General features: G+C 42.1%; 1 protein-coding gene across 1 annotated transcript; it reads right to left on the bottom strand.

The window, feature by feature from the left end:
• Positions 1-36,409: 36,409 nt before the first annotated feature.
• Cth (cystathionine gamma-lyase) lies at positions 36,410-68,507 on the bottom strand. The gene is made up of 12 exons (XM_052178470.1): positions 68,315-68,507; positions 63,259-63,340; positions 62,631-62,726; positions 61,069-61,178; positions 57,347-57,478; positions 55,455-55,512; positions 52,968-53,045; positions 50,861-51,013; positions 49,647-49,768; positions 47,839-47,891; positions 39,649-39,787; positions 36,410-36,956 (listed from the first exon to the last, which is right to left on the bottom strand). Exons 1-12 carry the CDS (start codon positions 68,477-68,479, stop codon positions 36,948-36,950), a joined length of 1,197 nt encoding a protein of 398 aa, XP_052034430.1. The 5' UTR covers positions 68,480-68,507; the 3' UTR covers positions 36,410-36,947.
• Positions 68,508-72,089: the final 3,582 nt, after the last annotated feature.

The following is a 72,089-nucleotide window of genomic DNA, read 5'->3' as shown; positions in this document are numbered from 1 at the left end:
TTTGGGTATTCCAGTTTTCTAGGTTAATATCCACTTATTAGTGAGTGCATACCATGATTCACCTTTTGAGTCTGAGTTACCTCACTTAGTATGATATTCTCTAGCTCCATCCATTTGCCTAAGAATTTCATGAATTCATTGTTTCTAATGGCTGAATAGTACTCCATTGTGTAGATATACCACATTTTTTGCATCCACTCTTCTGTTGAGGGATACCTGGGTTCTTTCCAGCATCTGGCAATTACAAATAGGGCTGCTATGAACATAGTAGAACATGTATCCTTATTACATGGTGGGGAGTCTTCTGGGTATATGCCCAGGAGTGGTATAGCAGGATCTTCTGGAAGTAAGGTGCCCAGTTTTCGGAGGAACCGCCAGACTGATTTCCAGAGTGGTTGTACCAATTTGCAACCCCACCAGCAGTGGAGGAGTGTTCCTCTTTCTCCACACCCTCTCCAACACCTGCTGTCTCCTGAATTTTTAATCTTAGCCATTCTGACTGGTGTAAGATGAAATCTTAGGGTTGTTTTGATTTGCATTTCCCTAATGACTAATGAAGTTGAGCATTTTTTAAGATGCTTCTCCGCCATCCGAAGTTCTTCAGGCGAGAATTCTTTGTTTAACTCTGTACCCCATTTTTTAATAGGGTTGTTTGGTTTTCTGGAGTCTAACTTCTTGAGTTCTTTATATATATTGGATATTAGCCCTCTATCTGATGTAGGATTGGTGAAGATCTTTTCCCAATTTGTTGGTTGCCGATTTGTCCTCTTGATGGTGTCCTTTGCCTTACAGAAACTTTGTAATTTTATGAGGTCCCATTTGTCAATTCTTGATCTTAGAGCATACGCTATTGGTGTTCTGTTCAGAAACTTTCTCCCTGTGCCGATGTCCTCAAGGGTCTTCCCCAGTTTCTTTTCTATTAGCTTCAGAGTGTCTGGCTTTATGTGGAGGTCCTTGATCCATTTGGATTTGAGCTTAGTACAAGGAGACAAGGATGGATCAATTCGAATTCTTCTGCATGCTGACCTCCAGTTGAACCAGCACCATTTGTTGAAAAGGCTATCTTTTTTCCATTGGATGTTTTCAGCCTCTTTGTCGAGGATCAAGTGGCCATAGGTGTGTGGGTTCATTTCTGGATCTTCAATCCTGTTCCATTGATCCTCCTGCCTGTCACTGTACCAATACCATGCAGTTTTTAACACTATTGCTCTGTAGTATTGCTTGAGGTCAGGGATACTGATTCCCCCAGATTTCCTTTTGTTGCTGAGAATAGTTTTAGCTATCCTGGGTTTTTTGTTGTTCCAGATGAATTTGATAATTGCTCTTTCTAACTCTGTGAAGAATTGAGTTGGGATTTTGATGGGTATTGCATTGAATCTGTATAGTGCTTTAGGCAAAATGGCCATTTTAACTATATTGATTCTACCGATCCATGAGCATGGGAGGTTTTCCCATTTTTTGAGGTCTTCTTCCATTTCCTTCTTCAGAGTCTTGAAGTTCTTGTCATACAGGTCTTTCACATGTTTGGTAAGAGTCACCCCAAGATACTTTATACTGTTTGTGGCTATTGTGAAGGGGGTCATTTCCCTAATTTCTTTCTCAGCCTGCTTATCCTTTGAGTATAGGAAGGCCACTGATTTGCTTGAGTTGATTTTATAACCTGCCACTTTGCTGAAGTTGTTTATCAGCTGTAGGAGCTCTCTAGTGGAGTTCTTTGGGTCACTTAGGTAGACGATCATGTCGTCTGCAAATAATGATAGTTTGACTTCTTCCTTTCCAATTTGTATCCCTTTGACCTCCTTATGTTGTCGAATTGCCCGAGCTAGTACCTCAAGTACAATATTGAAAAGATAAGGAGAAAGGGGGCAGCCTTGTCTGGTCCCTGATTTCAGTGGGATTGCTTCAAGTTTCTCTCCATTTAGTTTGATGCTGGCTACCGGTTTGCTGTATATTGCTTTTACTATGTTTAGGTATGGGCCTTGAATTCCTGTTCTCTCCAAGACTTTAAGCATGAAGGGATGCTGAATTTTGTCAAATGCTTTTTCAGCATCCAATGAAATGACCATGTGGTTTTGTTCTTTGAGTCTGTTTATGTAGTGGATTGTATTGATGGATTTCCGTATATTGAACCAACCCTGCATTCCCGGGATAAAGCCTACTTGATCATGGTGGATGATCGTTTTGATGTGTTCTTGGATTCGGTTGGCAAGAATTTTATTGAGTATTTTTGCATCGATGTTCATAAGGGAAATTGGTCTGAAGTTCTCTTTCTTTGTTGGATCTTTGTGTGGCTTTGGTATCAACTAGACTCATTTTTATTGAGGAGAAATGGGAGTCCCAGTCATCTTCACACATCCCACCCGGTATCTAGTTTCATACAATTTCACCATTTTACCCCCGCCATTAATATGACATCACTTCCCGAAAATCCTTACCTAAGCTGAAAATAACTTTTCTGTTTATTTCATATAATCTCATGAATCTTAAAAATAAAAAGAAAACATAAATAAGAGTTCACATCCCTGGAAAAAGAGGAACACTCCTCCACTGCTGGTGGGGTTGCAAATTGGTACAACCACTCTGGAAATCAGTCTGGCGGTTCTTCAGAAAACTGGGCACCTCACTTCCAGAAGATCCTGCTATACCACTCCTGGGCATGTACACAGAGGATTCCCCAGCATGTAATAAAGATACATGTTCCACTATGTTCATAGCAGCCCTATTTATAATAGCCAGAAGCTGGAAAGAACCCAGGTATCCCTCAACAGAAGAATAGATGCAAAAAATGTGGTATATATACACAATGGAATATATTCAGTCATTAGAAACAATGAATTCATGAAATTCTTAGGCAAATGGATGGAGCTGGAGAACATCATACTAAGTGAGGTAACCCAGTCTCAAAAGATCAATCATGGTATGCACTCACTAATAAGTGGATATTAGCCTAGAAAACTGGAATATGCAAAATATAATCCACACATCAAATGAGGTACAAGAAGAACGGAGGAGTGGCCCCTGGTTCTGGAAAGACTCAGTGAAGCAGTATAGGGCAAAACCAGAACAGGGAAGTGGGAAGGGGTGGGTGGGAGAACAGGGGGAGGGAAGGGGCTTATGGGACTTTCGGGAAGTGGGGGGCCAGAAAAGGGGCAATCATTTGAAATGTAAATAAAAAATATATCGAATTTAAAAAAAAATAGAGTTCACATCCCAAGACACTTGGCATCCTTCACCTCAAAAATCTACAAATGTAAAACTGTCACGGCACAACTTATCCTGTATTAAAGGAGATGTGACCTAGAATTCAAAGCACTCATGAACATCCTGGCTCTAGATTTTTCAATTAAAAAGTTCAGACACTGCCAATAATGGGCTTCCCTGGCTATCATAAGCATAATTCAACTGTATCTTAACACTATTTTGGGAAAATTTCTGAGGGATCCAGCATTCAGAGCCATGAGTAGAAACAAGAAAACGTCACAAATCAGGAAAATACAGCAAGAAAACCCAGAGCTGGAGAAATGGCTCAGCAGTTAAGAGCACTTGTTGTTCTTGTGGAAAGCCTGAGTTCAATTTTCAGTACCCACATGGAGGCGCACGACTATTTGTAACTTCATTTCCAAGGGATTCGATGCAGTCTTCTGACCGCCATAGTCACCATTCACACAATATGATACAAATAAATACATACAGGCAAAACACTCACATATAAAATGAATGAAGTTAATATTTAATTTTTTAAAAGGAAAGAAAGCCCTAACACATCTCTAGTCAGAATCAAAGAAGAGGAATCATATTTTGGCCAATTGTATAGGCAAATAAAGACAGAAGACCAAGACTCCCTAAAGGATTTCGGAGGTGGGCCTGGAGAATGGGGTGCTAGTAACAACTGTGTGTTCTTGAAGAACTGAGGAAGAACACCTTTGTCTTCTATATTAAGCAGTTATTTATTAGAGTATAGACTATGGACCGCATACTTCAGAACTCTGTGAGGAGCTTAATAGAATACACCTTCTTGACTCCATCCTTTGCCAGACTGGTTTGTTCACCAATTATTCTCTTTATAAGCCTTACAGCTCTATTAGAAAATCACTGAGCACAGGTTTTGTGAAAATTGTCCTTTGTTGCTCAACCGAAATAACTGTACTCAAATCGACCCCAGCGGTGGCAGCAGCAGCGCCCCTTGCTACCGCACCAATGTTCTGGGTTCCCAAACATACACAAAGTCTTTTTATTTTAATATGCCTTAAGCCGCTCAATGGCTGAGTCACTTCTAAACTTCCACCTGGCTAATACACCTCCTCCAATATTCCTGAGTTATTAATTGCTAAAATCTATAATTCATCTTTATTGCCCTAGGCCCAGTTGGGGGCAACTGGGGCAGGTAGCAAGGATTGCTGCTGCCGCCACTGAGATGATTTGAGTAGAATTATTTGGATTAAGCAGCAGTCCTTTTCAACATTTGGAAATTTGACTAATTAAAATATTTGAGAATTGAATGAAGGGAATAGTGGTAAGCTAATTCAAGTAAACCAAATGGCTAAAACTCTTCCTTAATCCAAGTTCTCTTCTGGACTTCAGATTACTATACCTCCAATCTACATACCACAGAACACATACATTGACTGACTAGCTATGGGCAATACCCAAAATCTAAAGCCACTGGACCCTCAGTTGTGACTCGTGCCTTCTAGTATTCAGTCATGTGTAATCTTTGCAGTCAAGGGAACGAGTTTGTTGTATGCACAGCTATAGCTCCTGCTCTCAGGAAAATTCTAGGATATGACAGCTATTTGATAATGTTCAATAGACTCAATCATGAAGTAGTGAAAAATTCAAATGCAGTGATTTCAGTTTTAGTGGGATCAGTAGTGCTGGGGTTTTTTTTTTCTAACAGTAGCTGTTCATGTTATATTGATACAAAGGATCACTCTTTGTGAAAAAAAGAACTGTCAGCATCAAGGATCAATTCATGGAGATATAACTAGAGCAATGGAAAGGGTTGGGCTGGCCAGTAAGTAGAACACTCACCCTCCTAACTGGCACAAAGCCCCAGGCTCTGTGTCCAGCACCACACAAGCCAGGGAAAGTTTAGAGCCTTACAGAGAGATCAGAAGTCCAAGATCATACAGTTACTGTCTTAAGACTCTAGCAAGTTGATGTCGCTGTGACCAGTTAATCCTTAAATTGGACTTTAGCTGTGTTAGGTGCAGGTTGGATGGGGGTGTGACAAAACCTAGCCAGCAACACGTTTTTTATGTAACCTTGGAACTAAGAATGATTTAAACACTTTTCAAGTATTCCAAAGGACAAGAATAGGGGAAGAAGATGGGTGGGGGCTGCTAATCTGCCACCACCGGGCCTTTCACAGAACAGTTTTCTGACCTTAGTCATAATGGCAGCCTGTAAGCTGGTTAGAAGCTCCGTAAGTGAAGGTGCTAACACAAAGGAGATTGCTTTCGATTGGCTCTGTCAGTAATTGGGTGCCAAGTGGCAGGGGGTGCTGTTCTTCCCCAGAAAGCAGTTGTGAACTGCAAAGATTAAGTGAGAGTGTGGTAATCAATTCACTTTGACTCTCCAAACACTTCCTGGCATCTAAACAAGGCAAAGACTACAAGTGAGTCAGGCTGTGGTGAGAAGCACCATCTTTCAGCTTCTCGGTGCCTGAGGTGCCACTTTCTCCAATCAATAAATACAGCCATAGAACACTGGCTAAATTACTGCCTATCATGGTCTCTCACAGGAGCTTTTTAGGATGCCCTCAGCCCTGGGCAAACCAATACTCTCCCTCACATAGAAAGAATAAAGGACAAGTATGCTGCTTCTAAATGACCCAAAGAGCCAGGCCTGGTGGTGCATGCCTAGCAATCCCTGCTGAGGCACGAGGATCACAACTCCAAGTTCTGCCTAGACTACACAATCAGTTCGTTCAGGGACAGCTCAGGCAACCAGCGCTGTATTTCAGTGGTAGAGCATTGTCTTTCATACAGGAAGCTCTAGATTCAATCCCTACACTGAGAAACAAAACAAACAAACAAACAATGTGTTCACCACAATGCCAAACTTTAACTAAAAATATCATTCTATAATTGTAAAATCAATCCCATACTTTTGCTAACTATAGGGAGGAACATGGGATTCTAGCAGAAACTAGAAGATAGTCACACTTTCCTGGACTGTTAGAATACTCACGAGCCATAACAAAGCCAAAGAACCTTCACAGAAAATTAATGTTCTTGTGGAGGGGACTCAAGAGAAGCAGAATGGCCGGGCGGTGGTGGCACACGCCTTTAATCCCAGCACTTGGGAGGCAGAGGCAGGTGGATTTCTGAGTTCAAGGCTAGCCTGGTCTACAGAGTGAGTTCCAGGACAGCCAGGGCTGCACAGAGAAACCTTGCTTTGAAAAAAATCAGAGAGAGAGAGAGAGAGAGAGAGAGAGAGAGAGAGAGAGAGAGAGAGAGAGAGAGAGAAGCAGAGTGGAAACAGAATTTAAAGATATAAAGAACAGACTGATTCCTTGGCTTTCAATACACATCTATATCCATTTGCACACAAAGCAGACTTTAGTTGTTAGGAACAAAATATATTTATTTGGGCTTCTTCCAAATAGAGGGAAAGAATAAATGTTTTTCTGAAGTGTTACAAAATGTTCTGAAAGCCTTTAGGACACATCCTCACGTTTATTTCATTACTTGTGTAGTGTTTGCCTAACATTTCACACCATCCTTCTGACCCTACTAAGCTCTATTAGGTCCTATATCAGTACAGGGTCTGAAGATGCTGGATGCATAGGCAGGAGGGAGTGCTGGAAGAGCTTTGTTCATATTTTGATATTATCTAGGAACGGAGAAAAAATATTTAAGGAAGTCATGTGTGTTGGTGCTTTATAACATCTTCCATCCTAGGACCTCAGTCCTATAGCCTTTGTTCAAGAGGTTCTCTGAATTCTGATCTCTGCCTGTAGTTTCTGCCTTTCTTCCTGTTACTCCCCAAAATTCCCTGCTGTTTAAACCTGTGTGTCTCTTCAATAACTTACCATTCCTGACATTCTTGTTCCTGGCACCTTCATTGGAACCCTCAAGGGAAGAGGGAAGACCGACAAAGCTATAGACTTCCATTTAAATAGTCCACATACAAACTCAGTTGATGAGTGAACAAGCCAGTCCTTGGACACTGCTTATCACACACTGGCTTGATTTCGATGATTGGGTACTGAGAGGCTCTTATGCACTAACACATAGATGCCTGCCCTCCCCCTTCATGACCCAGCCAAAGCCCCATCATCATCATCACCACCACTGCAGCACGATTGTTAGGACAGCAGTTTAAATGAATAGTGAACATGCCATTACTTTATGTTCCCTAAGGTGCATGCCACACTACGGCGACCAGCACTGATGTTTCACTTGGCACTCAGTACTTCCTCAGGCTGGCATTTAAGGATGAAGCAGACAGCACTCTCCTCAACATGACAAGCTCTAAACCCCGCTTTCATCCTCCATTCATCTCACAAGAGTTAAAAACAGGCTCCCTGTGAGTGACTTGGAACTTGTCATCGGGCTGTTAGAGAGGTCTCAGAGTGCTTTAAAATTGACTCAGCAGTTGAATAGTTGCCCATTTCTCCTTAAAGATGCTTTTTAAAAAAGTATCTTCCTCCTTTCTCTCTAACTTTAAATTATTTTGGTTTCTAAATACTTTAGATAAAATTGGAATAAACCACTAATACTAGTCTTTGGGGGAAATGAATTTGAATGTGTAAGACTTTTCCTTCTTTGGGCTCTAGGGAGAAACAAGGGCACATTTTGCTCCTAAAAGAGAATCTGATTCATATTCTTTCTGTAAAGAACCAACAGGGAGTCTAATAGCAAGGCTCATTATCTCCTCTTCCATAACAGGTCGCCACATTTGGGAAGATAACTCACGTAAGGATGAGACTGGGAAGACCTGGAGATCTAAGACATTGAGTTGGAAATAAGAAGACAGATCTGGGAGTGACATGAAATTCTTGTTGGAAAAATGATTCAAGCTTTCTGGGTGATGAGGTCAATGTATTTGGCAGATGCAGTCCTTATACTGACAAGAATCTTTCTAGAACCTCTGTTTTCCCCAGTCCTGTCAGTGTTCTCACAGGTATCTGGAGCATCATGAAATTATTCATTTTGAGATAGTCTCAAGTCTCATTAGCCATCAGCTGCCCCCAGAGGGGTCACCCACTATTGCAGCAGGGAGGTGTACCTTACCTGGTGGGTTGGTATTGTAGAAGCTTAAATTCTTCACTTATGTTAGCATTTTAATTCTGTGTGAAGAATAAATATGACTTTATGTGTAGATACTATTTTTTTCAGAAGGAAAATTTTTGACAAAAAAAAAAAAGAAAGAAACATATCTTTCCCTGTCTGCCTTAAAGGGTAAAATGTTTTGTTTATTATAGAAACAAGTCCCACATATCATGAACAAATTATGGTTTTCAAACAATGAGAAAAATTAGATTGTAAAATTTTGTTAAAGAAACAAGCATTGTAAGAGTGAGTGGATCCTGTGACTTCATCAGAGCAGTGAAGTCCACGACCTTAATCTTCTTTATAATATGTCACTTAAACCTTTTTTTCAAATTAACTAAAATATGAACATAGAAAAATGCCATAAAAGAAAAAATTCAAGTGGAGATGGGTAAAAGTTTGTATTATGACATAACAGAAAGAAGGAAGAAAACAGAGTTTAGAACCAGAGATTGTGTCAAGGTTAATCCACCCTCTGCTCCTCATTCTCTGAAACTTCCAGACTGACAGGTGAGTGAGATCCACAGAGATCTCTCATCAGAACCATCAAGAGAGATCAAAAGGGAGGAGAGGACATGGAAAGTTTTATTACTCTTTTCAAGCAATAAGATTTTAAAACGTGTCACCATTACATCTTGGGTTGTTTTTCTAAGTCCTGGAGAAAACAATAAGAACCTTAGAAATTCCCCTGAAATAGTCATTGCTTTATAGCCCCTTTGATTTGTTGTAGGTGGTGGTTATTTTCATTCTGTATAATGAGAAAAAAAAAACTACTCAAATTTATCGTTCTATAAAATGAACATTAATTTAGACACAATCAGCCACAGATGAGAAAATTAAGCTTCCAGAAAATGAATATTTAACTTTCGCATTAATTTTTTTGTTAAATGGATGCAACTATGTGTGATGCCGGGTGATTCAGTAGCCCAACGAGAACACAGAAGGTTGTGACTTCGGACAGAACACAAGTGGGCAGGAGAGTTCACCTTGAGGCTTCTCAGATCTCTAGGCCATCTGGTGCTCTCCATCACCACCCTGGAGACAGCTCATCAAAGTTCCCAAGCACCTAAACCACACTCCTGCTCCTTCTAAATAGTAACAAGTGTTTTATTGCCGGGCAGTGGTGGCACACCTTTAATCCCAGTATTTGGGAGGCAGAAGCAGGTGGATTTCTGAGGTCAAGGCCAGCCTGGTCTACAGAATGAGTTCCAGGACAGCCAGGGCTATACAGAGAAACCCTGTCTTGAGAAAAAGGGGAAAAAAAAAACCCCAAGTGTTTTATCATTCAAGTATTTTGTGACCAAATCTTGCAACAGTTCCGTTTGGTCTCTTCTTTCTTCAAAAACACAACACTATAGTGTACTTTTTTAAAAAAAATCAAACAAAAGGCAAGCAAGATGGCAGAGGTGGAAAGTGTCCTTGCCACCAAGCTTGGTGACATGAGCTTCACTCCTGGAACTCACATAATAGAAGGAGAAAGGCCACAAGTGTCCTCTGACCTCTACCTGCCTGCAGCCGACATGTGCATGTACACAGAAATATATACACACATGACACATGATGATGATGATGATGATGATAAGTAAGTGAATTCTTTTTTTTTTTAAGCAAAAGGCATAGTGCAGAATGAAATCATTTAACTGAAATGCGTTTTAGAGGACAGCAGAACAGCAGAGAAATGTTCTCATTATAAAGCTTCAATTTACCACATCCATCTGCTTATTCATTGGAAAGGATCCTCATTGTCCCATAAATAAAATTTTTATTGAGCAAACAGATAAACAAAAGAACCCACAATTTATAATGTGAGAATTGTAATTGTAAATTAAAATGCCACCATGTCTATTCCTTATTGCACTTTTTCTTCATACCAGTTGGCTGCTGTGTTTCTGTTAAGTCACAGAGCAAAACTGAGTCTAGATAATTATCTTATAATTCTAGAAGCAGAGGAAACTCTTCACTGTGAAAAAAATTGATGCATAGTGAGAAACCCATTACATTGTTGCGATGTTTATTATATAGTCTTGCAATTGGGTAATACTCATTTGAAAACCATCCAAAAAGTTAATTATAAAATTTCTGATGTTTAAGTTCGAGGCTAGCCTGGTCTACAGAGAGAGTTCCAGGACAATCAGGGATACGTAAAGAAATCAATAACAATATATCAATAACAGCAAATAATATAAAATTGCTCATTGATAGCTAATCATGAATTTTAATTTTGTCTATTATTTTCTTCATTTAAAAAGATAGAAAAATCCATGTTGCTAGACATCAGTGAAGATGCTTTAAAGTGATAAAAAAAAAAAGACTCCTGATAGACAAAAAAAATTTCAACAAACATTCCTCGAATAAATTAATGACAGAGATAACATTTCTGATTTTTCTTTATCATCTGCTTCCATGTCAATTAAAGTGAGTTTATCATTACTACAATATAATAATTGGGATATTTAAATACTCTGCATGGCTTGGACCATGTTCCTACCTTAAAATAGTCTGTTACTTCCATTAAGCCAATGTAATTTACTGTCTCCAGATTAACAATATTTACACTGTTATTGACACTAATCATGCAACTAATACAACCCTTCCCACAAAGAACACGCGAAGTTGAAGACACCGAAAGCAAGTCAACAGTTAATAATAGGCTGAAATCATGCTTCGGAACAGATGAGAACAAGCGACTACTAAAGCTGGGAAACCATGTACTTCAGAGCAAACGAGAATAAGTGAACTCTAACAGAAGCATGGATTTTAAACCATGAAATGAACAATCGTGTCACAACAGAGGTGGTGTCTCAAATCAAGGGTCACACAAAAAAGGATAGCAAGATTTTGATGGATGGCATTAAATAACATACTCCAAGCCAAAAATCAGCCAGAAATTACACTGTTTTTTTTCCTACTCAAGACACATGAATGCAGCAAAGGGACGATGTAAAGATGTAAAAAGAGAGCTGAGGGGGAGCTTAAGGTGTGATATTAAACTTCCACCTCCAGATCCACACTTTCCAGTAGGCATTTAAGGTTTGTAGCAGTCAGGGGCTGAGACAAAAAGCACATTCAATTTGAATCTATAGGTAGACTGTGTTGAGGAGACTGTTTTCAGGGGTGTGGGCATCTGAGCTATTGCTCCATGGTAGAGCACTCTCTCCTAATATGCACAAGGCCCTGGTTGCATCTCCAGAACTGTCAAAGAAAGTTCACACTTATGGACGTGTAACTAAGGCCTTCTGAGGAGTACAGCCAGGCTACACACAAGTGAGAGCCAAGGGAATAAGTAACCCAACTCCTTGTCTGCTCCGGTAAAGTCCAGTCGAAGCCACTGCTGAAAATGGGAGGGGAGGAGCAGCTGAAAGCCAAGAGGTGAGAAGGCAGGGAAGCCTGAAGGGGAAGAGCCTCAGGCATCCTGCTCCTAGGTCCAGCCTGAGAGGTGGAAAGTACATCTAGATGGAACAGGAAATATTCAGCACAACTTGTGAGCAAAGGAAACAGGGCTCTCCAACAGACAGTTGATCTGATAGCAAACGATGGGACCAGGAGACATCCACAGGGGCTGCCTTGTCACTCTGACAGGATACCTCACAGAAGCAACTGTAGCAGGGTTGTGGGCGGCTGTTTGAAGGAATACTAATGATCACTGCAGGAAAGACTCGGAATACTAATGATCACTGCAGGAAAGACTCGGGGTGGGTCATTGCATAGCAGCAGGAATGTGTGCCAGCTTCAGGCTCACATTTCAGCCAATCAGAAAGCAATGCCGGTCTATAAAAGGTGGGTCTCGAAGCACACACCTCCTTCAGAGACTCCACCTTCTAAAGGGCTCCCAGCCTTCCGAACAGCGCCACCAGGTGGGACCAAGTGTTAAAGCAGGTGAAAGACATTTCACATTCAAACCACAGCAGTGTAAATTAAGAAACTAAGAGCAAATAAAGAAAATATCCAATTTTTTTAAAAAAGAAGAAACCGAGAGTATAATAGAAATGACTAGTAAAGAAACCCGATCATGGCAGCAGAATTGAAATTGAAAACGCATCTGTGGAAAACATAACAGAAATAAACCTGAGGAATTCTAAACGATTAGACACAGGATAAGAAGAAAGTTACAAGGCCAGAATTTTGAATCTTGAGTCTTTAGAGCATAAAGCCATCATTAGTAACATAGCACAAGTGCTGAATTTCAATGAGTTTGGAGAATTCAAATCTTACACATAAGCAAATGACACTGGTGGAGGATATAAGTGTATAGTAGTGTCTTAGAACCAGATATATTGTGAGACAGAATTCCACCAAAAGTCACAATAAACACAAGAGAGGAATTCAAATCAATGTCAAACACATTTTTTTATCTGCAAAATCTCCTTGGAAATCCTACTTTTTAAAAATCAGTAATGTGCTGGAGATGTAGCTCAGTTGGCAGAGTGCTTGCCTAGTGTGCGCAAAGCCTTGGTTTTCATCCCCAGCACCATATAAACTGGGAGCAGTGGTCTATGTCAGCAATCTCAGCAGTTAGAAGTTAGAAGCAAAAGGATCAGGAATTCCATATCATTCTTAGCTGCATAGCAAGTCTGAAGCCAGGCTGAGATACATGAGACCCTGTCAAATAAAACAAAACAGCAAACACACACACACACACACATGCATGTGTGCGGGCATGCACACACACATGCACACACATACACACACACACACACACACACACACACGTACACAAATACTAACCCTGTCCCTTCAGATACCACATAACACAATAAGACATAAAAACAGCAAGTACTATGAACCCAGGACTAACAGTAAAAACCAACCAGCTGTAGTCATTGTTACAAAACAGATTAAATAGTGGTAATTCTTAAAGGGAAAGCCTTTTTCAGTTATACATACTAATTTAGCAAAAAAATAAAAATAGAAGATATCAATAGAATCAAGAGGTAAGGGGACGACAGCAGAAGTATCAATGTTAACAACTAAAGCAGAACAGCAGAGTCACAGGAGCAAATGATAGAGAATGCACGTGAAACAGGTGTCTGAGTGTATAGAAAGCACCCTGCCTACAGACGCCTTTAATACTGGTGAGAAAATGGGTCATTCAATTGCCTGGAAACAACCAGTCTTTTAGGAAACATCAAGAGACATCAACTGATGCGGACCAAGTATTTGTGTCCCCCAAATTTCTCCTGTTGGAACCCCAGTGTAGAGGTATTTGAAAATGGCAGCCTTTAAGAGGTACCTAGGTCCTGAAGGCAGAGCCTCACGATGAAATCCATGCATTCATAAGAACAATCAGCAGAGCAAGTTCCGCCTCTCCCTTCCCTCTACATGTGAGGCTATCTCAGGAAGGCAGCTACCTACACCTTGTCTCCTCCCCAGGTACCACACTATACCTTGCCAGCACTTCTATGGTGGTTTGTCACCACTAGAACTAAAAGCTAAGGGCGTTCCCATCTGCAAGAGTCCAGCTGAGAGCTATTTACATAAGCGAGGTTAACCAGACACATCAGCCCCTGCTTCCTGAGTGTGTTTTCAATGTGGTCAGCCCTATTCCTGCTCCTGCAGCGTGTCTTCCACGCCACCAATGATGAACTCTTTGGCTCTGGAAATGTGAGGCAAATTAAAACCTTTTTCTCTCAGTTGTTTTGTTAGGGTGTTTTATCAAGGCCACAAAAAAAGTCGCTTAGCACTCAGTTTTCTCATCACTAAAGCAAATACCATTCTAAATGTTAAAAAAATGTCACTTGTACAATAATTACTCTGTACATTTGACTGTGATAACTATATAAATCCTATTCATTTTCCAAGAATTCTTCAGTCTTACCCACTATCTATCAGCCATCACCACTATAAGGTATGCTTGGTGATCTACATCTGCTGATTAGTGCTTACTTATGGAATATTATCTATATTACTTGGAAATTTAATTAAAGGTACCTCATAAGTCATACCCCAGCTCATTCTTTTGCAACCTTGTATCCTGCTCTAAACTTGCCAGAGCAGGAGTTCAACAGTTTATACCTCATCACAACGAAAGCCCTTGTGAGTTACAAGAAAGGAAATGACAAGTGGGATCCGCCTCTTTAGAAGATTGCTTGAGTCCAGAGGGAAGACATCTGGAGAGTGTCTTTTCATTATAAACATCAAGCCAGCTATGAGAGGAAGGAAGAACCTCAGGGCAGGAAGCCCTGAAAGGACTGAGAGCAAAAGGTCTGATCTAGGGAAGTGATTGTGCTGATGGAGAGATGAGAGGAAACGTTACAGAGGGAGGATCAACAGAATGCAATGGTTATTTTAACACATCCTGGAGTGAGGAAAAAGAAGAAAGGTTAATAAGTTCCCTAACGTCCAACCTCACACAGTGTTTCTGACCTTGTCAGTCTGCTTCTCTACTTCTTGATGACTGAAACTGTCTCAACCATCTTGCTAGCCACAGATGTATATCTAGAGCCAATATTGGCAAAATAAGGCTGCCAGGTTACCATAATGGACACTGAGAACCTGAGCTGCCGTCAGGTTTTGCCATTCAAAAGGAACTGGGCTCACTCTTCTAAGGCCCATGTGGAGAAGAAAAGTTAGGCTTGAAGGTGCACAGTTGTAATCCCAGCCCCGTGGAGGCAGAGCCTGGCAAACCCCAGATCCAGGTAAAACCCTGTCTCAAAAACCAAGGTGTAAGCTGCAGAGCCAGCTCACGGGTTCAAAGCACGTGTTGCTCCTGCAGAGGACCCGGGTTCAGTTCCCAGCACCTGGATGGTGATTCACATCCCTCTGCCACTCCAGCTCCAGTGCATACAGAGCTTTCTTCAGACCGCTGAGAGCAGCAGGCGTGCATGTGGTACGCACATGTAAACTCTAAAAAGAAACCACAAGGCTAAAGAATGACACCTGAGGTTGTCCTCTGACCTCCATGTGTAAGCTCACATACACATGTACTGTACACGTGTGTAACTACATAAACATGAACATACACAAAAAATGTTGAATAAATGCCTGAAAATAAAACAAAAACAATTAATTCATCATTTTAGAAGATGACAAACTGATTCAATCTTTTCTGTCATTTATAATCATTAGAATTGTCTTAAATGGTTATTAACTAAATATATCTAGTTTATTGCTTTTTAAGCCTGACTTCCTTAATGCTTGAATGATTTCTTTAATGCATATGGTATTCTTTCTATGTGCAGTGCTGGAGGAGGCCACAGGTCCTCTAGAAGAGCAGTCAGTGCTCTAACCGCTGAGCTATCTCTCCAGTCCCCTAACTTGTTTCTGTGGTTGTTACTGTTATTATTTATTGTGTGTGGTATATGTTTGTGAGTAGAGATGCACACTTGCCACAGTGCATGTGCAGGTCAGAGGACAATTTGTGGGAGTCAGTTCTCTCTTTCCACCATGGGATCCAGGGATGGAACTGGGTTGTCAGTTTTATATGGCAAATGCTTTTATCTGCTGAGCCATCTTGCCAACCCAACACATCTACTGTAAGCCAAACTTTGATTATATAATTTAAGATCTCTAGCAATTGTTCTGTCTCACATAGAGTTTTACTGCTGTGGACAGACACCATGACCAAGGCAACTCTTATAAAGGACAACATTTAATTGGGGCTGGCTTAAAGGTTTGGAGGTTCAGTCCATTATCATATAGGTGGGAACAGGGCAGCATCCAGGCAGGCACGGCTCGGGAGGAGCTGAGAGTTCTACATGTTGATCTGAAGGCCACTAGAAAAAGACTGGCAGATTCTTTGGTGGATGGAGACAGATGGGGATAGGGTTTCATGTAGCACAGGTCTCTCACCTTGTAGTCAAGGATGACCTTGAAACTCCTGATCCTCCTGCCTCTACCTACCAAGTACAGGGATTATAAACCTGTTGTCAGCTTCGAACTAAACTGTAGTGTGCTCAAAATCATCCAGAGTGCTTTTTAAATTACAGACTACAAAGTGTCTTCGAAAAATATTTCCAGAGTTTTGGTTGATCAAAAAGTTCCCAAGAGTGTTCTTTGAAAATGTGGAGTTCCAGCCAGGCAGTGGTGGCGCACGCCTGTAATCCCAGCACTCTGGGATGCAGAGGCAGGCAGATTTCTGAGTTCGAGGCCAGCCTGGTCTACAGAGTGAGTTCCAAGACAGCCAGGGCTATACAGAGAAGCCCTGTCTTGAAAAGAAAAAAAAAAAAAAAAAAAAAAAAAAAAAAAAAAAAAAAAAAAAAAAAAAAAAACAAAAGAAAGAGAAAATGTGGAGTTCCTGGCCCCACCTCTGAACTCCTGAATCAGAGTATTATCTGAATATTTCCATGTGTTTAACATAGTACCTAGTCAGCGAAGAATGATAAACATTGCCTCAAAGCAATCCTAGGGTATGGATGCCTTAGTTTTTCTATTTTACAAAGAGACAGAAGCTTAGCCAACCTTAGTTCTGGTAAAAAATATTCAGCCTTTCCTTGGGAGCATTTCCACCACAATCCATTCTAAATGTGAAATATGTCTGGTATCTGTGTGGTATTTGTGTGGTATTTTGACACCGACAAAGACATTAGAGGCACTACCTTAGGAACTACAGAAGCTGCAGATACACCCTGAAGGGCTAAACAGGCTGCTTCTCCTCCTCCTCTTCCTCCTCCTCCTCTTCTTCCTCCTCTTCCTCCTCCTCCTCTTCTTCCTCCTCTTCCTCCCTTTCACTTATTTGCTAGAACATATTCTCTCTCTCTCTCTCTCTCTCCTTTTTTTTAATTTTTTTAATTTTTTTTTTTTTTTTTTTTTTTTGGTTTTTTGGTTTTTTGGTTTTTCAAGACAGGGTTTCTCTGTGTAGCCCTGGCTGTCCTGGAACTCACTTTGTAGACCAGGCTGACCTTGAACTCAAAAACCTGCCTGCCTCTGCCTCCCAAGTGCTGGGATTAAAGGCATGCGCCGCCACCACCACCCCCCACCCCCCCACCCCCCCCCCCACCCCCGCTTAGAACATATTCTCATGATTCTTCAGTCTCGTGATGACAAGATACACAGTCCCTCCTAAAACAATTTCTGGCGCATATTGATTAAAGCATGCATACTTGAGTGAATGAATGAATGAGTGAATGAATGAATAAATGAGATGTATTACTTCCTGTCTGTCTGCTGCTTAGCTCTATCTTCACCTTCACTCTATTTTGCCTTTCCTTTCAAGGCTGTATCTCACTGACTCTCTGATACAGGCTGCTTCTCCTTCTCCGTGCTTGCGGGATCTGGAAAGTCATTGGGGTTCTCAGAACACAATTTCCTCAACTCATAATGCAAAGGTTGGCGAGTTTCAGCCCCTTCGGGTGATGCTAATGGACACAGTGATGAGGCTGCTCCTGGCAGGCTTTACTTAGGGAAGGGGTCTGGTGCGGAGAGAGTAGATCTGCAGCTGCTACTGTACCGACCCTGTCTTCGGCTATGATGAGCGGGCAGAGCTGTCTCACTCCTTTAAGTTCTGCTGTTGGGCCACTATTTTGATTTCATGTTCCTTCCTTTCCATAAACTCCCGTCGTTTGAAGCTACCTGAACACATCTCCGTTCGTGCTTTCTGGAAGAAACTGACAGCACAGAGTGAAATGACAAGTACTTTTCCATGGTTCTCTTCATTTGAATAGTTTAACAATGCCAGCCCTAAACAAGATGGGCACAGCGCTTAAAAAACAGCCCAGTCGCCGGGCAGTGGTGGCGCACGCCTTTAATCCCAGCACTTGGGAGGCAGAGGCAGGTGGATTTCTGAGTTCGAGGCCAGCCTGGTCTACAGAGTGAGTTCCAGGACAGCCAGGGCTACACAGAGAAACCCTGTCTCGAAAAAAAACCAAAAAAAAAAAAAAAAAAAAAAAAAAAAAAAACAGCCCAGTGCTGGCCTCGAACTCGTGATCCTCCTGCCTCTGCCTCCTTCAGCAAATCCTACCGGCGTGCGCCACCACAACCGGCTAAAATGTAAATAAATTATATCGAATAAAAAAAATTAAAAAAAAAAAAAAAGAACCAATTGAGTTAAAATAAAAAAACAAAAAAAAACAAACAAAAAAAAGAGCCCAGTGCTTCTGGCTGTCGACTCTTCCCTTAATGACCACTAGGTGTCGCTTTCTGCTGTTTAAGTGGTTTTTGGGCCTAAGGTTGGAATTTGGCTTCCTATGAACTGAACAATGATGTTCTTATGTTTTGAGAACTAGCTCTCAACTTGCTTTTTCTTTTCTTTTCTTTTCTTTTCTCTTCTCTTCTCTTCTCTTCTCTTCTCTTCTCTATCTTTTTCTTTTTTTCCTGGCAAAGAGTTATCATTGTTCTTTACCCTGACAGATGTTGCATTCATTTTTACTTTGTCCTGAGGGAAGTCTGACAACTCCTGGATCCAGCACAGTTTTTTGTGTTTAGGGTTCCAGTAGCTAACTCTACAGCTCAGAGGACATTAGACTCTTTGCAGGAAAGCTCAATAGAATGGATCAAACATAGCCAAGGATGCTGAAGATGAATACCTCAAGATCAGAGACGCAACAACCATGCAAGTTTTGTCGTCTTGTAGAAATGCTGGTTTCTCAGATTATCCAAATCAGCATTTTCTGGATCACCAGATAACCTTTTCTTATTGTAGAAGATTTTCTAAAGATTTGTCTTCAAAATGTACTGTGTGTCTAATTTTTCCTCACCCTTTGAGGTCTGCCTCACAACTGTTCTACCCTTAACTCCTCCATGTTCTGTCCTTGCTCTCACGTGTAACTTCCTGTAAGTTAGGAGAGAGACTGTGCCTTGTGTGGGAGGGTATAGGCACCAGATGACTGTTCCACTATTAGAGAGAGTTTTCATTGTAGAAGAGAGAGAGAGAGAGAGAGAGAGAGAGAGAGATTGAGAACACTACCAGAGGCATCTGGAAGAGTAGAGCAAGAGAGATGTAGACTGAACATAGCTAGGGCTATGGAAGAAGGGGAGGGGTAGAGAGAATACTGGAGAAAGCAAGTTAGTAAAAGACGGAGAATAGAGCAGACAGAGAGAATACAAGAATACGAGGCAGAAAGACTGAGGATTGCAGGGACCAGCAGATTATAAAGAGAATGAACAGCTGAGGGGAGGGAAGGGCCAGAAGACTGGCAATGGGGGCTTTTAAAGTATAACTGCTACTGTGAACCCTAGGGAACCTGGAGGTAAGCAGGAGCTTTTATATGCAACCAAGGGTAAATGTCAATCAAGCCAAATGTCCCTTCTGCCAGAGATAAAGGAAATGACTCCTTTGGACACATGGGAACCAATTTCACAAGTTCCTGAGTGAATGCTGCCTTATATCTAACCACCAGAAATCCTCCTATGGTCCAGGTTAATCTCATTTCTGGATATCTGAGGCCTGAGACTTAACAATTCTCATGTTGAGTTTCCACCACCATAAACTCTTCTATTGGACACAGAGGAATGACTAGAACACAGCAGCAGATGATCAATGACCACCTTCTGGACAAAGATAAGTTGTTTTGTTTTCCTTATTTTAAGTAAAAGGAAAGCAAAGTATTTGTATCAGTCAGGGTTCTTTAGAGGAACAGACCTGATAAAATGAAAATGTACTAGAGAGGCTTAGAGGCTGTGGTCCAGGCAGTCCAACAATGGCTGTCTCCCAACAGAGAAGCCAAGAATCCAGGAGTGTTCTGTCTATGAGACTGGATGTCTCAGCAGCCCTGAAGCCCTACTGCTTTGAATTCCTGAAGAAGTAGGTTCTAAAACTATCGAAGAAATGCCTCAGCAACAGGGTAGATGGAGTAGCAAGCAGGCACAAAGCAAAGTCCTACTTTCTTCCATGTCCATTTGAACTGCCCTCAGAAGGCTTGGCCCAGATTTAGGATGGCTCTTCTGACTTCAGAGGGTCCAGTCAAGAGAATCTCTCACAGGCAAGCCGGATTTTATTTGTTTCTACATGTGGTCGATGTGACCACCTAAATTAACCTTCACAGCATTTTTTTAAAACAATGAGGAGCAGTTAAAGAGCACTTGGCCTTCCAAAGGACCTGTGTTTGCTTCCAAAACACCTACATGGTAGATTAGAACCATACACAACTCCAGTCCCAGGGGCGTGACACGTTCTTCTGTGTGTCCACAGACACTGAACACACATGGAACACAGGCAAAACACCTATGCACATAAAATAGAAGTGAAAGTTAATGATAATATTAATGATGAAGGTTTTCTTCCATTTAAAATTTTGGACTTCACGTCTCTGTTTTATTATATTCATTTATGCATTTCTTTTGTGTGTGTAGGACATACACATGCGGGTCAGAGGATAACTTGTTCCTTCTACTGTGTAGGTCCTAGGGTTCCAACTCAGGCTGTTAGATACATGAGAATTTCCTTTACCTGCTAAGGTGTTTCTCAAACCAGGTTCCGCCATTCTTTAAGCTTTTGGTTATGAGTCTTTGCCTTCACCAGATGAGCTATCTCTCATAGAGATAGAGCCCCTGACTGCACTATTCTTGACTGCTCAATTAATGGTCTCTCAAGAAATCATTTCCCCCATGGAAATAAAAGGTCAATTCTGGCTGCCACATTAGAGTCCAAGAAAAAAAAGAAAATACCACAAATTCTGGGCTCAAGAGATTCTTCCATTACCTTGAGCCCCACCCCCATGTCCTTAGAGGCCCTCCAATTTCTTCCTGTCTCATATATGGGTCACAAATATGACTTTTGCATGCACAAAATAAGCAGCCCATGACAATTTAGGGAAATGTGGAGCCTCAAATGTTTCTATGTTGTTATCAAATATCAATGCTCATTTGAGTGGGAATAACGCTGATCAGGATCTGGGTTTTCAAGCTGTTGCGGGTCATTTTATTTTATCTTAACTTAGAATAAACCTTTTAACAGAGGTTCTGGAGATGAAAACACCGTGTGCTTAAGTGATAATATGAAAGGCAGAAAAATTGGGCACTGGAGGTTCAGTGGTTAGAAGGAACTGCTGCTCTTGCAAAGGATCCAGGTTCAACTCTCAGCACCCAGCTGTGGCTCACAGCCATCTCTAGCTGCTGTCCCAGGGTATCAGACACCCTCTTCTGACGCCCACAGACATCAGACATACCCATGTTGCACAGACATACACGTAGGAAAACAACTCACACATAAGTTAAAATAAATAGCTAATTTTAAAGAGATAAAATTTGAACAGCTGTGTTGGGTTATTTATTATTAACCTGCAACGGGCCTGGTACTGTGTTATCAAGGTTGGGTATTTATATGTCTAGAGGTGATATGTTGAAAACTTAATTCCCAAACTTATACATAATGGTATTCAGAGCTATACTTGAATTTAGATAACTACATTATCAAATTTATAAAAAGAAAGGTTAGTATGTGTACTGGCTGGTTTTGTATGTTAACTTGACACAGATTGGAGTTATCACAGAGAAAGGAGCTTCAGTTGGGGAAGTGCCTCCATGAGATCCAGCTATGGGGCATTTTCTCAATTAGTGATCAAGAGGGGGGGCCTTGTGGGTGGTACCATCTCTGGGCTGGTATTCTTGGGTTTTATAAGAGAGCAGGCTAAGCAAGCCATTAAGAAACATCTCTCCATGGCCTCTGCAATAGATCCTACTTCCTAACTTGCTTGAGTTCCAGTCCTGACTTCCTTTTGTGATGAACAGTAATGCAGAAGTGTAAGCTGAATAAACCCTTTCCTCCCCAACTTGCTTCTTGGTCATGATGTTTGTGCAGAAATAGAAACCCTGACTAAGACAGCATGTTTGCCAAGCTCCATCAGGTACTGTCTGCCATGCTCTGATGCAGGAAAAGGCCTTCACCTGATATCAATCAACTACAAGCTCTTGAACACCCCAGCCTTCAAAACCATGGACTAAGTAAGCCTCAATGCTTTGTAAAGTACCTGAAGAGGTCAGCTCAGGAACTTTTAAAATTCCACCAAACCCCTCCCCTCCTGGAAGAGAAAGGTCATAGAGCACATTGGCAACCCTCCCATCCAGAAGGGAGAGGCTAATTACATTCCTCAGACCACAGTGGGCATGGACCATCAGCCACCTGCAGATGAGGGAAGCCAGAGCACATAGACACATTCCTCAGGGCAGACCACTGGCCACCCACAGATAAGGGAACCCATTGCTACCTCATTCCCTAAGGACCAATCAGTTTAAAGTCATATTGTTCTGCCAATCACACTGAGCCTAGTGGCTGTTGCTCTATTCTACCCCTGAAAACTGTATAAAAACTTGCCGAACAGGCCTCCCAGGGTCGCGGCCTCTCGTTCAGGTGCTGGACGACCGCAATGTACTACAACAATAACTGCCTCGTTTTTGCATCAATCCCGGCTCTGTGCTGTTCATTCAGGGGGGTCCTCAGGAAGCTAAGGTTTGTCAGAGTCTTACATATCCAGACTGAGATACTGAATTATAGAAACAGGAAACAGAGTAAGGCATATTCCAAACCATTTTGGGTGGTTTAATGGGTTGCGGTTACCAGCAATCATTTGACCATCATTTTTGTATAAGCCACCCAGCCTAAATGGTCATCTATTTTGTGACCAGGATATGCACATGACCCTTGTAGTCTGTTAGGGATGCTGGGATGGTCTGGTCTGTTGTGGGAGTTCCTCAAAATTAGGCCATTAATGGAACTGGCTCCCTCCCTGTAACTACAGGTATTAGGAAGTATGGGAAGCAGGTGTGAGCTGCTTCCCATCTCAAAATACTCAGGAGTAGAATGTCTAACCTCACAGATGCAAGTGCCTTTCCATAAAGTGGGGAAAGCTGATTTGTAGAAGGTTGACAATAGCCTGGAATGGACTATGATGCTCTAGAGGTTTATTTGGGTGCAAACTTGAGTAGTTATCCCTTTGTAGAATTGGGCGATAAGTTTTTATCTCTGCAGAGTTGCTGTGGGATCTCCTGAGGCAGGGGACACACCATGCCTATAGTAGAGAAGCACCAACAGCTAAGTAGTCCCGCAGTCAGACTCTGTGGTGGACATGTTGGGAGTGCAACAGTTTCGTATTTCCCATGTTGCCTATGAGGGTGAACAAAGGGAAGACTCATAGGAGGGGGTGGTACACACAAGCAGAAAAGTTAAAACCCTTTGATTTGTTAAGCTCCAAATCTGACTCCCAATGTGTGACTCCTTAAATGCCAGGAGAAGAAAAAGTGAATCTTCTCTGCTCAGTCGAGGCAGTCAACAGAGAAGATACGATCTTCCGGAATGCTGGAGAGGAGCCTAGATCCAAATGCCAAAAAGGACCTAATCATGGGAAACCTTAGGAACGGGCTTCTGGGAAAGCAAAGCCAAGAGAAACTCCTGGAGGCAGGAATAAGTTTGGCTTGTATAGCGAACTAAAAACATTCCATCTTGGCCAGTAAGCAGCAAGTGGTGAGGAGTAAGATGAGATATGGCTGGAGGAATACTCACAATACGTGACTAGGTCAATGTGATACAGAGCAGAAAATTGTCATTGCATCCCTAAGTGCTATCAGAAACAGGAGGAGTTTTTGGTTGGTTGGTTTTTGTTTTTTGTTTGTCTTTGTTGTTTGAGACAGAGTCTCACTATAGAGCTCTGGCTGTCCTGGAACTCACTCTGTAGACCAGGCTGACCTTTAACTCACAGAGATCCACCTGTCTCTGCCTCCCAAGTGCTGAAATTAAAGGTGTGTACCACCATGACCCAGCCTCTGGAAGATTTTTTTTTTAACAGATGAGAGCATCATCTGATTGTTAAAGACCTGACTTGTGTTTTATAAAAATAAAGAGTGAAGAAATATGTTTGGTGGATTTGTAGTCAAGAGTGGGGGAAGTGGGTACCTCCACAGGCCCATGCTGAGGCATCTCTTCCCCCTTGAGGGAATAGTATAGAATTTATTCAGGGAGCAGAGAGGGGAGTTGAGAGGGTAGTAGAGATGGAGAAAAGGAGAGAGAGGGGGAGAAGAGGGAGAGGGAGAAAGAGAGGGAGAGAGAGAGGGAGAGAGAAGGAGAAGGAGGAGGAGGAGAAGGAGGAGGAGGAGGAGGAGAAGGAGGAGGAGGAGGAAGAGGAGGAGGAGGATTAAAGGCCAGCCATGAGCATGTGGAGGTGGGGGGAGGGAAATGGGGAGAAAGGGGGAGTGGAACAAGAGGACAGAGTGAGAGCAAGAAGGCAAGAGAGAAGGGGCAAGCAGCCCCTATTATAGTGAGTCAGGCACACCTGGCTATCGCTAGGTAACTGTGGGGCAGAGCCCAGACAAAATGCTAACAGGACAGGAAGAGCAACAGAAAGATGAAAGTTAACTGGGGACAGATGTCCCTGAATGCTTGAGTTGGAGGGCGAATTGGGCAGTGTACACATATGTCCCTCCTCACATGTCGTGACCTGGTTACACAATGGTGGTCATTGTCCACCTATGCCCTTTCTCATGTTTTGCAACTGGGTCTCACCATGCTGAACTGTGCCCGTGGCCACCCCTCTTTACCTGTTTTGAGTTCATAACTCCACAGTACTGAAAGGTCAGGGACACCATGCTCATCACAGTGTACAGGCTTCACTCACCAGCAGCTTTGAGTGGTGAAATAGAAATGTGTTTGCTTTTGATTTGAACAAGTCACACCTTACTGGATGTGGATGCTCTGGTGATTTTTAGTTTTTTAGGGAAATAGATAAATAAATGGAAATTTTTTGCAATGAGCAACATTTTTTTCTTTTATTGGATATTTTCTTTATTTACATTTCAAATGTTATCCCCCTTCCAAGTCTCCCCTCTGGAAACCCTCTATCCCATCCCCCCTCCCCCTGCCTCTATGAATAACTTTTTGAATGTTGAAGAATGAACTGTAAACAACTGACCAGATGTCTAAGTAGAAAGAGATATTATTAATGATTCCATGTGGGTTGTGTTGGATGAAAAATGCTGAGGGAGAGTAAAGGGATACTAAAAGAAGACAAGACCGTAACCAGTGTTGTTACTCAGTTTTATACATAAAAAAATTTATAAAAGCAACCCAAACAGACCATTAGCGTAAGATCAAGCCCACCTTTCCACCCTGTGCACCAGCTTCCAAACAACTCGACATTCCACAGACAAGATGCAGAACTAATCTGTGGCCATGAGTGAGGACATTAGTGGTCCTGACTCTACTTCCCTGTGTCAAGTTCCTCTAAACAGTTTGTCTAGGAAGAAACTATGAAGAATAAAAGTGCAAAATAAATAAACTCCTTATTTAGTATTAGTCATTTCCCAAGTCTGTGATCTTTGGTGCCTGGAGGATAGGAAAGCTGTAGTTACTGACACCTCAGAAAGCCCATACATGGTGCCTGGGTCCAGTCCCAGAGCTGACATGGCCTAGTGATGAGTTTATGTCTCTAAAGTAGGACTGATGGGAAACTATGCAGTCAGCAAAGTGAAAGATCAGGAGCCACAAGATCTCTGGCCTAAGAGTAATTATCCAAAGTACGCCCTGTTCCTGGCGATCTAGTTAAGAGATCTCAGCAGCTCTCCTTTTACAGAGTGCAGAGAAGGAAAGGGCTTCATAGAGTTTAGTCACATGCATAATTAACTGCATGTACTGGAGAGAAAAGTGGCCAAAAGCCAGGTTTCCTCACAGAACAGGAAAACTGCAGGTTTGAACTTTCTAGCCAAAGGGTATACATGGATATGTGTTCCTGAAAACGGCTTTCAAGCTTTCTTCTAAAATAGAGTCAACCCTCATCTTTCACTCTCGATTACACCAACCACTCAAAGTGAAGGCTTGACCTTCACTTTAAGTAGGGCATCAAATGATGGCACTAAAGCCAGGTGTGGCAGTGCGTGCCTGTGATCCCAGCACTAGAAAGTGAGGCAGGAGGATTGCTCAGGTTCCCTGTCAGTCAGGGCTACATAGAAATATCCTGTCAAGAAAAAAGGTATGTCAAGCATTAGAAGCTCAAGAGGCTTTGTTCAACCACCAAAGAATTAAAGTGCTCAAGGAGAATGGACCCCAAGTGTTCCAGTGTTCAACAAGATATGACTGCTCCTGAGAGGACAAAGGAGTCTCCTGAGAATACTAACACTGAGCCCTGTGCCACGTGATGCGCTTATACCTCGGCAGACCAGAGGAATCAATGTTTTCCACTTCTGTGCTTAACCTGTTCCTCCCATTTCAAACAAGGACCTCCCCACTGGTTACGGCCGGCCAACCTCCCTTGTCAAGTTGGTAGGATTCAGAATAGCCATGAAAACTTCTGGGTGTCCCTAAGAGGGTATTGCCAGTAATGTTCAACAAAAGTGGGAAGAACCACCCTGGATGTGGGCCCTGGAGTCCTGGGCTGGATACAAAGGAGAAAGCGAGCCGAGCACGGACATTCATCTCTCTCTGCTTCCTGACTGGATTCATGCGGTGTGACCGGCTGCCTCGTGCTCCTGCCTCCACACCTTCCCCACAGTGACAGGCTGCTTCCTGACTATGACTGAAATAAACTCCATCCTTAACTTGGTTTTGCAGGGAACTCTGCCACAGCAGCAAAAGAGTAACTGACACATCTGTCCTCTTCATCATCCTGGGTGGAAAACTTTGAATAAACTCATCAAACCAAGCCTGTCTCCCATCCCTGCCCAGGGCATAGTCTCCCGGATCGTGACTCATCTGTGCTGGAACTCGTGTGAGTCACAAAAGTGGACTCAACTTTGTGAGTAACAGTAAGTTCCACTCAGGAGCTTTCGCTTTTAGTCACAGAAGTTGCCAAGATCTTTATGTAAATTATTGAATTTTGGTTTCCACAATCTTACAAGAAAAATATCATAACTCTCCACTTAACAGATGCCAACTTGGAGATGCATTACCAAAAGGCTTGCAGCTCACAGGGGGCATGGCTGATTCGTGCTAAGTCTGTTTCCTGGCAAAATCCTTGAGCTACAACACATTGATAAACATTTTGTAATTGACACTAAAAACAACTGGTAGTGTTTGTCTGCGTAATTGCAAAACTGTGTAGTTTGGAAAACCATTATTTCCAAGCACTCCCACAACAGTGAACAGGGGAGATGGGCCTGCCATGCTGTGTGTTTTGTTGGTTTTTAGAGAATTCCATATAGTGTGTTTTAATCATATTCACTCATTCCCCCCCAACTCCTCCTACCTGTACCCCCACCTCCCTATCTATTAAAAATAACATTTTTGTTGTTGTTTTTTTTTTAAAAAAAATGAGAGCCAGGGAGATGGTTCAGAGCACTGGCTGCTCTTCCAGAGGTTCTAAGTTCAATTCCCATCAATCACATGGTGGCTCACAACCATCTATACTGGGATCTGATGCCTAATTCTGTTTTGCAGGCATATGTGCAGACAGAAGAGTATACACAATAAATAAATAATCCCAAATACTATTGGATGTAGGGCCTGCTTCCTTGGAGTGTAATCATCCTACCAGGAACCACAGTCTTAAGAAAACTGACTCTCCCTCTCCCTGTAGCTTTCAATTGCCACTAGCTCTTCCGTTAGGGGTGGGACCTCATGCTTACCTTTCAGGCCCTATGCTAGGATTTTTGTCAGGCTTGATCTTGCAAAAGTCTTGTACATGCTATCAAAACCATAGTTCATATTGCAACTTCTCAGTTGTGTCTGGAAAACACTACTGTCTTGTCGTCACCCACCACCTCCAGATCTTCCTTCCCCCTCTTCCACAGAGATCCCTGAGCCTTTATGGGGAAAGGTATGATACAGGTATTCTATTTAGAGCCAAGTGTTCTGCAGTCTCTTATTCTCTGTACCTTGGCCAGTTGTGAATCTTTGTGTTAATCTCTGTCTATGGCAAGATGAAACTTCCCTGATGATTGTTGAATGGGTTGTTAATTTATGGGTATAGCAATGAGTCATGAGGAATCATCTTAATACTATGTTCATTTTGCAGAAAAATAACATTATTTTCTCCCTGAGGGCCTATGACATGTCTAGCCATGAGTTCTTGTTTCTGGTATAAGTGTTGGGTGGTTCTATCTCATAGAGTGAGAATCCCAAGAACTCATGTAAAATTCCAGCATGGCAGCACATGTCCATAACCTCAGTCTTGGAGAGGTAGGAAGATCCTTGAAGTTCATTGGCTGGCCAGTCTAGACAATCTGATAAGTCTCAATTCAGTGGGAGACCCTGCTCAGAAATCAAAAAGGGGAGTATGATGGAGGAAAGAAATCGGGCATCCACATACACACACACACATACACTGAAAGAGAAACACCTCCTGCATACACAGAACAAGCATACACAGAAGAAGAAGAGAAAGAGTAAAGGGTCAAAGTCTTATAACCTCCTTCCAGAGCATGCCTCCAATAAGCTACGCTGCTTGGAGGTATCTTCCTTGTTTGAAGCTAAACCAGCTGCTTGAAGGTATCACCACCTCCAGATAGCCCCTTTGCAGGATTCAGTCTTTAAAACACCAGCCTTTGGGGAGCAGTTCAGACCCAAGGACAGCCCGTGGATCATGTTTTCACAGATGCCAGGACATGAGACAATTTTATATGCAAAAAATTTTAGTGCATATTTGTAAAAGATGTCAGTTTTAAAACATTTGTCTGTAGCAGAACACAGGCCAGGCTCTTAGCATTTGCTACAAGTCTTAATCAAGGAGTATAGTATTGAAAGGCAAATATCCAGCTCAGCACAGATCAAATGCCAGATGATCACAGCAAATGTTCCCCCAAGATAACCCAATGCTTTATAGTGTGCTTTAGTGTGTAGTTATTGCCCACCCCGGGACCCAGGAGGCCTCTGCTAATAGAATCTTCTTCTTGATGTTGCTTCAGAACATCAGATATCATAGGACAGGGGCTGACTCTGATTCTCTGAGCCTGTATTTTACCTTCCTTGCAGAGTAACAGAATATAATACTGGCTCTGACATGTTGTTCATACCAGACCATGTAAAATTCCTTGGCTAGAAACTATCCTTGCCTCACTCAATAATGAAACTGTTTCGTTTACTGTAATCTATACTTTTATATAAAAATTAATGAGACTGGAAAATCATGGGCTCTAAAGTTGTTTTTCCTTAGTGGCAGCATTGCTGTGTGAATGGATCCAAAATGTTATTGGCTACATTGATTTTGGCCCAAGAGATTGTCATTTCAAATGTAGATACCCAGAACAAGACATACATTTTAAATCATTAAAGTAATTGGATGAAGATCAAAATTCCTGGAGAGATTCTATTTCATTTCTATTTCACTGATTTCATTTTACCTTAAGCACAAGTCAAACAGACACTGAAATCAGTATCTTCACAGAAACAGTGATTATCCTCTGAAGTCATTGTCATTGGTTACTTTTCCAGTAAGACCAGGCACCCAGACATTGTCTGGGTCATTATCCACCTTTCAACATGTTTTCATTCATGTATGGACTGTCCATGCCCCAAGCAGGTACAGGCTTTTCCTCTTTGGCATCCAGGCAGTGATGCTGCCCAGGGCCCTACCTCCTGGCCTTCTGGAATATGACACAAGAGGAACTCTTCCCAGCAAAATATTGCCAACTAAGTATATTTGCATTCACCTGGCTTAACAATCCTTAGTTCCAAGGTTCTCAGGCAAATTGCCAGGTCTATCTCTTAAAAGACAAATGCAGGAAGAATTGCCAAGCCCCAGCCCCTTCCCTAGGTAAATAGCCCCAAGCAGATATATTCCCAGTACTTGCCAGTCTAAAACAAGAAAGAAATATAGAAGCGGTGATGAAAAAAACTAGTTTCATTCAGTTCTTTTCTTTTCTTGAGACAATCTTGCTATATAACCCACACTGGGCTTGAACTTGAGAACTTGAAACTCAATATCCAGTTACTAAGTGCTGGGATTAGCACATGTTCTGCCCAGCTCTTCTGACGTGTAGTTGCTGGTGTTGTTGCTTTGTATTGTCTTCAGTGCTAGAGGTGGACCCAAGGTCTTGTGTTTGCTAAACAAGACAAGTTCTCTACCTCTGAGCTATATTGCCTACCCTTCCCTCGAGGAACCAAAATTCAACAGTAAAGTCAACACTTCACCTCTTCAGCTGACTTCCAAACTCTTGCCACATTGCCTGGCTCCCTGTCAGTGACTATTCTCTCCCACAGTGCTTTAAGTTTTGATGATGTTTATGCTTAGATGATGGATGTTCTGTTCCAGACTAAAGCAAGAGAGGTGGAAGGGAGGCCAAGATTTTAATGACAGCCCACTACTTTATTCAGAGTGGACATGCACGTACACACACATTTTAAAACATGCTATGTAGTGAAAGATGACCTTAAATTTCTGATTATCCTGCCTTTATCTCCTAAATCCTGGAATTAGAGGCATGAGCCACCATGGAAAGCTAGGGATTAAACTCAGGGATTCATACATGCTAAACAAGTCCTCTATTGACTGATCTTGTTCTTTAGTCCTCGATATCACAGCACCATTATTTTTAACCAGGTAAATGTTAACTCATCATTTACTAATCTTTCCTGAATTCTCTATTATAGACTGAATGTGCCTTCACTGCTATTCCTACTGTACCCTCATGTTGAAGCCCCAATCTCCAATGTAGTGGGGCTTGACGTGGGGCCTTTGGGAAATAGGATTACATGAAATCACGGGGTTGGAGCTCCAGTGATGAGATTAGACACTTCATGAAAACTTTTATGTGAATAAAATAGCATCTTGGAAGGAGGGATCAAGGGTAAGAGTCTTGAGATGGAAGAGCAAATTTTCTTGTAATATCCAGTGAATTTGATATCATCATATCTTGCATGTCCCTTCATGTCACTATCAGATGAGATTTTTGCAGTCACTAAGAGCAATGGCAACAAAAGAAAAACTGGCTTCATAAAAGCAAAAGGAAAAGGAGATGGGAGAAAGGAAGGGGGAAATGAGGTATGAGAAAGGGAGAGAAGACAGGAAGTAGAGAGGGGACGAAAGGAAAAAGAAGAGAGGAAGAAGAGAGGGAAAGAGGGAGGAAGAGAAGCAGTAGAAAGAGCAAGAAAGAGGAGTAGGGAAAAGCTTGCTCATGGGGCCCACAGTACCAGCACAAGTCTATGTTTTAGGATTGATCTACCCAGAGCCTGGTTTTCTACTTCTTGGAGATGTCACCTCTCTGTTATCATCTCAGATATGTGTTCCTTTCACAGTGAGGAGGTGGCTCTGCTGATACACATCACTTACACCACAGGGGACAAGAATGTGCCTTTTCTGGTAACTCCCATAAGAGTCTGAGATTTGACCTGTGATCTTAGTTGACTAAGGTTCAACTAAAGCCACTGTCAATAGACAGGAGGATAACAGGTAGGTTTCTGGTCATCTGTGCTCGTTATGAACATTCTCCCCGAGACAGAATAAAGTATTGGGGCATAGTATATGCTGCCCAAAGAAGGTTGAATAGACTCTATATAAAAAGGCCACACTGAGGAGAGGGGGACACACTATTTGATTAACAAAACTACTCTGCAGTTTTGAGTATTTGGCCTTTTACAAAGGCTATTTGACCTTGAGAATCAAAACCACAGAGGATTAAATTTTATTTATTTATTTGCAGTACTGGGGATTGACCCCAGGGCCTTGCACATACTAAGTATGTATTCTACCTCTAAAACCCATCTCAACTGTTTTTTTTTTTTGTCTTGTTTTGATTTTTTTGTTTTTGTTTTGTTTTGTTTTGTTTTTGTGTTTTTGAGACAGTCTTGCAGTGGGCAAGTGAGTGTCCTGGAGAGAGCCCACGGTTTAGCATGGCTGCGATGAGTGAATCCGAAAAAGGCAAGGCCCCAGGACATTTCTCCCAGGACTGCTTCTTGCTGCTGCTGTGCCTTCTCATGTTTGTCATTGCTGTATCCTCCTTTTTCTGACATGGTGTACCATGGCAAAGAAAGACACTGTCTGCCTATAGTCTGTTGTGATTGATTCCTGGGCAAATTTCCTGCAAGATCAACATGAACTTTCATGAATTAATGTTGTTTAAGTGAATTAATGGTTTTATAGAATTGCTAATTGATTCAAATAATTTTAAGAAGTTAAGACAGCTGACAGAAAGTTTAAAGTTAGAATCAAAAGTAGACTGTGCCTCTCCCATGTAGAATAGCAATGACTGATGAAAGGGAGAACAGTGCGGCAGCAGCAGTAGCTCGTCCAGCGGAAGGGCCATCAGCAGTGGAACCAAGGCGACAGGGTCCTGGCATGCCCTGCACCTGCTACCAATGACCATCGCTGGCCAGCGGCTGTGGATTTACAACGCCTTTCACCGCACTGAAGCCACATTAGAACTCTGCCTCCTACCAGTCAGTTACAAGAGACTCTCCACCATCTTGGCTCTCGGACGCCAGAGAGAACCAACAGCAGACTTAGCCCGAGGCCAACATCGCAGGGGTCTAAGCCTGACAGGTGTTGGCCTGCACCCAGGCCTGGGCTGTTTGGGGGGGGGGAGGGGAGAGATCGGTGTGCCAACCGGGCCAGGAGGTTATTTGCCCAGCACTCTGTCCTGGCATGCGCCAGCCATCTTGGTTCTCTCTGGCGTCCGAGAGCCAAGATGGTGGAGAGTCTCTTGTAACTGACTGGTAGGAGGCAGAGTTCTAATGTGGCTTCAGTGCGGTGAAAGGCGTTGTAAATCCGCAGCCGCTGGCCAGCGATGGTCATTGGTAGCAGGTGCAGGGCATGCCAGGACCCTGTCGCCTTGGTTCCACTGCTGATGGCCCTTCCGCTGGACGAGCTACTGCTGCTGCCGCACTGTTCTCCCTACGGCTACGGATGCCAGAGAGTTCTAGCAGGCAAAGATAGCTAACAGTCATAACCCAAAGCTAACATAGCAGGGGTCTAAGCCCGACAGGCGTTGGACTGCACCCAGGCCCTGGGCTGTCCGGTGGGCCACCTGTGTGCCAACACGGCCAGGAGGTTGTTAGCTGGACAGACTCTCCCGGCACTTTCAGGGAGCGTGCACACACCGCCATCTTGGCTACCTGACAGAGCCAGGTAACAGTCATAGCCCAAGGCGAACATGTGCTTCAGAGAGCAAGACTGACTGTTTTCCCAACTTCCTTTCTTACATGTTTAGCTTGAGGGTGCATCGGCAAAGTGAGCCTGTGTCAGAGCTAATGGCTTATGGTCCTCACTTGGAGCTGCAGTGAAACAGCAGGAAGATTCAATTTAGATTCTTCACTCAGAAAGCTCTGGACACTAGAGGCATTTGAACATGCTGTTAGGCTGATGCGGTGAATGTGGTAAACAAGAGATTGGCACAATCACTGTGTAGTGCAGTGTCTGAAGTCAGAGCATGAAGCTGCCACTGTCTCGACATTTTTCACCAATGCCTCCAAGTCCAGCCCACCTCAGAGAGGCAGCTGAGAGGAGCTGCGCTTTCCACTTTTCCTTGTTTTTCTATCTTGTTATTTATGTTCTCCTTAAGAAAAACAGCAAAATAAAAACACATTTCCACTAGCAAAAAAAAAGAAAAAAGAAAAAAGGAGAACAGTAAGTTTTCAGATGTCACAAGTACAGAAAGTGCTCTAGGAAGGGAAATAGGCTTGAAAAAAATTGATGATCAAAGAAAACGTTCACTTAAGGTAAGGTCCTCAGGCGAGACCGCAGGTGTGCATCATGATGAAGGCCAGGAAGACATAAAACAATAGCTTTGAACATATAATGAGCTTGTGGGGTGAAAGAGCAATAAAACTGCGATGAATTTACAATCAACAATCCTGCTATAACTCTCTTATGTAACATCTTATCTGTGTTTGCATGTTGTGTGTGTGTGTGTGTGTGTGTGTGTGTGTGTGAGAGAGAGAGAGAGAGAGAGAGAGAGAGAGACTTTCTCTTTTTCTTTCTCACCGGCCTGTAAAGAGTTAAAGAGTTCAGAGTTTCTTGATGGACACAGAGAGTACTGGCCCCAGATAATTATGTTTTGCCTGCTGTTGTCAGTGAGGACCTCCATCAGATGTTATGAGCACTGATCCCCATCGCTAACTCCACACTCGCTGCCTTCCTCAGTTTACCCTGGATGTCAAAGCTGGCCTTTGACAGTCTCCATTTTTATCCATGTCTGGCCTGAAATGAAATTTGTAGATTAGCTGACCTTGAAGTCACAGAGGTTTACCTGGCTTTTCACAATATTTTAAAAATCAGATGCAAGTGGTACCATTTATTCTCTGGCCTTAGAGAAAAAAGAATTTGTTAAAAGACATTTTAATGTAAATTTGTGTGTGTGTGTGTGTGTGTGTGTGTGTAACTGTGTAATATGTGTGCCTAGAGGCATGTACACATGTGGAAACCAGAGATCAACACCAAGTGTCTTCTATTGCTTGGGGCCATTTAAAAAAAAAAAAGAATTATTTATTTTACATACGTGTATCTGTCTTCAGAAACACCAGAAGAGGGCAGCAGGTGCCATTACAGATGGTTGTGAGCCTCCATGCTGGGAATTGAACTCAGGACATCTGGAAGACCAATCAGTTTTCTTAACCTCTGAGCCATCTATCTCTCCAGTCCAAGGGACCTTTATTTGAGACAAGGTCTCCCATTGATCCCATAGTTTGCCAGTATGGATAGGTTTGATAGCTAGCAAATCCCTGGAATCCTCTTGTCTATCTCTCTAGCACTGGGATTGCAGTCACAGACTGACACACTTGGCTTTTTACATAGGTTGAGGGGACCTGAACTCAGATCTTCAAGATTGCATGGCAAGCACTTTACCAACTGAGCTGTCTCTCAGCCCCTACAAACAGATTTTATGTATTAAGAAATACATAACCCTAACCCTCAAGAGACTTGAGGCCCCGAGGAGTGGGGAAGTCTGGTGGAGTGGAAACATTCTCTTAGAGACTGGGGAGTGGGGGGTTGGGAGGCAGGGGGAGGAGATATGGGATGGGGAGCAGTTGGGTGGGAAGCCCAGGAGGGGGATGAAGACTGGACTATAAAAAAAAAATTATAAAAAAAGAAAGGAAGGAAGAGAGGAAGGGAGGGAGAAAAGGAAGAAGGGAAGGAGGGAAAGGGAGAGGGAAAAGGAGAGGGAGGGAGACAGAGGGAGGGAGGGAGGGAGAGAGGGAGGGAGGGAGGGAGAGAGGGAGGGAGGGAGGGAGGGAGGGAGGGAGAGAAAAAGAAAGAGAGAGACTCAGGAAAAGGATAGACATGCCCAAGTGTGGAGGATAGGACCTCCTCTAGGAAGAGTTGAAGAGGTCTTGACTTATATTTTTCCCAAAAAGGGAAGTTTGAGTGACATTCCTAGAAATCTGTAGGTTTGCAGCTGGAAGAAAGAAAGGCCTAAGGCAAATTTCATTGTGTTGTAATTCTTGATTCTCAACCTACAAGAAGCTCATTTTCTTTCCCATATGTATTAGGTTTCTGGTGCTGTGATAAAACTACACAATCAAAAGCATCCTGGGGAGGAAAGGGTTTGTTTTGCTTACAGCTCTACATCACAATCCATCATTGAAGGAACTCGGGCAATTCAAGTTAGGAACCTGGAAGCAGGAAGTGAAGCAGAGACCATGGAAGAGTGCTGCTTACTGGCTTGCTCCGCAGTGCTTGGTCAGCCTGCCTTCTTTTTCAGCTCCCATCCATCTACACAGGGGTGGCACTGCCCACAATTTATAATGTGATATACAATATATAATATATGTATTATGTGTATATGTATATGTATATATTATGCATTGTATATCACATTATATATTGTAACCAACACATCTCAGCCATGGCTACTGTTTTAGATAGGCTTGGAGGAACTTAATATCAATATCATGGTCACGGCAAGAAGAATTGCTTATAGTGTGTTAATCAGGACACTATTAGACTAGTGCACAATTGCCAAAAACAATTGCCTTCAGCTGTCCAGAGCTACTTTGCCTGTGAAGTCTCCTGTGACTCCTCTCACCTCTCTGTCTTCTTCCTTCTCTGATGCACTACTGCTCTCTGGCAATGGCTGTCTCCAGTACTGAAGTACATTTATTTCAGAGACCTCCTCTCCTAAGAGCAAACCAAGGCTCTGTCCTTTCATTCAAAATGAAATGCTCTTTGAATTAAACACACCTGTCTTATAGTCTCAAGTCACCAGCCTATCTCTCTCCAGCTATAAACCGAGGGTGGGGGGGGGGGGGAAGGATATAATCTGTACCTAATATGCAATTGTTAAACTTTAAGGATAAGAATTACTCAGTTACATTTATAAAAATCAATAGAGTTTGGGGCCTCTAGAGCAGCCACTGGAAATGAAAAAAAACCCAGAAACAGCAAAGGAGTATCAGGGCCAGGTATATCTGAAAATTAGATTTATTTAATAAAAATAACAAGTATCAAGTACAATCTTTAATTACTTAAATTTCACAGTAGGTATTCCAAATATTTGATTTTTATCTTCTGGTAATTATAAAAACCCCCACTTTCAATATTTTTCAAGAAAAACAATGGATTTAAGAGCATTCATTTAATAATTTAACTTCATAAAACATCAATACTAAATTGTGACATTGTAAACATGATTAAAATATCTTAAGCCACTGAAGAAAGAAAATAGAAAAAAAAAAAAAACATAATCCCAAAACAGCACAACTCTCATTTCCTTGGATACAAATATAGCAAAATTACCAAAATGATACTAACAGAACAACCTGTTAGAATTTAAACAGAAGAAAACCCCTGGAATGTTACAGCTGCAAAGTCATAAGGGCCTTAAAATATTCACTGTGAAGTTCTGCCGGTTGCTCCTTAATGATCTGTCCAGTTATTCAGAAGATTTGACCCCTTGGATGCTGCTCCTGATGACAGCACTGGAATGCCAGCTTTGACTCGAAATTTAAGGATGCTGTATCAACAGTGTACAGAAGAAGAAAGAATGTCAGTGATCTCCACAAGATTTGCACATTCACACGTGCCAGCAAAGTGATGCTTTTTTTTAAATTTAATTTTGGTGATAAGGGTCAGAATGGAACTGGGATGGCTCTAGATTGGGGTTGCGGTGGGTGGATGAAGATGTTGGGAGTCAGATGCCTTATACTGTGTAAACCCAAGGTGCTGGAAGGTGCTGCAGATGATGCCAAAAGTGGTCAAGAAGTATGACTCATTGAAATTACTCAGAGAGGTTGATGTCATGCGAGGAGATGTTGGGTGGTTGGGGTTCTTGCTTTCTTAGAGGGGTAAAGACCCGCTGATAAGCTGAACCTAGACTGAGGGGCCAGTAGGTTGGTCATCTTGTTACTCAGGGATTGACAAGCACACTTGCATAAGTACTAATCTCTGGTGAGGTCACTCTTTATAAATATGATGACACCCAGCCACACCATTAGGCACATGCTGGCTGAGAAACACTTAAAAGAAATGCTCAGCACCGCCAGGGAAGTATAAATCAAAACTACTTAAGAGATTTCATTTTACATGATAATGGCCAATATCAATAAAATAATGACAGCTCATGCTGTCAAAGATGTGGAATAAGGGGAACACTCATCTATAGCTGTGGGAGCAAACTTACACCGCCAGTATAGAAATTGGTATTTTGGTTCCTCAGAAAAATGGGAATTGATCTACATCAAGTTAGTTATATCACTCTTAAGACAGATACCCAAAGGACACTCCATCCTACCACAAGAACACTTGCTCAACCGTGTTCATTGCTACTCGTCATAATAGCCAGAAATTGGATACAACTTAGGTGCTCCTCAACAGAAGAATGGATATAAAGGAAATGGTATATTTACACAGCTATAATATGTATTCACTTATATGTGGATGTTCACTGTTAAGTCATTGACAAACAAGCTACAAACTAACCACAGAAGTTAGGTAGAGTGTAAGGGACTAGGGGAGGGGATAGGAAGGGGAAATAGAATAAATAATTATGAATGGAGGCTAGGGCCTGCAATAGAAGGATCACATAGTAAGAGGGAAGGAAGTGGGAAAGGAAGGGAATATAAAAAGAAACAGCATTTGGAATGTAAACAAAGAATATAGAAAATTTAAAAAAGAGAGAAACAGCTAAAATTAAGGGATATTTGAGGAGTTGTATAGAAACCTAATACAATAGAAGTTTCCTATAATGCATACACATATGAATGCAATCTAAATCATCAAATAACAGGGGAAAGAGAGCCCCAGCTGATTATCTCTTGTCACCAAATGAAGTTTCAAGTAACGGAAAGTGGGTTACATAATTGAGTTCTTGACCAAAGGGGTCCCATAAGACCCTCAAACAATGCAGGCTATTGCCAAGGCTATGTGTAGCTCTCCAGAAACTGACAGTAAGGTCCTATTACTTAACAACTTACTGAACATAGATAAGTCGAGCTGATGCCTACCTAGAGCCTTCACCCCTATAGATTAGATACTACTAGAAGGTTCTCTGCATGCTACCAAAGGAGAAAGGTACAAACTCTTTAGCTTACGATGGGGACCTGCCTACAAGATGCACTGGTGCAATAGAATGACAGAGTTTGTGGGAAGAGCCAACCAATATCTAATCTAAGGCCCACTCCATGAGATGGAAGCCATGCCCAATATTGCTTGAGTATCTAAGAACCTGAAATTATATAGGGCAGGGACCCAGGGGAAAGCCAATTACTATTGTAAAGCTAAAAGAACATAGCAGTAAAATGACTCCTAGTGACTTTCTGCTGTATTTGCAGACCAAATACAGCACCAAATCTGATGCTCAGCCATCAGAGAAGTTTCCTCCTGCAGCAGATGGGAGAAAATACAGAGATTCACAGGCAGACAATATGCAGAGTAAGAAACCTTGGAACATTCAGCCCTGGAAAAGGATGTCCTCCATCAAATCTCTCTCCTCAGAGCTCAGGGAACTCTGTGGAAGAGCAGGTAAAAAGAGTATAAGAGCCAGGTGGTGGTGGCACACACCTTTAGTCCCAGCACTTGGAAGGCAGAGGCAGGCAGATTTCTGAGTTCGAGGCCAGCCTGCTCTACAAAGTGAGTTCCAGGACAGCCAGGGCGACACAGAGAAACTCTGTCTCAAAAACAAAGCAAAACAACAAAAAAAATGTAGTAAGAACAAAGCATTAGTTGGTCAGACACTGGCCTTTTGCCCAACCCCACAAACCCCACACCCCAAACAGGGTTTCTGTGCAGCCCTGTCTGTCTTTGAACTCATCCACCTGCTTCTGCCTCAGAGTGCTTGGATTAATTAAAGGTGTTGCACCACCATGCCTGGCAGACCAGACACATTAAAAAACAAAAGAGCCAGAGCAGATGAAGACACCAAGGAATCATGGTCTTTTACACAACAGGTGCTGGCACACACATGAACTCACAGAGAATGCGGCAACACATAGGGCCTGCATGGGTCTGTATCAGATGGGGTCCTAGATGCCTGCTTACTTTTTAACAAGTGACAGAAAGCTCCAATTAGAGGGGAGATGGGATGATCTGGAAGGAGTAGGTGGTCAGGAAACTTTAACCAGAATATATTATATGAAAAAATCCATTTTAAATAAAAGAAAAAAGATTAGACACATACATACATACACATGCGCACACACAAAACTCACCGCTGCCTTCAAAGCTTGACCCAGGTCTTCGAGAAGGTCCTTTTCATCCTCTAGGCCCACAGAAAGTCGGATCAGCGTGTCACTTATCCCAAGGGTAGCTCTGTCATTCTCAGGCACGGAGGCATGGGTCATGATTGCTCTGGAAGAAAATATGAGCAAATTCTATCACTGGATTGTAGCAATGAAGGCATATTTCTAGCTCAGTGTTGGCAGCTATCTTCAGTTCTTTCTGCTCTTATTTTGTCAAATTTATCTCTTCTTGTCATTATTTTAAGTGAAAACTGGCACATTTTATTAACATTACTTATATGTCATAAAAATGAGCTGAAGACAGCAGTCTGGTACCCAGGCAGGGGAGAAAACAACAACCTGTGGATTTAATCACCTGACAGAATAAGGCTTTGCTGAGACCAAATTGTTCCTAGGCTGCTCTTTACCAGAAACATCCTTCTGAGGCAGATTAAGCAGGCAACAGAACTTTTAGTACAGAACTCAAGGAAGAAAGGCGTGAAGAATTTTCCAAACTAGAAGCTGATCATCCTCAACAGGTATAAAATCAGGCTCCCATTCCATCATGGGAGCCCATTCCATCATGCACTGTAAGGAGGACCTCGGAGAAATTTGGTGTGTTCTCCAGACAAACCAACCCAAGAAGTCCAGGTAAGAAGGCTGTGGAAGTAGACTGAGAACCATGCAGAGGGCCCTCAACTCACTCAGACCTAAATCCAATGTGTGCACTGCTGCCAGTACACTTCTTCCCTGTGCCCTTCAAGTGAAACCAACAACCCTCAGACCCATAGAGAAAAGTACTTCCACTGTCTAAGTAAACAGTATCTTCTTTTCTTGCTCTAAGGAAGTTTTTTTTATTTCATTTAACTTTTATGCATGTATATGATTGGTGGGAGGGGCACTGGATGTGTGTGTGGAGGTCAGAGGACAACTTTGTGGAGTCAGTTCTCTCCGTCAACATTTAGGTGGGATTGCCAGGTTTATGCAGCTGTCTTTATCTGCGGAGCCATCTTGCTGGCCCTCTAAGAAGCTTCCAGGTTGTTGTTTTTGGTTTTGGCACGAGCAAGGGTTATTTGAGAAGATGGAACTTCAGTTGAGAAACACCTGGAGGCAAGTCTATGGGGAATTTTCTTAATAAATGGGCTGAGCCCACCCACAATCATTAAATAAGAGGTTCAGCCCAGGGCAAGAGGTCATGAGACTTAAGACAAAATGCTGAGGAAGTCATGAGAAGCAGATCAATAAGCAATACTCTTCCATGGCTTCTCCATCCACTCCTACCTCCAGGTTTCTGTCCTGACTCCCTCAGTGATGAAGGGGTGACCTGAGAGTTGTAAAGGAAAATATACTCTTTTCTTCCCAAGTTGTTTTTGGATATGTATTTATAACAGACAGGAAGTTTTCACACACTAATAGCCTCCTGAAAATGCTCTGTCCCAACAGGTTCTTCCTTCCTTAAGGGAAGGGGCACAGGTCCGAACAGTCCTGGGCCTCAGAGAGTAATACTCTTAGGAATGAATAATATTCCAGGGTCAACAGATGTCTCTACGGGCAGAGACCTGGAAACTGATGGTCTGAATTCCACCTCCAGAATCCATAACATTGTACTCTGATCACATGCATGCCTTGCCATACATGTCCCTTCCCACACACACATATCGTGCTTGCACACACAACAGTAACAAAAATTAAGAAAAACATCCCCTTGGGGGCTGTAGTGGCACAGGCCTTTAATCGTGGTTCTGGGAGGTAGAAGCAGGCATATATCTACGAGCCTGAGGCCTGTCTAGTCTTCATAGTGAGTTCCAGGACTGGCGGAGTTACACAGTCAGTCAGTCTCAGAACAAGCAAGCAAACAAACACCCAAAAGCCAACCAACAAAGTCCTTGCACTCCCTTTCAAGGTAACCTGAGCTTTTGAAGGCCTAGGTATCTTGAACTCACTATGAAGACCAGGTTGGCCTCAAATTCACAGATCCTGTTTCTACCTCCAGAGTGTTGGGAGTAAAAGTATGTAATGCCAGGTTTACCACTACTTTTTCTTTTTAATTAAAGAAATGTATAGCCGGGTACTGGTGGTACATGCCTGTGATCCCAGCACTTGGGAGGCAGGGGCAGGCAGATTTCTGAGTTCGAGGCTAGCCTAGTCTACTGAATGAGTTCCAGGACATCTAGGGCTACACAGAGAAACCCTGTCTCAAAAAAAAAAAAAAAAAAATCCAAAAGAAAAAAGAAAAAAAAGAAATGTGTAATATTGATTGATTTTTTTATAATAAAATAAGACATAATAAGATAAATTAAAAATTAACAGAGAATAGGACAGAACAAACAAAGAAAAGGAAAGAATCGAAGAGATGACATAGGAAACAGAAACCCATTCATTTGTATACCCAGGAACCCCATAAAAACACTAAACTAAACCCCCCACACACACACATACACAAAGGACCTGTAGGTTAAAAATAGAGAGAAAATATATATAAATAAAATAAAAAATGTTTTAAAAGGTAACTTTTTTTAAAGGGAAAAGCATTGACACAACTTTACAAAAGACCCTCTAAAGAGGTTACTGAACTTTTCTGTTGGCCATCTACTGCTTTTTAAATCTACATTACTTTTTAAATGTGTAGAAATTTCATGTAGCTTCCATCTCTCAAGTATTTCATAAGCATCAGTTAAAGTTTACCAAGTTATTTTAATTAGAGAATACTAGAAAAGCATGCACTGTGAGAGTTCAGAAAGTCAACTCTTCGTGGACTGAGGACCACTGAAGGGAGACTTAGTTCTGCTTAGTCCCAATACATGAGACAAGACACAAAACCAAAGTAGAGAAAAGAAAGGAGGAGGGAGAGAAGGAGGAGGGGGTAAGGAGAAGGTGGTAAGAAAGGAGATAGAGAGTTAGAGAGAGGGGGAAGGAGAGAGGAAAGGAGGGAAGGAATATAATGGATGCCTAAAGTAATCCCAGCAGTAGACTTTTTTTTTTTTAATGTAAAATGAGCCAGGGCATTAACTCAGGCGTTTCTCCCGACTCTAATAAATTGAGATTAAGAAAGAATAATGTCCTGAGTAGTTTTGTGTCAACTTGACGCAAGCTACAGTCATTTGAAAGGAGGAAAACTCAATTGAGAAAGTACCTCTATGAGGTTCCAATCTGTAGAGTATTTCCTTAATTAGTGATTGATAGAGAACCCAGTCCATTGTAGATGGTGCTATTCCTGGACTGGTGGTACTGGGTTCTATGAGAAAGCAGGCTGAGCAAGCCAGGGGAAGCAAACCAGTAAGCAGCACCCTCCATGGCCTCTGTATCAGGCCCTGCCTCCAGGTTCCTGCTTTGTTTGAGTTCCTGTCCTGACTGACTTCCTTCAGGGATAGAAGTGTAAGCCAAATAAACCTCTTTCCAACTTATTTTTGGTCATGGTGTTTCACTGCAGCAATAGAAACACTGACTAAGAACCTAACAATACATAATGTTTCTAAAGCTACAGAGTTAACATATGGTATGTTGGCTGGCTGGGTGGCTAACCCAGTGTGCAGACTCTGCCTCCTCTCCTGCATACTGCAGAGCTGTTCCAGTCACAACAGCACTGGGAGGCCCAGAAAGAAGAGTGATCAAGCAGTCAAGCCCTGACCTAAATTTACATATCCATTCTCTTAAACCCAATTCCAAATAAATCAGGAAACATCTATTTAAGGAGAAAGCCTTAAAGCAATAAACACTGTCTTCTGCGAGGAGCAAACAGATTGCACATGAGTGTACTTCAAATCCTGACTTAGACCTATTTCTTTAAACTTCTGACTCTCCTTACAATTGCAAATGGGAAATACATCTGCATACTGGGAAGCACTTTAATACTGATCTTCTAAGACACAGTCATTGATGAATGTGTTCAAAACTATCACAAAAGCATCTCATGAGAGCTAAGCTTGGTGGTGCACACATGCAAGCCAAGCATTTGGAGTTAGATACAAAAGGGTCAGTGATTTCATGTCATCCCTGGCTGCAGGACAAATCTGAGAACAAATGGAGCTGTGTGCCCCACCTCAAAAAAATAAAAACAAACCAATTAACCAAAAGTATGTTCATTGATAACATGTAAACACCAAAAATCAGTGATTCCATGTTCCTTCGCTCATAGCTATAATAAATAGTCATGTTGCTTGGGACTCCAGCAGGACAGGCCAACAGTCAGCAGTAACTAGTGCCCTAATATTAATCCCATCCTACATATGCAGATGTGTTGCAGGAATTGACCGAATGTATCAGAGGTGGCTACACTGTTACGTGCACACACACTCAAGGCTGAGGTCCACCTCAGTTGATCTCCAACAATGAATCTGGAGTAGCAGAAGCCATGCAGGTAGGCTGTGGAGAGCAAGAAAGCTTCCTGGAGCCAGCCCACCATTTTCATGGCTGCAGAGGGTGAATCCCAGAAAGGCATGGACCCAGGAGCTTCCTCCCAGGACTGCTTCTTGCTGCTGCTGTGCCTTCTCATGTTGGTCATTGCTGTATCCTCATTTCTCTGACTTGGTGTGCCTGGGCAAAGAAAGACCCTGTCTGCCTATAGTCTGTTGTAACTGATTCCTGGGCATTAGCACACCCTACTGGGCAAATTTCCTACAGATCAATATGAAGATGAAATTTCATTAAATAAGACTGTTTAGATGATTTAATGATTTTATAATTTCTTATAATGATTTTATAGAACTTCTGAGTTGACTCAAGTAATTTTAAGCCCCTGTAGAATAAAAAGCTGCAAATAGAGTTTTGTGTCATGATCTAATTATACTAGGAAAAGAAAATAGGCTTGGACCATGTAATAAGGATACATGCTCTACTATGTTCATAGCAGCCCTATTTATAATTGCCAGATGCTGGAAAGAACCCAGGTATCCCTCAACAGAAGAGTGGATACAAAAAATGTGGTATATCTACACAATGGAGTACTATTCAGCCATTAGAAACAATGAATTCATGAAATTCTTAGGCAAATGGATGGAGCTAGAGAACATCATACTAAGTGAGGTAACCCAGACTCAAAAGGTGAATCATGGTATGCACTCACTAATAAGTGGTTATTAACCTAGAAAACTGGAATACCCAAAACATAATCCACACATCAAATGAGATACAAGAAGAAAGCAGGAGTGGTCCCTGGTTCTGGAAAGACTCAGTGAAACAGTATTTGGCAAAACCAGAACGGGGAACTGGGAAGGGGTGGGAGGGAGGACAGGGGAAGAGAAGGGGGCTTACGGGACTTTCGGGGAGTGGGGGGGGGCTAGAAAAGGGGAAATCATTTGAAATGTAAATAAATTATATCAAATAAAAAAAAAAAAAAGAAAAAAAAAGAAAATAGGCTTGGAACAAATTTACAGTCAAGGAAACATTTTTTCTAGATTAGGAATGAGGCCACTAATCAGTATAACTAAAGGTCATAAACCAGGAATGAGCAATTTATTATAGGTGCAAGGACAGAAAATAAATGATTGCCTAGTTTATCTATGAAAGACTTCAAAATAATAAAACATAAGACAGATGATTTGTCTCTTGACAAAAACCTCGTTAACGTAAGATATAAAAACTATTGCTATAAACTTATGAATTCGTGGAGCTGAGAATGTTTAGTCAGATATGATACTTAATGGAAAGACATGTAAACAATTATGCTATAACTCCTTAGACCTTATTGACCTATGACATGAACTATTGCTTTAAACTTACTAGCTGGGCGGTGGTGGCTCACGCCTTTAATCCCAGCACTTGGGAGGCAGAGGCAGGCAGATTTCTGAGTTCTAGGCCAGCCTGGTCTACAGAGTGAGTGCCAGGACAAGCCAGGGCTACACAGAGAAACCCTGTCTCAAAAAAAAAAAAAAAAAAACTAAAAAACTAAACTTACTATGAACTTATGGAATGTAAATGTGTTTAGAAAATCATGTAATCAATTATCCCGCAGTAACAAGTCTACCTGATAATTGCTTTTATGGCTATGAGGTAACTTTTTTTTAATCTAGAGAACTATTGTCTCTCTACAGGTAAAAAAAAGCCTGAAGGAAAAAATATAGAGAGGTGGAGCCTTTACCTGCTTCATCCAGATTTCCTGTGTGTGTGTGTGTGTGTGTGTGTGTGTGTTGACTTTTTTTCCCTTTCTCTCTCATCAGCCTCTAAAGTGTTAAAAAGAGCTCAGAGATTCTCTCATAGAGAAGTGCCAGCCCAAGGAATTAAGTTTCTTTTCAGGTACTGGCAGAGCCTCTCAGGAGACAGCTATATCAGGCTCCTGTCAGCAAGCACTTGTTGGCATCCACAATAGTGCCTGCCTTTGGTGACTGTATATGGGATGGATCCCCAGGTGGGGCAGTCTCTGGATGGTCTTTCCAGGAAAAGGGATAACATTTGAAATACAAATAAAGAAAATATCTAATAAACCAAAACAATATTTTTAAAAAAAAAAAAAGTACTCAAATGTTTTCAAATATAAAAAAAAAAGTTTCCTTTCCTAATCCCCTGCTGCTATCAGTCAGAGTCAATAGCCAGGAGTCATCAACTCTGGGCCCAAAAGAGTCAAATAGAGGAGCCAGGACCTAACAGCTTTTGGTCTGTCTGACACTGCATCCCACCTTAGTTCAGTTTACCTGGTGTCAAAGCCAGACTTTGACACTTGGGAGCTCACTGATGCCACTTCCTTGGCATCAAGCCTTTGTCATCTTCCTCTCTCCTTCGCCCCAGCACTGGGATTACAGGTATGCTCCACCAAGTCCAGCTTTCTACATAGCTAATGGGAAGCCAGATTCAAGTCCTTGTGCTTGTGCTGCAAGCACTTGACCTCCTGACCCATTACCTCAGTCCCAACCCACACTATATCTGATGCAAAGCCTCAGGAATGAGTTTGCTGTGTATTCCTGAACCTATCAGCCAAGCTCACTGGGTCTGTCTCCTTGGGTGCCTCTTCTCTAAAATTCTCTGGCAGATACCTGGGTTATGGGGGCTGTGGAATGTCAGGTGAGTTTGGGTATATCTATTCAGATAGCATAACATCATCAAGGATAACTAAGAAGATAAGTGGGTTTGCCAGTATAGGAATTTACCGGTAAACTCCTCTGATTATATCGGGCACAGGACATATTTTCCATTCTCCAGGGAACCTTGACAGCTTTTCTGGGATAAAGTCTTCTAAGGCCCAATGGAGAGATGAGAACATTAGCATAGAACATAGTTACTTCTCTCTCTGGAAGAACTGGGAAAGAGGCAGCATTTGAGAAGGGCATTGCTCCCTCCTTTACCTCATCCTCACAGGCTTAGGACTTAGGAGATGACACATACCTGTGGTTCCCACCCTCAGGAAGCTAAGGTATGTGAATGAACAAATCTGAGTCTGGCTGTGAATACAAATCTGGAAGGAATCTGTGTCTACAGAGACTGGTGTACTGATTGGAATTCAGTACTGTGGAAAAATTGGAATTTTGTAGGATCAGAGACTGTTTATTTTGGGCTAGAGTTAGCCTTCTGGAATAGCAATTCCTTGCCCCTGTATCTGAACATAATATGCTGGTAATAAATAAGACCTCTTAGAAGCTATTAAGATAGCAGAACACTAGCTTCCAATAATCCAAGACTAAGTGTATCATCAATAGCATTTTAGGACTATAAAATGGCTCTCACCATCTCATTGTACCAACAATGTATCTTAAACTTGTCTTGATTTATACCTTTTTCCCCCCCTTCCCTTCTCCCTCTAGCTCCAGTCCCCACTCGCTCTGGCCCCTGCTCACTCCAGCCCATAGGTTTTTTATTTTGTTTCTCATTACGGATGGTTGTGAGCCACCATGTGATTGCTGGGATTTGAACTCATGACCTCCGGAAGAGCAGTCAGTGCTCTTAACCACTGAGCCATTTCACCAGCCCAATTTCTAACTTTCTTTGTTCTGTATAACTATTAAGACCCTGTGAAACTGCTTCCACTTTGGAACATGGAATTTGTGTTAACTTAGTCTGTGTTCCTGGGTCTGTAGTCTTATTCCCCTGAAGATGAGAGCTGTGGTTTTATGTCAATGGGTGAGAGAAGTACTCAGCTCAATGCAGCTACTTAGCCAGAGACATAAAGAAATCAAGGTAAAATAATCAACAATTAAAAATAAAGACTAAGTAAGTGGGATGCAATAAATAACAGAGGAATAGGGGAATACTTACGGAAGCTCAGCCAGACTCTCATATCCTCCCAGGCTCTCCGCTAGAGTAAACAGCTAGCAAAAAAAAACAAACAAAAAAAAAAAAAACAGGAATTTAGAACAGCTGATAATAGTGCTAAATTCTGAAAATGGTGATAGTAACTAAGAATAAACCAAGAATCAGGCAAGATACTATAAAAAAAAAGTCATATTAAAGTTTAAGATGCCAGGGGGTGGTGGCACACACCTTTAATCCCAGCACTTGGGAGGCAGAGGCAGGTGGAATTTCTGAGTTTGAGGCCAGCCTGGTCTACAGCATGAGTTCCAGGACAGCCAGGGCTACACAGAGAAACTCTGTCTCAAAAAAAAATTTTTTTTAAGACAATCCTTTTGACAATTAGATGTACTGTCTTTAAAACATGGAAAGATGCTGGCCTTTGAAGCAGGGGCTGTCATTCTAGCACTCGGGAGACAGAGGAGGAGGATCCCTGTGAGTTCAAGACCAGTGGGACCTTATCTCCGTGAACTTTACAAAGTGAGGGCTGTAGCTCAGTGGAGGAGTGCTTGCCTGGCATGTCCAAGATCCTGAGCTTCATCTCAGCACTACAAAATCAACAAATCAATAAATAAACTGACCAAAGCCAGCCTCCTGCATCATCCTAGATTAAATGATACCTAAAAAATCTGCATGTATCAAATATGCTTAAGACAAATGTTGGCGAGAGTACCACTGAGGAGGCAGAGACAGAAGGACAGATGTTAGTTCAAGGCCACCTGGGTCTACATAGCAAGTATTCGGGTTCTAGACCACAGAAAGAGTGAGACCCTGTCTTTAAAAAAAAGCAACAAATATATACATATTACACTTAAATTAACACCTGCTTTAACTGCCTATGGAGAGGGTTTCTGTAGTCCAAGGTTCCCTTTGGTTTGCACATGGGCTTTCTCATGGTTGCCCAAGTAAAATGATGAGGGGCAGGTCCTACAGAATGGCCACTCTAGGAGTGTTAACTATCGGGTGCCACCGAGTCATGCTCACCAAATTAGTGGTACCTGGAAAGCCTGAACTCTGAAGTCTTCTTGCTCCCACATGCCCTTTCTACCTCTGCCACATGGATACTGACAGGAGATTTGGTCCCTTCAGCCATCAGAACTGTACCCTGTGACCTGCCTGAGTGCCTAGGTGAGGCTGGTTCTACCAAAGCTCATGGGTTGGAGTGCAGGTCCTCAGTGTGATATACCTTTAAGAAGCAGGGCTTGGGGCAAGGCTTTGAGGCCACTGAACCAGGATTCTGCCAGTTGCCATCAGAACAAGCCTGCCCCTAGGTGCCAACGCCCTCCCTGGCTGGTGGCAGCTCTCACTCTCACACACGATGCCATTTGCCACCAGGACTTAAGGAAGGGGTCGCCTAACTCTGAACTTATGCTTTTGGTCTTGAACAGCCAGTGAAATAAATGCCTGTCCCTGGCATTTTGTGATAGAAATGAAAACAGGGTAATAGATCCACTGTTGGGTATTACGGCAAGCAATAAGGACTAAGACTGTTACAGAGCCATAAAATTTACTCCAGATTCTCACTGTTGCCTAGCCTCATCACACACACTTACAGGATCACACGATCCTCCTGCTTCCATATCCCAAATGGCTAGAACCACCTAGCTTAATTTTACTAAATGTCTGAAGTTAATACTATCCTTCTAATCTTAGAGACAGATTTCAGCCAGGAGACCTTTGCTCAGTCTATGGGAGTGACCTGCAGGCACAAAGCCCAGGAGTGAGTGTGAGCCACTGAAAGGAAGTCTTGGAGGAAAACCCGATCTTGAGCTCACCTTTAGATTTTTGAGGAAGACCTGAGCATGCTGCAGAACACCCTTGATGTAGAAACTGACCATCCCTGGGCAGCCCGTGCACTGGCGTTTGGCCAGCTCATGCTGAGGGTGAGAAGGTAGTCCTGCAACCACAGGAAGCAAGCCTCATTCCAGAGCCACACATACAACATCAAGGGAGCAAATTCACTGAGCCTTAAGTCTGCTGCCAGTATGCCTGACTGTGGTTGTAAGTCTTCCTCTCCTGTCCAGCACTGCAGACATCTCTTCTACCTCCTCCCATGCCCTGGCCACGTCTCTTCTCTTGACTCCATCAGCCTGTATTCCCTTCATCCAGGATCTCTGCAGGTCTGGACGCCCTGGTTAATTGCACCCTTCTGCAATTCCTTAATGTATTTTAGGAACACAATGATGTATTTTAGGAATTGATGTATCTTTGTGAGTGCAAATGTATTTATTTTATTAATATTACATACCTATTCCTAGGGAAAATCCAGGCCCAATAGTTATTGGGTACCTCTGGAAATACTCAACCATGAACATTAAACAAGTGCTATCCACTGCCTTGGGCATAGAGCCCTTCTGTTTCCCTGTGTCCAAAATGTACTACACCAAGCAGTGTTCACCAAATGGCAGGTAGAGATCCAAGCTCATGTGCACTTCTACTTTGGCTTACCCAATTTCCTTGAAGATAAAACTCTGACCTACCCTGTACTCATGATCCATCCTGTGCTTACAGGATCTAAGAACAAGGCTGCATAAGCCCATGGCAGCTTACCTGTTGCTACCATAAAGTCAAGGGGAAACAATAAGTCTATGAATCTACCTGAAAAGGTTGGTGAATTGAAAAGAGCCTGAGGATAATCCTGGTACATCAAGTCTCAGTAGTACAAACTTATGTCAGATTATAGTAAGAGCTAGTTGTTGAACAAGTGACTGGCAGGGCCATCAGCCAATTAACATGAATTATCCTGTGATGGAGTATAGAGAAGCCTCAGAAGCATCTCACATGTGAAGCTCTTCTTAACACCTGACATTTGATGCCTTCAGGCCAACATCTTGTCTATCCACACACCACCATGCTCATTCCAGAGCCTGACACAAAGTGACAATAACCAATGAACAATGTAAAACTACCCAAAAACAGAAACTCACAAAGAATGACCCATATAAAGTCTTAACCTAAACAGAGCTGTCTAGAACTCAGGATGACATACCAGGATAAATAACCTTTTCTACCCGGGGATTCGACTCCAGGAAACGGGCCACTGCCATCCCGTTCTTGAAATGTCTCTCCATCCGGACCTGCAGTGTCTTCAGGCCCCGGCAGCAGAGGTAACAATCAAAAGGAGAAGGAATTGCTCCGAGTGCTAGAGAGCAAACAAAGCTTGGATTAGCTTGGAGGTACCATCGGGCTTAAGGAATCCTCTAGTTGCTCTTTTTCAATAGAGTGGCTCAAAAAAATCTAGCTATGAAGCTCAATGTTTGTTTTAGGAAGGAGCTGCTATGTTGAACTGGAAGTGGAAAATGGAACCAACAATAAGCTGAGAGAAATATGTATTAACACAAAGAAATGGAAGCCAAGGTGAGGCTGTCAGCCCCGAGAAGATGGTCCTTTATGATTCAGTGATGAGACCCTCCACATAGTGTGGGCCCCACATCTTTGAGAAACACCTCAGTTCTTTACAATTTAATGATATGACACATCAGATAGTGTGGGCCTTCATATCTTTGAAATGCATGACAGGGAAAACTGCAGTATAGTCATGATTATTGTTACACAATCTACTGACTAACAGTATAGCTTATTTCTGCTCTTAAAGATTTTATTTTTATAAAATAAATATAAATCTTTTATATAAGATTTATATAAATAAATATAATGAATATAATGAATATAAATCTTTTATAATCATTGTTGTGCACATGAGTGCAGTGCCTACAGAGGCCAGGAGAGGGAGTCAGATCCCCAGAACTGGAGTTAATGATGCTTGTGAGCCTGACATGTGGTACTGGGAACCGAACTGGGGTTCTGGTAGCTACTGAGTTATCTCATTCCTACTTATTTATCAAGCAGCCAGTCAATTACCCTCCTTAACCCCTTTGCTTACTTTAGGAGTGATTTCCAGAAGAATATTTTAATTTTTAACTATCTCTGTCTTGCCAGGCGTAGTAGCACATGCCTTTAATCCCAGCACTTGGGAGGCAGAGGCAGGTGGATTTCTATGTTCGAGGTCAGCCTGATCTACAGAGTGAGTTCCAGGACAGCCAGGGCTACACAGAGAAACCCTGTCTTGAAAAAAAAAGATCTTTTTGAGTAACTAAAAATATTCATTCCTTAAATATTCATCCCTTAAGTTCCAAAAACAATGAATTCATGAAATTTTTTAGGCAAATGGTTGGATCTGAAAAATATCATCCTAAGTGAGGTAACCCAATCACAAAAGAATACACATGGAATGCAATCACTGATAAGTGGATATTAATTAGCCCAGAAGCTCTGAATACCCAAGGCACAATTAGCATAACAAATGACTCCCATGAAGAAGTAAGGAGAGGGTCCTGATCCTGGAAAGGCTTGATCTAGCATTGGAGGGGAGTATCAGGACAGAGAAAAAAGAGAGAGGTGATTGGAGAATGGGTGAAGAGAAGGTTTATGGGACATATGGGGAGGGGGGAACTGGGAAAGGGGAAATCATTTGGAGTGTAAACAAAGAATAAAAATGTATTTTCTTATATAAAAAAAGAAGTCATTAAATCTTGCTGCGATCTGATTCTATTTATTTCTTTGTTTATTTACTTGAGACAGAGACTCTCACTTTGTAGCCCTGACTAGCTTGAACCTTACCATGCTTTAGTCATAAAAGTTCACTATGCTACAACTCTATTTATTTATTCATTTGTTTGTTTATAAGAGACATAGTGTGCTGGAGCTCTCTATGTAGACCAGGCTACATAGAATTCAGAGATCTTTCTGCCTATTATTAGGTGTAACTATGTTTTTATAACGTTTTCTCTTTCTCTCTACCTAAATGTGTCACAATGTTTTGTGGAAGTACAAATATCAAGTGTAGTCTCTGGTGACATAACACGAATCCAGACTTAGAGGGCTGCAGAGACGGCCCAGTACCCAAGAGTGCTTGCTGTACAAAAACAAGGGCCTGAGTTGGGATCGCTGCACCCAAGCAGAAAGCTGGGCCTGGCTATGTGCACCTGTAATGCTAAACCTATGCTGGGCAGAGACATGAGGATCACTGGGGCTTAGCTACAGTGTCCTGCACACACACACACACACACACACACACAAGCTTTTTGACCACTTACAGTTCTGCAGGAAACGAAGCCGGTTATTGAGGTCATCAGAATTAACTGACACTAACCCCATGACAACGTCACTGTGGCCTAGAACAAAATAAGAACATCACCATCAACAACTCATGTCTATTTTTCATTTCATAATTTCCAAAACTGTCAGGAGCTATCTAGGGTAGGCTAACGCTAGCAGATGGCCTTCCTGGAGGTGGCCCATCATCTTTGCATGGCTTACAATGGGTGAGCTCTGAGAGGTAAGGTTCCAAGAGATTTCATTCCAGAATTGCTTCTTATAGCTAATATTTCTTTCCTGTCATTATTCCATAGTTTAATGATTCCTGGACTTTAGCCTACACTTTTGAGAAAAATTTCTGCAGATCAACATGAAGATTAACTTTGATGAACTAATGCAGTTTAGATGAATTAGTGATTTTGTAGAATTCCTGATTTGGTTCAAATAATTTTGGGAAGAAAGGTTTAAGAGATGGTATAAGTTGTTTCACTAGAAAAATGTAACAAAGTTAGAAACAAGAATAAACTGTGCCATTCCTCATAAATAGTAAGTAAAGTCTACATAATAAGAAATACAATGAGCAAAACGAGGAAAGGGGATAGCATTTGAGATGTAAATACAGAAAATATCTAATAAAAATGTATTAAAAAGAAAAGAAAAAAGAGAAGAGAAGAGAAGAGAAGAAAAGAAAAGAAAAGAAAAAAGAAAAGAAAAGAAAAGAAAAGAAAAGAAAAGAAAAGAAAAGAAAAGAAAAGAAAAGGAGATACTCGGGAAATCAGTCTGCCGGTTCCTCAGAAAATTGGACATAGCCCTATCTGAGGGCCCAGCTATACCACTCCTGGGCATATGCCCAGATGATTCTCCAACATGTAATAAGGACACATGCTCCACTATGTTCATAGCAGCCAAATTTATAATAGCCAGAAGCTGGAAAGAACCCAGATGTCCCTCAACAGAGGAATGAATACAGAAAATGTGGCGCATTTACACAATGGAATACTCAGCTATTAAAAACAATGACTTCATGAAATTTTCAGGCATATGGATAAAACTAGAAAATAAAAAAAAGAAAAACAATGAGCTTTAATAATTACACTAAAAAGAGATGTAGGCTTGGGGTGAATTTGTGCTCAAAGAACACCATTCAGGTCCGAGCATAAAGCCACAAGTGTGCACTATAAGGCAAGGGCATGTAAAAACTTTGAATTTATGAGTTTACAGTATGAGACACTGTTTTGAAATTATTATTATTATTATTATTATTATTTTGTTTTGTTTTTCAAGAAACGGTTTCTCTGTATAGCCTGGCTGTCCTAGAACTCACTCTGTAGACCATGCTGGCCACAAACTCAAAAATCCGCCTGCCTCTGCCACCCAAGTGCTGGAATTAAAGGCATGCGCCACCACCACCCGGCTTGTTTTGAAATTATTATTGGCACCTTCCCATAACTCCCCTTTTATGTAACATTTTATCCATGAGGTAATTCTTTCTTAGAGAGAAAGTTTTGTCTAAAAGTATAAAAAGGCTGACAGCAATAAAGAATGGTGGTGCAGCACACACATTGTGTGTGTGTGTGTGTGTGTGTGTGTGTGTGTGTGTGTGTGTGTGTGTGTTGTCTGTGTGAGGACTTCTTTTCTTTTTTCTCTCTGGTTCAAAAAGAGTTAACAAGCTCTAAGCCTCTCACCTGGCCAGCAAGAGGCTCCTGGCTGACTCCCTAGAGAGAGGACCACTAGCAATAAATCTTTTCCATAACTTCCCAGAGCTTATTTAAGCATAAAGTGTGCTTATTGAAGCACAGAACAGTTTCCAATAGTTTCAAACTCCCAGCATTTAATAAAGCATAGAGAGTTAAAGAGAAAAACCAGCAGTTTCCAGCCACAGAATAAGCAAGAGAGTGTAAAGTTTCCAGAGGTCATATACTTTGAGTTCCCAGTACATTAGAGAGAGTTACTATGTGAAGATTTGCCAGTCTAACCTTTGTCTAACTGAACTGCAAAAAACAAACAGGCAAGCCCCTGGCACCAAACCATGATGTCTCTTGAAAAAAATCATAAGCAAAAAGCCTTATTTGATCATTTAGGTGCGCTTTATCCAGTTTATAGCAGTGACTATACATAAATCAGTAAAATAAAAATCACATAAAGAGTCATTATCTCCAAACTACCACCAAAATGGACACACAGTCCTTCACAGTAATGCAGTTTTGTCTATGAGAAATGAAATTCAGAGTGTGGTGATGTGCAATTTTCACCCTAGCATCTGGGAAGTAGACATAGGAAGTTCAAGGCTAGCCTTGGCATGTAGTGAGTTCCATACTAGCCTTGGCTACATTAAAATCAAAACACTCTTTTTACTTTATCTTCAACACAAGTAACAAATACATCCTACACAGTAGCAGAAGAAACGGGTCCAAAACCCCAAGCTCTTCCTACCATCACCTATCTATGGTAAAGAATGTTTAAGATGCAGGCTAGGCTTATCTTACCATTCATGTATTTTGTAGCAGAGCACATACAAATATCAGCACCCAGAGCCAAAGGTCTCTGAAAGAAAACAATGGACATTTTTATTTCAAATGAGAAACCATCTGAAAAGCATGATTCCATCCACCTGCATCCGTCATATCTGATCCCAGATGAATATGTCTCTGCTCTTCTGTGTGAGAATCCACACAGCTTCAATTATCTGAGATCTACCCCTACAGTTCCTTCTACTAAAGAAGCTCCAAAAGAAAAAAAGAAAACAAACAAAAGACTGGGCTCTGTATCTGAAGGCATAAGTTGCGTGGTAACAAAAGGTAGGCCTGGTCTAAGCCTCCCTAAACCTGTTCCTTTACAGTTGTTGGCTGGCCATGGGCTTATTGCCTGCAGCAAAGACCTGAGCATTTTATGGCTTCTTAAACACATGGAGCAGTTTACGGAATCATCAAGCAATTTTTGTGCCAAGTGAGTACAAACAACCTTACTTAGATTTTTAATCATTAAAATAAAGGTACAAGGTGTTTGTTCACACTTGGTTTGTAATAAGCAAAGTCCTGCTCTGAAGCCATCCAGATTGAAGCACTGAGTTACAGCAGCCCAAATAAGCCAAGAATTCTTAGCTGTAACATGAGACAGGTGAAGCAGAAATTTCTATTTTAACATGAATTGATAATCAGCATACTTGCCATGCTAGTGCCTGCAACATGGACAACATCAGAGATTCATCCACCTAACAAGCCATGTCTTTACAGACTTAAGAGATCAGAAAGAGCTGCCCAATGATATTCTAGGGACAGGAAAGCTTAAAATACAAAGAAACCCCAAATCTCTCACCATCAAGGAGCCTCATAACCCTAACTCTGATGGCTCCTGGTGTCTCAACTCAGATGGCTGAGGAAGGGTTCAAAACAGGCAAGGAAGGCCAGGTAACTTCTGTTCACTGCTATAAAGGACCTCATTACTTCTCAAAGGCACAGAGTCTCTGAGACTTCACCTACCATGTTTCTATCCTTAGTGTATGTCTTAGGGTTTTATTCTTGTGATGAAACATCATGACCAAAAAGCAAGTTGTAGAGAAAAGAGTTCATTTAGCTTATATTTCCAGATTATAATCCATTATTGGAGGAAGTCAGGACAGGAACTCAAGCAGGGCTGGAACCTGGAAGCAGGAGCTGATGCAGAGGCCATGGAGGGTACTGCTTACTGGCTTGCTTCCCCTGGCTTGCTCAGCCTGCTTTCTTATAGAACCCAGGACCACCATCCCAGGGATGGTGCCACCCAGAATGAACTGGGACCACCCCCATCAATCATTAATTGAGAAAATGCCTTACAGCTGGATATCATGGAAGCATTTTTCACCTGAAGCTCCTTCTTCTCTGATGTTTCTACCGTGTGTCAGGTTGAAACATAAAACCAGCCTATATAGTATCTGTTCTTATAGATTCTGGCCTGACAATTGTGTTTAGTCCTATTCCCGGGGTTCACTGATCCCAGAAAAACTTCCAATAAAATAGTAACACAACTTTTTTTTTTGTTTTTTGGATTTTTTTTTTTTTTTTTTTTTAAACAGGGTTTCTCTGTATAGCCCTGGCTGTCCTGGAACTCACTTTGTAGACCAGGCTGGCCTCAAACTCAGAAATCCACCTGCCTCTGCCTCTGCCTCCCAGAGTGCTGGGATTACAGATGTGTGCCACCACCGCCCAGCTGTAATACAACTTTTAACATAACAAATATTAACTAATGTAAAAAAAAAATAAAGTCCAAATCTGATTCTTTGTCTAATCAATAATAGTTATCTCATACGTTTGATAATGATTATATTACAAAGTAGACCGCTCCCTTTTAAATTACAGATTATAGTGTAGTTTATTAATCACAGCACAAACCCTTTATTTACCTGGAAATATGCAGACATGAAAGTGTTATCTACAACCAAAATGATGTCTCTGTGTTTGTGAACAATTCGTGCGCAGGCTTCGATGTCAGCCAACTTCAAGGTTGGGTTTGTGGGTGTCTCAATCCAAACAAGCTGCAATAATTCAGCAAACAGCAATATGTAAAAACATATGGCATATACATACATCTCACACGCAACAATGTAGAAGGCAACTACTTGCCATGATAGAAAGGCTTAAACAATACAGGTGGAATGCTTAAGTCCCGGTCTGAGCTTCCCCTACAAACTTCTCATAGGCTATTGCTTCATAAACTCTCTTCTTTCTTCCTCTGGTTCATCTGAATAAAAGCGCTGGTGATATTTATCTTAAAGAACAATTGTTAGGCTCAAATGAGGTTATGTGTATTTAATAAGAAAAAGTTAATTGTGTAATTATCCCAGAGACTTGTGTCTGGAACTTCTGTTCTCAAAAACAGATAATATAGGTTGTATAAAAAGAATATCCTTGCTCTCGAGAAGTAGCTCAGTAAACACCTTGCCTAGCATGCATGAAGCCTGGAATCAATCCCTAGCACTTCATAAACCAGAAGGGATTGGTGGAGAGTTGTGATGCCTATTTTCCCATCATTCAAGCAGCAGAGGCAGAAGAACCACAAATTCAAGGTTACCATCAGCTACTAAGGACACCCTCAGAGTTAAATAATGACAACGGCACTAGACACACTAAACCTGAGGAAATGCATTAGGCTGAAGAAAAGAAGTGGCAATCATGCAGAAAACCAGGTCCACTGGCAGTGATCACACAGCTCTACCACAATCCAGCCATGATGTGCACCCTCAATAGTTACTGAAAAGGCCAAATGAGAACTAGGTTAAATAAAGTGTATCTGCTTTGAAATGTATTATCCACAGCTTTCTCTTAGAAGAACTAATGGCTTTTTATTACCTATATAGCCAGACAAGATATCCAGCTGAATGCACTCCCTGGTCTGGAAGTTCACTAATAAAAAGTAGTTTAAATTTTTTTGATTTACTTAAAAACCTATAAAAATGACTCCTGGGTAAAAATTCTCATTGAGATAAAACAAACAAACATGAATGAAAACAAGTACCTAAGTATAAAACCTGTTTTACATGGACTTTAAAACTTGACTGCAGGGGTTAGAGAGATGGCTCAATGGTTAAAAGCACTTGTTCATGAGCCCAGGGTTAGATTCCCAGCACCTCATAGTGGCTCTCAACCATCTGTAATTCTAGTTCTAAGGGATCCATCGCCCTCCACAGGTAGTGGGCACACATAGTACACATAAGTACATGGAAACAAAACACCCATACACATAAAATAAATAAATCTCACATATGCAGAACTTCAAAAGTAGAACCTGTTTCCAGGGAAATGTATTAATGCAAGTGAGAAGCAACAAATAAAATTGTATGAACAAAATTTATCATACTTATGATCTGACTCTCTTCCCCTGGGAACACTCAGATCAGCTATTTGAATAATTCTTCTCTCAAGCAAGATAAAAATACAACTTCCTTGAAAACAAAGCTTACTTAGTAAAAGCTGCCCCAGAGTTAATCTAGAAGAAATCCTTTGTGTGAAGGACTTTCACCTTTTAGCATTCACTGCCACATGAGCTTGGGTACAAGTCTAATGTTTTAATTCTTAGCAGAGAGTTGGAAAGGCTCATTCATAAAAGACCCTGGTCTTTCACTCCTGCAGAATTTAAATGAGGTTCCCAAATGCCACATCTGCTACTCAGGCACAAATACCTTCCATGGCTCACAAGCTTCCCAGGACCGAGATCAAAGCCACTGGACCAAGGAGGTCTATGGTCTTTGAATCATGCTCACTTGGTATGTCTGAGAACTATGTACTCTTGAATTTAAATTTCTAGCAACAACAACAAAATAGATTGAGTGGAGCTGAGAGATTAAACCCACACTAGCTTCTAACAATGCACATACTTTTTTTAAACTTACTGTTAAAACATTAACCTACAAGACAGGGGTCAGTTTTAAAAGGCCATGCCATGCCTCTCTATGACTTTCTACTGGGACAGAGAGTTAAGAAGCAGGCTGTGCTATGACTAACAGCAGTCCATGCGTACCAGGCTCATTCATGCTTTTTGTCATGTACACAATAGTGAACTAAATCATATGACGTGAAACTTATAAAAGTCTGATATTTCCTTTGTTCTTGAGATTGCTGTGGAAATTTACTTTAAATAGGCTCCACTGACATCCCCCACCACCCTCATGGTAGCATATCTCTCTCTCTCTCTCTCTCTCTCTCTCTCTCTCTCTCTCTCATCCTTTTTTCAAAAAGGGAGTTTATTTTTAGTTATGGGAGCATATATATGTCTGTGTGTGAGTCTATGCATGCAAGTACAGGTGTCTAAAGAGGCCAAAGGCATCAGATTTCTTGAAGCTGAAGTTATAGGCAGTTATGAGCCATCTAGTGTAGAGTGTCAGAAACCAAATATGGGTCCCCTGCAAGAGGAGTACAAGCTCTTCACCACTAAGCCATTATCCAGCTGCTCATTCTCCTCTTAAAGCTTCTCTTAAAGCTCCTCTCTGTGTTTTATATTTATTTATTACTTTTTGAATGTGTATTCAGTGTTCTGCCTGTGTATCTATCTATCTGCATACCATACACATGCCTGGTACTTTCATTTTTTTTATTTTATTTTATCTTTTTTTACATTGCAAATGATTTCCCCCTTTTCTGGGTCCCCACTCCCCGCATGTCCCATAAGCCCTCTTCCGTCCCCCTATTCTTCCACCCACCCCTTCCCACTTCCCTGTTCTGGAATTCCCCTATACTCTTGCACTGAGTCTTTCCAGAACCAGGGACCACTCCTCCATTCTTTTTGGACATCATTTAATTTGTGGATTATGTCCTGGGTATTCAAAGTTTCTAGGCTAATATCCACTTATCAGTGAGTGCATACCATGATTGATCTTTTGAGACTGGGTTACCTCACTTAGTATGATGTTCTCCAGCTCCATCCATTTGTCTATGAATTTCATGAATTCATTGTTTCTAATGGCTGAATAGTACTCCATTTGTAAATATACCACATTTTTTGTATCCATTCCTCCGTTGAAGGACATCTAGGTTCTTTCCAGCTTCTGGCTACTACAAATAGGGCTGCTATGAACATAGTGGAGCATGTGTCCTTATTGCATGCTGAAGAATCCTCTGGATATATGCCCAGTAGTAGTATAACAGGGTCCTCAGGAAGTGACATTCGACTGGTACTTTCAAAGGCCAGAAGAAGACATTGGCTCCTCTGGGACTCAAGTCATAGATGGTTGTGAGCCACCAAACCCTCATCTTCTTCAAGAGCAACAAGTGTTCTTGACCACTGAACCATCTTTTTAGCCCCTCCACTCCAGGTTTTAAAGGGAAATCTCCCCTTTCTTTTAAAGCCCTGTCATGTGGTTTTAAATATATTGTACCATTTTCTGTTTAATGTTCTATTTCTCCCTCCTGTCTCAAAGCCCAGTTGAAATTCCACTAGAGAATTTGTGTCTACACTCCAGGCAATTGTAGCTGCCAAGCAATGGAGGCTCTAATCCATGTCAAACTCAGTGTTTCCAACAGACTCAATAAAATAGTATTTGAATTTAAATTACATCTTCTAGTAAAAAGAAAGTATGGGTGTCACACATCACAGGAAAAACAGACAAAGATCAAAAGCCAATCTAGTTACCTTGGTTTGTGGTGTAATCGCTGCCTCTAGCAATTTGGTTTTGGAACAATCCACAAAAGAAATCTTCAGTCCAAATTCGGGCGCCACCCTTCTGAAGTACCTGTTGGTGCCTGAGGCAGAAGACAGATTATAAGCAGAGAACACGATGTCAGGAAGTATCTGCTCTTGGCAGACCTCCATACTTCCAGAAGAACTCTCCCAAAAATAAAAAAATAAAAAGGTAGCAACTTCAATGTAGCTAAGCAACATGGTTTGACATACCACAGAGCCAAACAAAATATACTTGATGCATAGGAGTGACAAGAGGCAGAACCATGCCTCAAACTCCCCTTTCTCTACTCTTCCAACACAGCACCTTCTGTAAAAATCTCTGCATGTACACGCATGCATGTATAAGACAGAACCATTCCTCAAACTCCCCTTTCTCTACTCTTCCAACACAGCCTCTTCTGTAAAAATCTCTGCATGTACATGCATGCATGTATAAGACAGGGTCTTGGTGCCAACAGTCCCAACTGATGTATCTACAACACAGCTCCTGTGCCTAAGTCTCAGGAATCATTACAAAGAGGGAGCAGAAAGCTGGAAGTTTGCTGTGAGACTGAGTGTGGGAAAAGTGGTCCTCCCCAGAGTGGAGCCCCCGAGTTGGTTATTCAATACCCTGATTGTAAACATACAGGTAGCATTACATAGACTGAGCAAGTTGTATTTATGTATTTAGGAAAACACACACACACACACACACACACACATACACACACACACACACACACACACACACACACACGCGCGCGCGCGCGCGCGCGCGCGCGCCAACAATAATCAAAGAAAAAGAGGCAATGAATTTGAGAGGATACTCATGGAGGGATGTATATGTGCATGGGAAAAGTTGAAGGGAGGAAAAGGAAAATGATGTAATCATATTATCATTTCAAAAATATGTATTAAAAAACAGAGACTCCATGAAGCTCAATTGACCTCAAACTCACTATATAGCCCAAGCTGGCCAATTCATGGCAATTCTCCTGCCTCAGCCTCCTGAGTGCTAGGATCCTAGGCACAAGCAATTGTCAGCAGTTTCTTCATAGTAAGCAAGTCTAAAGCAAATGAGTCATTACTGGCAAGATGCACAAGTCAAAGACTCTGGACACCAAGAGTAACCTGAGCTTGATATCAGGACTCACAGGGTAGAAGGAGAGAACTGCCTCTCAGAAATTGTTTTCCTATGACACCATGTATCTTGACAGCATAACCCATACTGAATGTACATCTGCCTCTCAGAAATTGTTTTCCTGTGATGCCATGTGTCTCGACAGCATAACCCATACTGAATGCACATGGCTGATCAAGTCCTACATCCTTGTTCTAGCATCTTACACACAATTCTTATCAGAAAGTCTCTTCTGGGAGCTTCTGGAACACAAAGTCTGAACCCCATTGAGATGCCTGCCACGCCTTTGAAAGAACATCATCCCTGAAAGTGGTAATGGTGCCAATGTAATTCAAGACTTATTGCTCTCTTCAAAGTACACCTGGCACACCTGAAATGAGATATCACCTACCTCCATACACTTCATCCATGCAAATGACTTCATCTCCTGCTTTCAAAAGATGGGTAATCGTAATGGTGGCAGCTAGCCCTGATGCGAAGGACAAACCTACCAGGAACAGCAAATTCAAGTAAGCTAAGACCCAAAATCTTAACAACAACCTAGTGCCACCTGTACTGTGGTTCCCCTGGCTTACTGAGCTGCTGCTGCTACTCCTCTGAGGTCCTCCAATTAATGTCTCAAGAGCCCTTTAATCTCTTCACTAGTCTGATCACTTAGCATCATTTATATTGAAAATACAAAGATAACTTAACCAGAACTTACTCCCCAGAAAAGGTTGAAGGAGTGAGTTCCTTCCCTCTGAGAGTATATTATCAAAGATTTGGGGGTTGACAACTGAGCATAGTGATAGCCGGAGATGAAGAGTATAGTGCGAGCTACCGTTCTGCTTGGTCCTTACTCTATCTAACTAGTGAGAGCACGCTTGCACATCCCAGGTGAAGACACTGCCAAAGGAGTCACTGTCTTAGGAAAGTGCAAATTTGGAAGACGGGGATCTCTATTTTCTATCTTCTATGCCTCTGTGGTCCCTAGACAGTTAAAGGGAATCTGGCTTTCATTCCAGATGTGAGTCTCTTACAGTGCTTTGCCCCATCCAATGCAGCCACTGCTTTTTCCAAGCAATTCCTCGTTGGATTTCCAGAGCGGCCATATACAAAACCCTGAAAATAAGAAAAGGAGGAAGAGAAACAGGATTTATTATTCATCATCTTAAGAACTTTTGGTTATTATCAGAGCTCATGAAGACATGGTTACAGTTACAGGCCCATCCCACCATGATTGCTTTCTATTTGCAGCATTGTTGTGGCTAAGGCAGTATAGAGAGGCTCAAGACATAACCAAAGGTGGGGCTGGAGAGATGGCTCAGTGGTTAAAGATGCTTGGTACTCTTTTAGAGGCTCTACTTCAATTCCAAAAACCCACGTGTCAGTTCACTATGTCTAGAACTCCAGTTCCAGCAGTCCAAGGCCTTCTTCTGGCCTCTGCAGGTACTGCATGCCTGTGGCACACAGACAGACATGCTGACAAAACATCTATACACAAAATAAGAATGAGTAAACTGTATGAGAATGATGTGTCTGCCATGAGTTAGAATGATGTACCTGGCCGGGCAGTGGTGGCGCACGCCTTTAATCCCAGCACTTGGGAGAGGCAGGCAGATTTGAGTTTGAAGCCAAGGCTACACAGAAACCCTGTCTTGAAAAACCAAACAAACAAACAAACAAAAACAGAATGATGTACCTGCCACTTATGAGCTCAGTACGAGTAGGGAAACATTCCAACGAGTAGGGAAACATTCCAACCGTCAATCTGGGGTTGGGAGGAAATACACGTTTGCTTGCAAGGTTGTGAAGATGAAAGGGGGTAGGCATAAATCCCTCAGCATGCAGCCCTAACCACTCACTAGGTAGGTGGTAGTCCTTAACATTAGACTAATTATTAGACCAATTAGACCAGTATGTTAGCCTCACCCTCTCCTTATAAGATGGGCGCATTAGGAAAAGGGAAGTGCATGCATCTAACCTGTGCTTCTCTTCCCAAGGCATAATACAGGTTCATTTAGCACACAAGTGCTCAGGGTTCAGATCTTAACCCTATAAAAATTGACTCAAGCCAGATGGTGGTGGCGCATGCCTTTAATCCCAGCACTTCGGAGGCAGAGGCAGGCGGATTTCTGAGTTTGAGGCCAGCCTTGTCTCCAGAGCGAGTTCCAGGACAGCCAGGGCTACACAGAGAAACCCTGTCTCAAGTAAAAAAAAAAAAAAAAAAAAAAAAAAAAAAAAAAACTGACTCAAAACAAAAGGAGGAAGCTATTCTCAGTAAGGATCCTCCTGTGTCAAGCTCTCTTTGCAATTAAGTTCTACCCTTTATACTTAAGATTCGTGTAATCATTTTATTTAGCCTTGTGACCTACTTGGAGAATAGTGCAGCCAAATGTTGTAAGACCTGGAAATGGGAAATGTGAGGGCTACAACTAATCCTAGGATCTAAGATCCTGGGGTCATACACATCTGCAGGGGATTTCTGAGTTCGAGGCCAGCCTGGTCTACAGAGTGAGCTAGGACAGCCAGGGCTACATAGAGAAACACTGTCTCGATAAAAAACAAAAACAAAAACAAAAACAAAAAATATACACATCTGCAATCCCAGCAGAAGAAAGTTAGATCTGTGAGTTCGAGGCCATCTCTGGCTACTTAGAGAGAGACTGTCTCAAAAACAATCAAACAAACAAAGAAACAAAACATCCTACAATTTTCTTGGCTTACACAGTACACCATTATTTACACCCCTGTTTCAGACTCTAGTCTTCTTAGACTAGTGTTAGTAATGATAATTTTAAGAGTTTCCTCCTAAGTTAGATAAACAGTTTACAGGACTCTGGGACTCAATCACTACCTGGATGCTAACTCACCAACTCACCCTACAAAGTCTTGGCTTCTAGAACAGCCCAGTACTCACATAAATATTCATAAGCATGCAGACATTTAACTTCCAGAGTAGGAGGGCTTCTTTTGTTGGCAAATTACCTTGTGCTTTCCACAGCTTTTCAAATGGAACTAAAGATTTCAGATACTTCTCACTGCTGCAGGGCTATGTTATCTTTTGGAGATTGAGCACATACTGGATTTAACCACTCCTGTTTGCTCTCTGAACCATTTAAACATTAGTATCATACTGGAATGCTCAATTACTACGCACTGTTCCACACAAGCAGCAAAGCCTACCCAGGAAAGGCACACTTGGAGGAGGTGATGTGCTCGTTTTGAATGCAAATCATCAGGAGTATCTTAGCCTGTTATAGAGATAGTTTGGGGACTTCACCTCACACACACACACACACACACACACACACACACAAAAGGGCTATTTGTAAGAACTTTAACTGACTTAGAACACAGAAAAGCAGTATCCAGAGCAGTCAAGGCCTGAGAATGAGCAGCAATTGCTTTGGTAACCATTGTCCTCTGAACCTGGGGAAATTTTTAATATTCCAAGACCCATTTGGTAAGCCACCAAAATGGAAGATGCCATGAGATTCACAAGACTGCATTTTACTGGCTTTACTAGTCACTTGGTCACTTGTGTGTGTTTGAGTCTGGGTCAGTTTCCTTTTTTATAAAAGGATTTGACACCTGCCCTCTGACCTGGCTGCTGTGTTCAAAGGGAAACAGCAAGACAGGAAGACTGCAAACTATCACAAAGTTTACAACAGTAACAGCTTGTGTAGTGTGTTCTATCATTACCCCAGTTTACACAGGGTCATCTCAAGTCTTGGATGGGTTAAATAGCTTCTTCCAGGTTACCCAGCCAGAAGAGCTGATGTAAGAATTAAAACCCATGTGCTGCTCACAAACCCATGTGCTTAGTCACAAAGCCACACTACTTAGATCAATGGTTGCCAATCTTCCTGATGCTGTGACCCTTTAATACACAACTCCTCATGGTGCAGTAACCCCCAACTAATTATTTTTGTTGCTACCTCATAACTGTAATTTTGCTGCTGTTAGGAGTTATAATGTAAATATCTGACATGTGACCCTAGTGAAAGGAGTGTTCCACTCCCAAAGTGGTCACTGCCCAGAGTTTGAGAACTGCTGGCTTAGATGATGAAATGGCTTGAATGATTACTTAATTCAGTTACAGTGCAGCACCATGCAGCCAGTTGAAGAAGGGAGGGGTTCAAGATAAATTAAAGCCCAGTTTCATGACTCATGAGCCTTGGTACCCCTAGTGCTGGTCACACTACATCTCAGCTATCTCATTCTGAACAGAGACCTTAGTTCATGCTAGGATCCTCCTTGTTAACCTTGAATGAGACTCTGCAAGTAATACAAATAGATTCGAAGGATGCATTTGGTACATAAATACTCATTAGCTATTAACTGAACACACTTATTGAAACTAATCTTAATTCTAGGACTTTCATTGTTATATGTGTGAGTGTGTGTGTGTGTGTGTGTGTGTGTGTGTGTGTGTATGACAGAGACAGACAGAAAGAGGAGAAACTGAGGGTAGGGAGGGAAGAAGGAAGAGAAGGAAAGGGAGAGACTGAGGGAGGAGGAAGAGAAGGAAAGGGAGAAGGAGATAGAGAATACAAACCTCTGGGTGCTTCAAAGGACAACTACAGGCTATAGGAGTTTGTTCTCTCCTTCCATCCTATGGATTATGGGATTGAATCATAGTAGTCAGGTCTGGTGACAAGCACCTTTATATACCTGCTGTGATTAAAAAACACCTTGACCAAAAGCAACTTGGGGAGGAAAGGGTTTATTTTACTTCCATCATGGAAAGCAGTTAGGACAGGAGCCTGGAGGCAAGAACTAATGCAGAGGTTACGAAGAGGTGCTTTTTGCTGGCTTGCTCACCCAAGTTCTTATGGAACCCGGACCACCAGCCTGGGGGTGAGGAGACGTTCCCACCCACAAAGGACTTGTCCTTCCCATCAATCTCTAATTATAAAAATGTCTGCTTACTGGGTAATGCTGACACGTGTTCATTTCAGCTGTGAGATCTTTCCATACTGGACTGCACTGGAGTCTCCCCACTGGCGAGCAGCACCTCGGACTGCTCTGGCCTCTCTGCCCCGTGCTTTCTCAAGATAAAAGTCCCCAGCATCTTCCTGCTTCCCTGGTCATTTACTTATGGGTGTACCTGTGTATGTGGACATGAACATGCCACAGCACACGTGTGTATGTGCACATGAACATGCCACAGCACACCTGTGGAGGCAACAGGGCAGCTTTCAGTTTTCTGACCCACCACATAGGTCCTGGGACTCGAACTCAGGTCGCCAAGCTTGGCAGCATCCTGACCCTTTACCTGCTGAGCCGCCTCACTAGCTCACTTTTCCGTGAAGATGTTTTCAACCAAAGCTGTGTACTAGGAAATTTAAATACAGAGCACATTGTTTGCCTAAAATAGGAATGGAATGAAAATGGCAAAAGTCTATAGAGACATTATGTATATCTGTTAAAATTTCTCTTTCTTTCTCTTTTTCTTTCTTTTGCATTTTTGTTTGGTTGGTCTTTGTTGGGTTTTGGCTTTTGGGTTTTTTTGGGGGGGAGGGGGAGGGTTAGTTTTTTGGTTTTGGAGACAGGGTTTCTCTGTGTAACAACTCTGGATATCCAGGAACTCACAGAGACCCAATCGCCCTTACGTTCCAAGCATTAAAAGGATTAAAAGCAGGAGCCACCACATGCAGCTCTGTTACAAATTTCTACTTTACCCAAAATACAAAAATTTTTTTAAAAAGTATTATTTTTTTTCCTGAAAACACTGTCTTAGAAAGTAATAGTCTCTATGAAAAATAAAAATGTGACATCACTAACAAAAAAAAAAAAAAAAAAAAAAAAAATGTCTGCTTACAGCCTGATCTTCTGGAGGCATTTTATCAACTGAGGTTCCCTTCCTCTCAGATGACTATAGCTTGATTCAAGTTGCTATAAAACTAGTCAACCCAATTGCTGAACCATCTCACCAGCCCAAGACCCTTCATTTTGCAAAGTAGAACTGACTGCAGGTAGCTTAGATGCTACAGAATTCAACAACTTACAATTCTGATTTTTAACTGAAAAATCACAGAGACAGCATGCCCTGGGCGCTCCCAGTCAGCCCATCCCTGCCCGGCTGCTCACCGAGGACTGGCCTGGAAAGTCCTGCTTGAACGTAGTGGCCAGTGAAATGGGCATCACCACGGCATGCGAATTCCACTGCTCTGGCTCTTGTCCCACATGGATGGCCTGAGTGGCGAAATGCTGGAAGCTGGGCCGGAAGCCGCTCGAGGAGGCGTCCTTCTGCATGCTGGGGCGGGTGAGTGTAGCTTTGCCTAGTAAGACACCGACTAAAGCCTTCTGGAGCTTGGCGCTTATATCCAAGGCGGGGAGGGGCCGATGCGGCCAATCAGCGCTGGTCTCTAGGTGGTGGCCCTGCTCTTTGGTCAGCAGTGGGGTGTTGCTGGAGCGTTCCTGCCCCGCCTCCCAGGGGCAATGAGCAGTGCCCGCTTCTCTCTCTGGCCAAGATCCCGCCTTAAAGCCTAAGCTTTGCTCCCAAAAGATACAGCCTTGACCTAATTTTACACCTTGTCGGGGAAACCTGGGAGTTTAAGGCGTTTCTGTTCCTGGGAAGTCGAACCTAAAACTCTGAAACACGAATTTGAAAGGCGTTAAGGAATAAACAATTGTTTTTAAAAGCTATGGCTTGTAACAATCTACGGAAGAGCAAACACGGTTTGCTTTTCAAATTAGCTTCAGACACACTCACCTTCAGGCACCAAGTGTACACTGCTGGAGGCACAGGGAAAGTGGGTAGCCTCTCCTTTTAAAGTATGTTCTCAGTCTGAATATATTTTAATGATTATGCTATATCTGAGTATTTTTTAATGTTTATTTTGTGTGTGTGTGTGTGTCTGTGTGTCTGTGTGTCTGTGTGTCTGTGTTGCATGCTTGCTGTCTCCAGAGGTCAGAAAGGCTGTTGGATCCCCTTGAAACTGCATTTATAAACAGATGTGATCGACATGTGGGAGAGGGAGCCAAGCCCTGGTGCTCCGGAACCGACGCTCCTTCGGGCAATGCTCTTGCTCCCTGAGCCATCTCTAAAACCAGGTGGTACATTTTGATGTGACCACACAGAACACCCGGGAGCAGAAGGGCCTGAAACAGTTTTGATTCCAGCTCTAAGTACAGTTGGTAAACCCTGAGTTACAGAAACATAATCATTTTCTATATATTTGTGTGCTTGTATGTTTTTTGTTTATTTTTGGTTTGTTTTGTTTTTGAGACAGGGTTTCTCTGTGTAGCCCTGGGTGTCTTGGAACTCACTCTGTAGACCAGGCTGACCTGGAACTCAGAAATCCGCCTGCCTCTGCCTCCCAAGTGCTGGAATTAAAGAGGTGGGCCACCACTGCCCAGCGTGTGCTAGTCTGTTTATTGTGAGTGCAGAGGAATGTGTGGCATACCTGTGGGGGTCAGAGGGCAGTCTTCCACCTCCTATTGACGCAGGGTCCTTGCACTGCTTACTCCAGGCTAGCCCACCCAGCTTACTCCAGGCTAGCCCACCCAGAAGCTTCAGCGGATTCTGTCTCCTACAGTAGGAGAGCTGAGATTACAGATAGACAGCAGCACAAAGGTGGATGCCGGAGATGGAACACAGGGTGTCAGGCTGTGGGGCAAGAATTTTTACCCATTTAGACATCTTCCCACTGGACATTTTCTTTAGCGTAACTGTCATAAAGAGTTCTTTGAAAAGTGGCCCTTATACAGACTCTCTAAATGAGAGGCCTCTGATAAAGTGAGAGGAAGCTGTGGGGTGGCAGCCCAAGATTTAAATTCCTGTATTCACATGAATGTCCCTTCTTTCACTCAGGAATTTCTCTCTCAGACATCATCTTACGTGTGTGCAAAGGTAAGCATGAGTGACTCCATACCTCTCAGCTAGAATAACAGAAAGTGCTTAATTTCCCACCCCTCAGAGCCCAACTAGCTAGATCTATGACAGACACATGAAGTGACCAATGAGCAGAAGAATTGAAGAAAACTGACACAATCCCCTGTTTCCAAGATAGCAAAGAAAATTGCAAAAGAGTGTGTGAATTCAGGAGCACATGCTGTGCTGCATGTCTTTTAAACACGTTTGATTTGACATCTGAAACAATTGTGGTGGCAGAAACCACAGATCTTCAGGAGAAAATACATTCCTTTACATTTCACATATATAAAGTGAAAATTTTTTTTCTTTTGAGACATGGTCTCACACTGTGGCCCTTGCAGACCTTAAACTCATGGCAATCTTTGCACCCAACTAGAAAAACTTCTTTTTCTTTTCGAGACAAGGTTTCTCTGTATAGCCCTAGCTGTCCTGGAACTAACTCTGTGGACTAGGCTGGCCTTGAACTCAGAAGTCTGCCTGCCTCTGCCTCCCAAGTGCTGGGATTAAAGGCATGTGCCACCACAGGCGTCTTAGAAAAACTTTTAAAGCAAATGAGTGATGGCCACTTTAAACACAGTGAATGTCCCCTGAATGCTGATTTTTTTCCTTTAGAGCACCTGTTAACACCATTGTGAAGTTATCACAATACAGCTAACTGCTAACTCATGGATTCCTCTTGGGTGTGGGTTTGGAGAAGGGCATACGTTCTTTCCTTCTTTTCCTGTGTTTTGAGACAAGGTCTCCTGTTTCTCAAAGCTGGCCTCAAACTAGGAGAGTCCTGACCACATAAACCAAGCATTAACAGTGTACACAGGAGGCAGGAGGGACAAATTCACGACAGCCCCATCTATCTATCTATAATTAAAAAAAAAAAAAAAAAACCACAAGCAGGAAAAGAAATTTTGAATTTTAAATAGGAAATCATGTAAAAGAGCATAATTTGACATTAAGAAAGTTGAAAACTTTAGTCAGCCACTGAGTTCATATTGAGAGACACTGGGATGTCTGGCAGGCTTCGCTTTGCTGCTGATTATGGAGATGGTAACAGACACACTCGCAGTAGTGCTGCAGGGGGAATCTAGAGTTCATCATCCTCAAGTATCTACATGCTGAGTTAGTTCCAGGCCAGCCTGAGCTACATAAGAGCCTGTCTCAAAGAAGAAAAGAGAGGTAGAAAATCCGTGATAAATTTCTAGTTTCTCTGTGTAGAGCACACTAACCTTGAGTGTGGTATGCCTGATTGGCTCTTTAGGTGACAAGGATGACCCATCTGAACCGGGTACACCACCACCCTGAGTTTGTGCCATTCTCTCTAAAATTTCCCCGCCAGAACTTCCTTCCTCAGTCTCTTCTTGCCATCCTCACAGAGAAGGTGATGTGAACTGACTCAGTTTCCCCAGTGCCTCCCAGCTTCCCCAAACCCCTAGGAGCATTTTATATCTACAGCAGTAGCTACACCACAGAAGCCATTGCTAGGGCTTTAGAGTTAGTGTGGTGGAAGCTTGGTTCCTTGTGTGATGGCCTTTTGAAGAAACAGGGCTGAGTGGGAGGTAACTGGATCAATGGGGAAGAGGTGGTGTAGAAAGGAAGCAATGCAGCTTTCTTCTTTGTACCCAGTCTCACACCCTGATTCGATGTGTGATATTTCTCTCACCGGAACATACACCCACCTTTTCAATGCTGTCTGCTTTTCGGCAGATTGGCCCATGGCCCTGCTGTGCCCTTGAGCCTCCAGAGTTGTGAGGTCAGTAAGCTTCTACGTGCAGAAGCCAAGCTCAGATATTCTATTACAGCATTAGAAAACACACTAACTGGGAGGGAAGAGGGCTTATGGGATTTTCAGGGAGTGGGGAGCCAGGAAAGGGGAAATCACTTGAAATGTAAATAAAAAATATATTGAATTTAAAAAAAAAAAAAGGACACAGTGGTTAGGCCGGAAAAATGAGGTTGAGTTTCCAAACAGTTCAAGTTGATAGGCATTATATT

The sequence above is a fragment of the Apodemus sylvaticus genome, chromosome 4 (assembly GCF_947179515.1).
Source record: "Apodemus sylvaticus chromosome 4, mApoSyl1.1, whole genome shotgun sequence".
NCBI classification, from domain to species: Eukaryota; Metazoa; Chordata; class Mammalia; order Rodentia; family Muridae; genus Apodemus; species Apodemus sylvaticus.
Note: the sequence above shows the minus strand (reverse complement) of the source record. Positions and strands in the feature narration are given on the sequence as shown.

Coding starts and splice junctions, on each gene's coding strand:
- Cth (XM_052178470.1), bottom strand. CDS start 68,479: ATGCAGAAGGACGCCTCCTCGAGCGGCTTCCGGCCCAGCTTCCAGCAT. Junction 53,046..55,454: donor TGCTACAAAATACATGAATG/GTAAGATAAGCC, acceptor ATTTTGTTCTAG/GCCACAGTGACGTTGTCATG. Junction 51,014..52,967: donor GCTTCGTTTCCTGCAGAACT/GTAAGTGGTCAA, acceptor TTTGCTCTCTAG/CACTCGGAGCAATTCCTTCT.